The sequence below is a fragment of the Phytophthora infestans genome, genomic scaffold (assembly GCF_000142945.1).
Source record: "Phytophthora infestans T30-4 supercont1.8 genomic scaffold, whole genome shotgun sequence".
Taxonomy (NCBI): domain Eukaryota; phylum Oomycota; class Peronosporomycetes; order Peronosporales; family Peronosporaceae; genus Phytophthora; species Phytophthora infestans.
The window spans coordinates 3028545-3100633 of NW_003303751.1; the positions used below are offsets into that span (position 1 = coordinate 3028545).

Consider the following 72089-nt stretch of genomic DNA (forward strand, 5'->3'; position numbering starts at 1 on the left):
TCTTCGTAGGGGGGCAATAGAAGAGCAAGTCGTTCAGATCCACTGCGTAATCCGTAGCGATAACGCTGTAGGATTTGGCATCCTCCCGACTTAGGTCTCGTACATCCCCCATCAGATACTTCTTTAGTCCCAGGATCCACGCTTCCTCATTCTGTGCTTTGAGGATCCGCTCGATGCGAACTCTCTTCACGAATGTTTCCTCGAGGATCGGGGGGCTGGATCCAATCCTTCCTCTGGATCTAGTGACAGCCATCACCTGGACTGTCTTTTTCCCGGATCCAACCACTACCACTTCGTCAAGTCGGTTCAACGTAACGAGATCCTGATGTTCGGCTTCTCCCTCCACTTCGACACCACATTGATTCCGTAAAGCGGCACTGGCCAAACTATCCGCACTGGCATTCCAATCTCGCTTGACATGTACCAACTCGTGATTCAACCAACCACGCAGGTGGATCATCACTTTCTGCCGTAACAGTGTTAGGGCCGGGGCCTTGCAGTCAATCTCACCTCGCACCTGTCTGATTACCAAATTTGAATCCCCACAAATCACCAGCCGTTTTGGATCTTGTCCCTTTAGTAGATCCAAACCCAGAAGGAGTCCGTTATACTCCGCTTCATTGACGGTGAGGCCTTCCGCGTAAGTGGATCTGGCCCGTACAACTTCCCATCCGGGCAATCTCCACAGTATTGCACTGTATGCTCCTCCTCCGCGTCGTACACGAGCGGATCCATCGAAACTCAGGACGTATAGATCCTCATCCACCTGTACCGTCGGGATCGGGATCTGGATCCGGCGTTTGGGCTCTTTCTTAGGGGCGATCTTAGTCAGTGCCTCATCCATCTTAGCTCGAGGAGTGATGCTCGCGGCCAAGACTCCCAGGATCTCATCTTCCCCTTTCGAACATTTCACAATTTCCAGCGTCCAAGGCGAGAGTAAAGCTGCCCACTGTCCCAAACGTCCTTGCAACCCGGCCGACTTGAACAGCCAGGCTAGCGTGGAGTGTCGAGTCAGGATCCGGATGGATCTCCCCACTAGCAGGTTATAATTTAGATCCAACACGCGCAGGAGCGCAAGTATCTCTTTCTCCACCGCTCCGTAGTTCAGTTCATTCGGCTTCAGTGTCCGGCTGACAAAGGTGACTGGATGACAGATCCCCTCATGTTCTTGCACCAGAGCTGCTGAGACTGCCCAGTCACTGGCATAAACTATTACCGTAGGTTGACGTTCCGGATCGAAATGACGGAGGATAGGCGTGGTCGCGATCCTGTTCCTCAGTTCCACGAATGCGTGTTGAGCTCGAATCCACCGAGATTCTGCCTTTTCCAAGTTCTGATCCGTCGTCTCTATCCAGACTGGATCCTCTCTCTGTTGGTCTCGGAGTGGATCCAGCTCCTGTGTTAGGTCCTCTTCTGACGTCATACCACTTGGATCCCTTCGTGGATCCGACATCTCCCGGGCCAGAGCTTGTTGGATTTTCATCCGGACAGCTGGAGCGGTCATCGCAGCAAAATCTACCTCTCTTAATTCATACAACACCGCGGCAAACAGGGCGTAATCTTCGATGAACCGACTGTAGTAGTTCAAACTGCCCAAGAAAGATTGCATCGCTCGTAACGACTGTGGGAAGGACAAATCGGCTAATGAAGACAGGTCCTTAGGATTCGCCTCCAATCCCTCCTTGGAAACTCGATGGCCCAAGTAATCCACCTTGCGCATCCCCCAATAGCTCTTAACCACACTGATAGAGAGATTCCACTTAGTACACGCCTCCAGTAGGGATGTCACTCTTTCGCACAACTGATCCCACGATTCCGCCGGGATCAGAATGTCGTCGATGTAAGATCTGCGTCCTAACACAGACGGGGTCCCAGGATCTCCTGGCTCCCCCGCTTCGAATGGATCCACTTCTGCGTCACCTTCCCCGGATCCACCCGTTTCGGGCTCCGGTATTCGGGTGAACCCATAGAGGGCGTTATCGATGAGGCGTTGGTAGATCTGGGGTGCGTTCTTCAATCCAAACGGCATCCGGGTCCACTCGAACAGGCCAAACGGTGTGATGAATGCGGATATTGCGCGAGCTCGATCCGTCATAGTAACCACCCAGAAACCACTGGCCATGTCTAGAGAACAGTACCAGAGTGCTTTATCCAAATCTTCCAACAGCTCATTGATCAGAGGCATTGGATACACCATCAATCGAGTCAGGCTGTTAACCAGCCGGTAATCAATGCACAGACGTATATCCACCCCGTTCTTCTTGATGATGATTACCACCGGCGACGCCCACGGGGACGTTGAGAAGCTGATGATCCTGGCTTGCAGCAGGCCCTTAATAAGATCTGACAGTTTTTCTCGGAACTGAGGTGCCACCTTCCGCACCCTTTGAGCGATCGGTTTCGCGTCGCCGACATCGATGTCACATTTGACTCCGTGGGCGGCGGGCGGTAACGCATTACCCTTACCGATCAGCAGATGTCGGCTTTCCCAGATCTTCTGACGCAGACGATCCACTTCAGTGGGTTCGTTCGCCCCTGGATCCACTTGGATATCATCAATCGTGACCTCCTCGGTGGTCAGTGGTACCTCCGGGATTACCGCCATACCTTCTCCCAGATCCTCGGCGTGTAGATCCCCGCCTTCACGGTAGCAGACTTGTTCATCTTCGGTCTTTGTCTGATCCACCCTTGGATCCAGGCACCGCGACTCTCCTTCGACCGTCATCCCTTCTGTCTTCGTGGGGTCGGGTATCCTGGTACTGGGGAAGTCACCGGTCGGATCCAGCCGGTCCTCTAACGAGTCTAAACCCGACGGTTCGGGTTTGACTAGCGTTGCCACTCTCGATAGGGATCCAGGCACTTTATCCAGTGGAAAGCTTGGATCTACTTGTGGATCGGCGGGATCCGGCTGTTCGGCTTTAGCCCTCTGCAATCCTTCGTCCACCGACCCTGCGTTATCTAAGGGCCGACTCCGGGGATCGTCCCCCGTCGTGGATCCAACCTCCATTGCTTGGATCTCAACCCGTCGATCTCTCTGCAGGATCTTTCGCGGAGTTGGATATGAAGGCCGATCCACCAGGGGGCCAGTTGGCTCCGCCGGGAGCTCCACCTCTCCGAGAGATTCGATCTCGGTAGTCGCCTCGTACACCAGATTCTGCCATTCTCTGTAGCGGCGGGATCCCACTGACACATATCCAGGTCGCCTAGGGATACCGTCCTTCGCCAACCATCGTCCGATCTCCTCATAATGGTCCAGTAATAGTCTCTTGTCGCTGACGTTCGTGACCTGGAGGTATTGCGATCGACCTGGTCCTTGGATTACGGTAGGTACCCATTTCTCGCCCCGAGTGACCCACAGTTTCTCATGTTCCACCCACTTCAACCGGTCTGACAGCTCCCAAGTTTCCCCGGGCTCGATCCAGGTGGTCTTATCCGCCCTTATGATCCTCATCTTCGCTCCATACAACGGCCGCCGTCCGCTGAGCTGGATCCGCATCTCGTCAGGGAAACAAAGTGTCCCATCCGCCAGATCCAACCTCACTCCAGCTGGCACCATGAAATCCATCCCAAGAATGGCGTCTTGACCAGCGAGATCCCCGACCCAAATGTCAAACCAATACACCAAACAACCTGCCAGCGTGATCTTAATTCGCGTTCTCCCGTTTGTACGGTATACGCCTTCACCAATCCCAACACAATCTTGGATCCGACTCCCATCCACTTGGCACCCAACCTTACGAGCAAAGGCGGTATCCAGTATAGACACCTCGGCACCACTATCTAGAAGTAGGATTGCTTTTTCATTGTTGATCTTGCCCCCTACCTTGGCTTGTCTGAACCACTTTCCTGGGGCATGGTACTTCCAGTATCCACGGGACTCCCCTGTTAGCAGATCCATGGATCCAACATCCTCAGATCCACAGGATCCAGTGACCAGACAGACCTTAGGTGGATCTGCAGTGACCTCACCCTTGGTAGGCTCAAACCATCGACCATGTTGGCGTTTCTCCCAGTAACCACGTGTCTCTCCTCTTTGTAGATCCAGGGTTGAAGAGACTTTGGATCTGGAAAACTCGTCCACTTGGCGCAAACTAGAGACCCTGGCAACTGACACTTCATGTAGATCACGTGTATTATCGACTGGATCTAGGGTCCTGCTACCTGGATCTAGCGATGTCTTGTTCACAAATGCATAAATGCAGTACCTAGAACGCTCGGCTCGTACCGGATTCAAACCCGGCGAGCGTCCTAGTTTAACATCTTCTCTGCCACTTCCGGCAACATCCCTCGGTGCTTGGCTGGATCAAACCATTGGCGGATCTGGTTGTAAAATTCTTCCATCGGGCACTTGCCGACGTCGTGAATCTCGCCACACCCGCGACACACGTAGAAGCAATGATCCCCGGGATGACCTTTCTTGCCACACTTCTCACAGACCAGATGTTTCCAGCATCCAGATTCAGTGTGCTTCCGGGATCCGCACTGCGAACACCTGACTTGTGCTGCCCCGTCCATGAGATCTCGGGATCTGTACATCCCACGGTCCCCGAGTACGGTATCCCCCGGTCGAGAGTTGTCTCCTGTCTTCGCCGTTCGATCGTTGGACGCAGTGAGACAGACTCGACGGTAATCTTCAGGGTCGGAGTCCGAGCCGTCGGATCCTGACTCAGTTCCTGAGTCGGGCGCCGTGACTTGGTGGACACGTCGAGCTGGGGCCGTAGGCGTCGGAGCCTTTTGGCGATACTTGCCGGACCCGACTTTCTGGCGGTGTTTCGCGCGATCCACCGCCCGCAGTACTTCTTCAAGCTCGTCTGCGTCGGGAAGTCGTAGCAGGGTCAGCCTGTCGGCCAGATCCACATCTCCCAACGTCTCGATGAAATGATCCACGTGTTCCCGCAGTACCTTGGATCCCCCATCCTTGATCTTCAACTTGGCCCGTAGACCGGCCACATTTAGTCGATGTAGATATTCCAACGGGGATTCATCCGATCTGCGGCGAGCATGGTAGTATTGTCGTGCCACCGACACTCCTAATCCACAGTACTGGGTCTGGAAACTGCGCAGCAAATCTGGCCACTTGTTCCTGGTTGATCTGCCCAGCTGCCGATACCAGTTCCTGGCTGGCCCCGCTAGCAGATCCGCAAAGGTCAGACACTTCTCAGCATCCGACGCTTGATCTCTCATGAGGGCCGACTTGACTTTGCTGATCCATGTTCTCGCTCGGTCCTCATCGTGATCCTTGCCCGTGAACTCCTTCAAGTCCGATATAGCTGAGATCCGTACCCTCTGGATCATGGACGATCCACCTGCCCCGGCTGTGGCCGTTGCTACCACGGCTGCCGAAGTGGATGGGCCATCCAGATCGTCTGGGTCGAACTCATCATGGGAGTTGTTCCCCTCTACTGACTCCATCTCCACGTCCCGTGCTCCATGTTCGTGGAGCACTTGCACTTGTGGCACGGGCGCTCTCATACCCTGTTCGGCCAGGAAGCGATTCATCGCAGCTTCAAAGTGCCGTTGCAGGGTGCCCGAGGAAGTGTCGGAAGAGCCTGTGGCCGTCTGGTCCACTGGCGGGACTGGATCCGTGAGGCGATTACCTCGAGCCTGATCTGACGATAATCCCACTGGCTTCTTGCCGGATCTGGCTCGATCCTGGCTGGATTGTGTCAAATCACGCGTAGGGCGTACTGGATCCCGAGCTTTCACGTTCACCGGGGCTTCCTGTCCTCGGATCCTCGCCCGCGCTTCCAGCATGGATGCCCCGGAGGGTCCTAAAGTCATGCGTCGTGGTTCGGACGACGTGTCTGACTCATCCTCAGCGGCGGATTCGTAGTTTGAGGACGCAGCTTGGCTGATCCTCGGCGACGACACTGGATCCATAGTGCGCGACCTTTCTCCGGTGATGGACTTAACTCTGGCAAAGAGGTCCCGCGTCGCGGATACTATGAGATCCAGGTCTAGCTCGAAGATATCCTCTGCGTCGAACACACCAGCTACGATGCCTGACTCCGTAAGCAGACGTAATAGATCTTTGACTGCCACCAACTTGTTCGCCGTTTTCGTTGGTGCTCCCAACGGTTCCCTTGGATCTTCGATCTGTCGTGGATTCAGGATCTGCATGACAGGATCTTGATGCAGGAAATCGCGTAGAGCTTGGTGGCGATACACAAACTCGAGATCCTTGTCGGACCAGCTTGACCTGGATCCAGCTTGGTCTTCTTCCGACTCTGGAGCTTGCATCTTCTTCCGCGTAGTCTTACTCGTTTTCGTTTTCTTTCTTGTTTCTTCGACTAGCGGGCTTGGGTTTAGGTACGGTGTTGGCTTAACCGGTGCATCTGCAAATGCATACCGTTTCGCCTTCACTTTCCCTTGTTTTGTTAGCGGATCTTGACTTGCGTCAAGATCCGCAGGGGTCCCCGAGGGGACCTGGGGAGGATAGAGAGGTTTCTCTTCTAGATCCGGATCCGGATCCACCTCTCTTCCGTCGACAGAGTTCCTCCCAAAACTCCATCGATCCGCGGATCTTGTTTCATTCAGCAGCGTCTTCGTCGATCCGACCTCCGACGACGCCTCTTCCCCTGGCTCAATCTTCACTTGAGCATCTTCTTGGGACTCACGGTGAAATCCCGAGTCACCAAAAGATCCGGGCACGCGCACCATTGTGGTGTAGCGGGATCAGCAAAATCTGCGAGATTGCCAGATCCAACTTACCAACTGCGCCCAGACACCGACTAACGGAGGGGGTCCCCCGATGATCCGTGTTCTGCTGAACTTTCCTCACCTTGTGTACCCGTCGGTAGGGCGGGATCTGCTCTCTCGGTAACTTCCGAAGAGTTCAAGTGGTGAAGCTTGAGTGTCTTGGCGAGACGTGGGGATGGGGTGGAGCAGCAGTGGAAAATCTTCACTCTGCGTCCGTGGATGGTTCCGTATCCTAAGCGAATATTCGAGCTTATGGATCCGGGGCCTAGATCGTGGATCTGGCCGTGGGGTTGCCTTGCGGGTGTGTTCCCTTGCCTTTGTGTTGTCCTTTAAGTCGTACTTGCCGCCTCCTGTGACGGGATCTTGAGAGTTGAGAACCTCTAGGGTGTAACCGACCAAGTAGTAAATTCGGTTAACCTGTCGGATCTGCACGAGTAAAGGAAAAGCTCACTAGGTTGTAGGATCTGGCCAATGTATTATCCAGTTATCACTACCAACACTAGATTCGCAATTCCCAACCTTCTCGGAGCTCGTACGGCCAATGTAGTTCCGGTTCTTGAGGGCAGGAAGGCACTTGCGTGTCACTGTGCAAATTGGAGTCTGTATTGATATTTAAGCCTATACCTGCCTGGGTTTCTACCTTCTATGTCTTTCATCTGCTAAATCCCTTACCAGGCTCGGCTGCATGTCCCTTCTTCCCTTGACCCATCATCCCAGCTGTGTTATCTTCAGATCCACCGGATATATGACGTAATCATCATGGTTACTCTATTATGGGTACACTCATCCGGATCCAGGTCGCTTGGATCCACCTCACTGTAATGGTACACTCGCCGTGGATCCGAGCTCTCCAATCATCCAACATCATCTCGCAACCGTCTGTGATCTCCGTTGTCCCACGAAAGTTCGAGATCCACTGTATCCCTCATCCCTATACCCTGGATCCAGGTCCCTCCAGGCGGGATCCTCCCTCCTTGGATACGAACTCAGAAGTATGGGATCCGGGGTGCCTCGCGGTGGATCTTGATTCTTCATTAGCCGTGGCTACTAGATCCACCGTCAGAGGGCACCGACCATCCTTCCTTCATAGGATCCACACTCGATCCACTCTTGTATAGTATATCCCATATCCATCTTAGTGAATCCAGGTAAGGGTGGATCCGAGGTAAGTCTTGGTGGATCTTGCCTTCTCGTACATCGCTCATATCAGATCCATCGTCATTCCATACGGGGTGCTGCTCGCCATGGCTAATCCACCACAGGCAACTTGCACCCGTGCCAAACAACCCAAATCCTCTATAATCACTTGAAATTGTCACTGATTCGGGATAGTGACCCCGCGTCAGGACCATTCTCTTATTTCTGAGAAAGCACTTCACCACAAAACAACGTCTTCTGCAAAGCTTGAACTACAGGACGAATCTTGAACGCTCGGTCATTGCTGCCACTCTGCAAGTTGTTGTCGCTGAACGGCAGATATTTGGCAATGTCGTGGAATCTGTCACGACTCATAAACTGGCCGAAAGTTCCACGAGAGAGTGCACCTTCAGCTCTTGTAACCCAATGACGGCTAAGACTTTCTCGGCGAGGCTCCAGCGCCCTTGCAACCATCAGCCCGATGAAGCGAACGATCTCGTGGGGTTGGATAGTGCTCTTACGAGCCAGCTTTCTCCGGTACTCATCCAGTGTGAGCACATGAGTTGACGGAACCGACTGTTGGCGATGCTGAGCGCGGGTACGCATATGCTGAGCCACGGCATCAATACTTTCTCGTCGATAGTTGTTAGTTTCCGCTGCGATCTTGCGCCAGAGCTCATTGGGTAGGAAGAAGTAAATTATCGCCAGGGGGTCTTCAGCATACGCAAGCGCGGCCCGTGTGGGGCCAGATGGACCATCGTAGAGAGGTGATGCATCGTGTTGAACGCGACCAGATTTTGCCTCCATGTACACATCCCATTCGTCCTCCTGGAGGCGATCCAAATCGTCAGCTGTAAGATCGAACTCAACGGGGACCTCGTCGGATTCTACTCCTGCATCATCTCCACTTTCATCACCATCAGCAGATACAAAGTCGTCATCGACAACGGCGTCGTTCTCATCTTGCAGGATCGACTCCTCATCTCCTTCAGCATCGGAATCAAGCGACAGTAACCAGTCTCCATCACCAATGTTGAAATCGTCTTCACCGCCGGCCTCAAAACGCCTATCACGCCTCAGAGCATCAAGCGAACCATCACCATCAAAGTCATCCAGAGTAACTCCACGTCGGCCTGCATTTACCACTCCAATCGGCGCCTCCGTTGCTGGCAATTCTAGATTGCGCGCAGCTTCTACCGGAATCTCCTGAACACCTTGCACAATACCATCCTGAACAGAGGCGGAATAATTCGGAACCTCCTGAACACTTTGCGCAGTATCATCCTGAACAGAGGCCGGATGATTCGGAACCTCCTGAACGGCTGTATCCGGATCAACTTCCGTAGTCTCCTGAATAGCACGGCCTGCATAACCCGAAAGATGTTCGTTAGTATTGTTCGAGAATCCATCAGATGTCGAACGTACTGCTGCGACGCCGCTTGGGTTTAGTGTTCGGTCCAGACGCCTTCCGCTTGACTTCCGCTCGTGTTGGGAGGATAACCGCTTGTGGCACTTGGTCATCGTCTTGCGAAGTAGCCTTCGCTGCACGCCTAGGCTTTCGCGGAGTAGGCTTGGCTGCTGCAGCCAAGGCAACACGGGGTGATGATGACTCGACGGACTCGATGAGGTAGTTTCAGGCACAACAGCAGCCGGTGGAGCGACTTCAGGCGCAGCGAGAGTCGGCGAGGTAGCCTCTGACGCAGCAGGGGTCGGGCGAACTTCTTCAGACGCAGCAGGGGGTTCCGTTTCAAACGCAAGCCAGCCTTTCTTCCGACAGTACCGCATCAAACTGTCGTTACCTGTACACAAAGCATATAAGACCTTGTCTCTCAGCTTACAGCTCACAGCTACGTACCGAGGAAGTAGTCAACACCCTCTGTTCCGGAAAGACTCCCTCCCGGCGGCACATATCTGCCGTGATTGCTCAGCCCCCGCGACGTGCGATACTTCCAGCCTTTCTTGGTGAGCTCCTTCCAGATCTAGGAGATGGATTTCTCTGTCGCGGTAGTGAAGGACGGCATGTCCAGAATGCAGGTATCTTCTCCGGCGCAGATCTCGAAATGAAAGGCAGGGAGCCTCCCGTCGATTCTTATATCTGTAATCCTATACATTTCCCGAAATTTCCATGTCTCACCGCCCAGACTCGCTACAGTTGACCCGGTAAAGTTTATCAAATACAAATCTCTATATGCGGGTTTTGACACCGCCAGGCTTGTTGCGGACAATGCGGAATACTTTCACTCCTGAAACTAAATTCCGGATAATCCGTTATGGTCGGACTAAAAGGGTTAATACGTGTTCTTGTGAATATCTTGCCGATCACAATCAATAACACAGAGCGAGAAGAAGGATTATTTTCAAGCGAACAACATTCAGAATTTAAGCTATCTGGAAATATGGGCTGGTCCAAATATCAGTGACGTAGACTCCTGGTCCCAAGTGCTCTTGTAACAGCTGAGTTTCTCCAGACGTGATTTCATTGAATTTGAGTTCGTAGCAGCTAAGTCGGTTATCTGCACTCCAGACATGATTACAACCTATTCACAGTCATTCTGCTAGATCAGATTATAAAATAGAGTTATGTGGGGTCATCAGCTAGATTTAATGTTAGTTTCAAGCACGAGCTATCTCATTCTAAGCACTTACAATATGCATCCGTGATTAAAATCGGGCGAACACTCGTGCACTGACGACTTCAGCGGCATCGAAGAAATGACATGGGCCAGAAAAATGGGTAGTAAAAATGCTCCCGACTCACCTTCGCATTTTATCTCCCAGTAAAAAAAACGAATATTCACACTTTTAATTTCTCAATTTAAAATGAAAATTGCACCGCACAATTAGACTCGAACTTAGAGAGCAGGTGGGTGCTTACTATTATAAAAATAAAGGACGTACATGTAGAGAATCATTAGGCATGTCCGTAGGGGGTACTGCGCTTAGAAAAAGTGCAAAACATCCTTTTTGAAGTTTTCAAAAATACACCTTGAAAATGAAGCAGGAAAGACCTATCGTAGTGGGTGTAGGTTATTACTAGATATTTCCTGAAAAAAGGTGCCCAATTTTGATGCACATACAAAAATCACTACAATCGCCACCCCCCCTTTTTTCAAGTTTTCAGGATTCCCTTTTTTCGGTCAAAGGAGCTCATTATAAAACAAACATGTGGACATGCCTGAGAACCATTAGGTCAGACTAACATGATTTCGTAAATTTCATTTTCTTTATACTGTAATTTAAACAAACGATTCCAAATCCCTTTTAGGTATTGGTACTGTACCTTTGCCGGGAATAAACTAACAGCTGAATGGATTACATGTAATACATTCAGCTACTTGACTTAAGTATTATTAACACTTCTATATTTTGTATCAAAAATGGTTTTCAAAATCTATTTATTTATGCCAGCACCAAATTGACTGTTCATCAATTTTAGACATGGTCCCATTTTTAATCGGGCCCGTATTTAAAATCAATGACAGTAATACTATTAAGCAGTATCGTACCAAATCAAAAAAAATATTTTCACAAGTCTGAAAAGCAATCAAGAATTCTGTATTGCCACTTTAGAATGTACTTGTAGTGGAACATGTGGATTTTTTTTCGCTTTGTTTTATTAATGTCAACACATACATAGCAGAAAGATTGAGTAATATTTTTAAATAATATTTATATGGGCAATGGTCCTCGTCAACTCTCCATACAAACCAAAGCATAAATATCGCCATCTACCATGGCTTCGAAACAGTAAGAGTGCTTAAGGTGTTATGGTAAAAAAATATTCCATCGTTGTGGTTTGTATATTTTCTAACGTGACCCGATTGAAATTGGTTTCTCGTTAAAAATACAGAGCAATCCGGAGGAGAGCTATTTGTATGCTTTAGGGGATCAAAAGTAACTGATGCTTTTATTTAATCAATTGAATTTGCAAGAATTTATTATAATAGATCAGCATTCAAAGCCCGGTCGGTCGTAATGATAAGAAGATAATTCTTTTTTGTGGATTTCCTTTATTCACTTCTTAATCAAGTCAATACAAATATTCTCTTTAAACGTGACAATCCTACCATCACATTTTTAACATCCCTCTTAGCAGTTACAACGAAATTTGTCAGCGGTTTCTGCATTTTTCTTTGCACATCCTGATTTGCGGAAATTTCACACTCTCAGCCTTTTAACGTGGTAAAATAGCCTATTGATCAATCTAGGAGGTTATAATAAGCCTTGCCCGACGGCACCTTCGTTAAAAAGAACGTCCGCTTTAGTGTTCTGTCTGGATGAATAAAAGCTTATCTACAGGCATCGGGCAATTCTGAAATTCAGCATATGCTCTACGATGGCTGGACGCACGACTACTATGTCAGCAGCCCTGCTAGACTGGTGATTGCGCGCGCTTGATGCACCTGGGTATATGCATGATTCTCGCATTGATGAGTGGTGGGAGGATGGTCTATGTCGTGTAGCGATGGCAAGGATTGCATCTCTACGTCAGCTCCTCCAATCCGCAATATGGTTGAGGCATACCCAACGACAAGCACATGTTCGTGCTACAGCAAGTTGATGTTCAACAGGTATTCACCTTGGACTGCCATGGAGGCAGGAGAGAGTGCTGGCAAAGTAGACAGACTAGGTTACTTTGCAATTTGCTTCTGACAATACAAGTAGGCATTTGCAGGGAGTTCCGGCTCCCAATTTTTGTTGTACACGTCACAAAGCTAACTTTAGTAACCGCGTGAACGATGAAGACACGCAGTGGGCGAGAGCAAGTCACGCCTGCGAAACAAGGTTTAACGACAGCGACGGATGCAAGTACAAGACGGTCTGAAACAGGATGGGCGGAAACGATGACTGCAAGCATCTTGACGCCTGCGGTTCCTGTAACTTCTTCTGCCATCATGCTGCCGTATGTCACTGACGTTTCCCATCCAGCTCTAATGAAATGAAAACGGGAACGCCAAGAATATGAAGACGCAATTGAAGCTCGCTGTGCAGCGACTGGTGAGGACAAGTCGAAGGCGCTTCGGAGTGCTAAGAACTCGTTCAACCGGAACCTTCTCAAGACTTTGTGCAAGTTGGAGTGGGGTACGACCATTGAGGAAGTATCGGAAGAGCGGATTCGGTCTGAATTGGCCAATATTATTGGTGACGTGAGGAATGCCGATATCATTGATATTGATGCCCTTTTTGACCAAGTTTTGAAGATGAACTTGCGTGAGGTTGACGTGAAAGCCCGCGTGATAAAATATTTCATGTTGGGCGATGGCATTATCCTATAGCATGGACTGAGTAGCACATTTTCGAATCTCAACAGAATCAAGGAAAAGTTCAAGTTCCTGAAGCAGTACCTGGAACCTGCAGCTCTGCGTGATGCGATTGACACTCATCATCGACTCGTGGACAGTTCCAGCAAAACTGATGAGTAGGCTTTGTACCGGCTCGTCAAAGATAAGACACTTGAACAGGAGAAAGAATTTCGCTTGCTCGCGAAGAGAAAAAAACACTTCGGCGAGGGATCAGGAAAAAGCCGTCGGGAATCGAGCAAAGACCATCACTCTAGTGGCAAGCAGGTCAAAGTCGCTAGGGTGGTTCGCAACGGTACTAAGGAGCAACGTAACGGTGTAGCGAGCGCAAAATCGGAGCAAATCCCGACTGGCAACGCCAAGAGCAAACCGAGAACAGGCTGCTTTCATTGTGGGAAGGATCACTGGCTCAGCCAGTGCCCTGACTTGGATGAAGCCGCTAAAGAGACATTGCTCGCAGAACGTAAGGCAAAAAATGGATCTAGCGGGCACACTGGAAAACGTTTTCGCTCAAAGCGACTCGAGCAAGCATCCACAACCAAGAATGATGGTCAGATGACTATTGGCTTGAATGGCAAAGTGGAATTGCCTTATTGTGCTGATAGTGGAAGTGATTGGAACGTTATTTCGCGGAGATACGTTAATTGCTACAAGCACAGGATCCGATGGTGGAACTTGTGAAACTCGACGAAGCAGTGGAATCTCGTGCTGTTTGAGGCACGCTATTAGCTTCAACACATGCAGTCGACATTCGATTGACACTCAATACTGCAGCTGGGCCTGAGCGTTGCCAGGACCCGAAACGCTGCCTGATAGTCGAGTCAGATGAAGACGAGATGCTTGAAGGGAAAACACTGCTATCTGAGCTCGATATTGATATTGAGCAGCAGCTTGCGTATCTTGCGTCGCGTGGAACGGACGATGATGCCTCTTTCAGCGAGCCAAATGGCATGCCTCCGTGCAAAGCATCGGTGATGTAGTGACGAATGTCGTCGATGCTCTCGTACAAGATGCGATTGACCGCGGGACCGTTGACGACTATATCACCAGTCGCCTCTATGATGTGGTAAGTATGGAGGATGGCGACTTGAGCTGGGCGATGATCCACCTGCAAAGGTACCGCCACTCAAGATCAGGATTAAAGCCAATACCACTCCGTACCAATGCAAAGTCCGGCAATACAGCCCCAGCAAGTCAGCTTTTCTGGAGAAATTCAACAAACGGCTGGTAGAACTAGGCTGGGTGTATGAGAATCGAGAAAGTCGCTGGTGCTGTCCAGCTTTACCTGTTTGGAAACCGAATACGGATGAGTTCCGGCAAACTACTGATTACCGACCACTGAACACGGTAACTGAGGCGATCGCTGGTGTGATGCCCAGTCTGGAGGTTGCACTTGAACACTGCAAGGGCAAGATGTTCTACGCAATATTCGACTTCTTGAAAGGCTTCTGGCAGCTGCCTCTGTCCAAATACAGCCAAGAGCTCCTTTCATACATGACGGACAAAGGAATCTCCACGCCTACCCGCGTACCCCAAGGTAGCACTGATGCTGCTTTGCACTTTCAATCTACTGTGGAAATGGTTCTTGTCGACCTCGTGAACAAGTGTGTGATTGTATGGATTGATGATTTACTGGGTTTGCCGACACACAGGAGGAATTGGTAGATGTTGTTGAAGCTGTGCTCACGAAGCTCGATGAACACGGTCTGATACTGAACCCGAAGAAAAGTGCACTATTCCTAAAAGAAGTGCGTTGGTGTGGTAGAATTATCAACCACCACGGATTCGGCCATGACCCTGAACGCATTCAGGCTCTTCGTGAAATGCCATTGCCGACTACAGCAGCAGAACTCCAGCTGTTTTTATGCGCCAGTAATTGGATGAGAGCTGGTCTGTTGACTATGCTAGAGTATCTCGACCCCTTCAAGAACCTCTCGACGAGGCACTATCAGGGACTAAGAAAACGAAGCGAGCAGCAGCTGGAGTGCAGATTGACCTGAATTCAGAAGCGCGAGCAGCGTTTGAAGCCGTCAAAGATTTGCTTGGTAATTTCGCAATGCTAACGCTGCTCTGCGACTCATCAGATCGATGCTGGGGTCGGGTGGTCTCGCAAGTGACCGACTGGAAGCCCGATGTACCTATCCACAAGCAAAATCACGAGCCCTTGGTGTGTATGGGTGGAAGTTTCACGGGATCAGCGCTCAGCTGGTCCGTGATCAAGAAGGAGTCTTATCCTGTTGTACATGCTTGCGACAAACTGGAGTATCTGCTATTGCGACCACATGGTCTCAGGCTCTACTGCGACCACCCCTGTTCTGCCCGAATAAGGAGTTAAAGCGGCATGTACGCGGAAAATTGTTACGGTGGTCGACGAAACTTCTAGTGTATAGGTACTCTATCGAGCACATCAAAGGTGTCCACAACGTGTGGGCGGACTTGATCTCAAGATGGGGGGCAAGCCACTGCCTGCAGCACGGATTCACTCTATCAAACGGGTTACGCGCTCAAAACACCGCCACTGCGATCAACAGCAGCGCACAGCTCACTCGCCACGCTCACTCGATGCAGATGGTTTCGTTTGGCCGACGATAGACGAAATTGACAGCGTCCAAGCTCTACACGAAATACCGCAAGATACAAAGCTGGATGACAACGACCTTTGGCGACTAGAAAGTAAGATTTGGATTCCTCGCGAAGCCCGCGATCTGGCTCAACGACTATTGGTTATTGCTCACTGTGGGCGGAACGGACATCGCGGAGTACATGTAATGGAGAATGACGTCGGCCGTTTGTTCAAGATTGATGGCCTGAATGGAATCATGAGGGAATTTTGCACGAATTGTCTTCTTGGCTTACATGCGGAGGAAGGAACGGTATTTCCACGACCTTTTAGCGAAACCCACCACACATTTGAAAGAAATGCGACCCTGCACTGGGATTTTCTAACGCTGGGAGATTCCTTTGACATTTCACGCTACGTGTTGGTTCTGAAAGATGAACCCACACACTCTGCCAACCTCGTGGCCTGTGATGGCCCTACATCTACCGTTGCAGCTACCGCGATCCTCGACTGGTACAGTCGTTTTGGGACACCTGATCTCTGGGTGAGCGACTTGGGATCACATATTAAGGCAAACGTGATCGCCGAGCTCAGCAGACGACTGAAAGGACGTCAGGCGTTTATTTTGGCATACTCTCTATGGGAAAATGGATCAGTGGAATGTGGGAATCGAGATATTTTGCAAGTTTTGAAAGCTTTGGCATTAGAATTTCGCGTGAGCTTACAAGATTGGCCGTACATGTTGCCACTAGAATCAACCGCTCGCCGGTCGCTTCACTAGCTAGCCGCGCACCCATCGAACTTTTCACTGGTTTACCATGCAATTTTGTGGGGGGTCGCTCATTGTAGTGACACGTCCGGCAGGGAAGGGAAGTGACACGTCCGGTACGGAAGGGACGTGTCACTACAATGAGCGACCCCCGACCAAACACAAAAAAACAACTTTCTGCTCTACCTGAAAGCATCATGGTTATGCACAAGGCGGTGGAAAAGGAGCGTAAAAAACGGGACAAGAGGTACAGAGCAAGATATCACTTCAAGCAAGACGTGAACTTCTCAGTCGGTGATTATGTGCTGCGATCACGTGTCAATGAGAAACTACACGCGAACAAGCTGCACATCATGTGGGTTGGACCGTATCGAGTTGTGGCCAGAACAGACTACTATTTCACGGTGGAACATTTGGTCAACGCCAGCAACATGGATGTGCACCCATCGCGCCTTAAGTTTTACGCGGACGACTCGCTCTATATTTCTGAGGAACTACTCTACCACATCGCTTCCCAAGGGACAATGCTGGCGGTTGAAGCAATCGTGGAGCACAGGTTCAATGCGGACATGGATGCCTATGAGGTGAAAGTGAAGTGGTTGGGACTTGAAACCTTTGAGGACTCCTGGGAACCCCTGAAAACAATTAGCGAAGACGTACCTCAACTGCTGCTAGCATACGCAAAAGACGCCAACGACGATAGATTTCTACTCGCAACAACCACGACAGTTGATTCCAAACAACAGAAACGCTCAAAACGCAGCGACGGCTGAGTTACAGCAACATCCTGCAAAATACGATGATCTATTTCAGGAGGATTTCACTTTCGACGTTCACTAGCTTAGGATAATGCAATGCGACTGGAGTAAATATGCGAAACGACCCCAACGCATCTACAGACCAAGTTTCGGAGCGATTGGATTCTTAATGGCAATACACGACGCTGTTCAAGTTTGCTTAGTCACTCATTAGTTGAAACTACAATATGTGAGATTTGATTGGCTGAATTGATATTTGATGGGTTGTTGCAAATCCTGGAAACTACAACATGTAGCACTGCAACATGTTGAAGTTGGAGACCTGTCTATACTCAACGTGGATAATGGCAGACGCGACTAGACACACCGGGATCGCAAAGAAGACATTTACTGTACTGTATTGCAAGGTGGTGCTGATTGCGAAGTTGGAAGCTTGGGGGGCAGTGTGGCGATGGCAAGGATTGCATCTCTACGTCAGCTCCTCCAACCCGCAATATGGTTGAGGCATACCCAACGGCAAGCACATGTTCGTGCTACAGCAAGTTGATGTTCAACAGGTATTCTCCCTGGACTGCCATGGAGGCAGGAGAGAGTGCTGGCAAAGTAGACAGACTAGGTTACTTTGCAATTTGCTTCTGACGATACAAGTAGGCATTTGTAGGGGGTTTCAGCTTCCAATCTTTGTTTTACACGTCACAAACGTGGTAAAATAGCCTATTGATCAATCTAGGAGGTTATAATAAGTCCTGCCCGACGGCACCTTCGTTAGAAAGAACGTCCGCTTTAGCGCTCTGTCTGGATGAATAAAAGCTTATCTACAGGCATCGGGCAATTCTGAAATTCAGCATATGCTCTACGATGGCTGGACGCACGACTACTATGTCAGCAGCCATGCTAGACTGGTGATTGCGCGCGCTTGATGCACCTGGGTATATGCATGATTCTCGAATTGATGAGTGGTGGGTGGGTGGTCTCGAAGCTTCAGCATTTCTACCAGCTCACAGGTTGGCCAATGGGTGTTGATATAGCCTTTTCGAAGGGCGCCTAATACCGCTTGCTAGAGGGTGGAGAAAACTGGTAGCATCGCTACGACAGACAGCTAAGTGGGGGGTGCTCGCGCTGCAGGTTACCTTCCTACAATTGTTTTAAAGGGCCGAATGAAGTACGAGCACAGAGGAGAGCGCAAACGCATCTGTTACTCGATCATGCTCTTGTTCAATCTTCGTACTCGACGTAACCAGATCCTATATCGCTTCACGCTAGTAGTATCGATAGAACGGCATTTGAACTGTTTCAAAACTAGCCCTGCAATTTACCCATGAGATCTTACCACATCTCTGCTTAAAAGATACTTGTAGCTCGTTAAAATAAGTTCGCATGGTAAAAGGTAAAACATGCGTATGTGTTTAGTTTTACTCTGCACCCCGCAGCCCGAAAAGCATTCTGGTTGGATTTACTAATTCATATTGCAATTATTGTGGTAAAGTCAATATGCTTGGTTTTCAGCAAGTCACATGATTTGTCCAAATAAAATCCGCGCATACTGATTACCCTAAAAATGTTAAATATGATATATTGCATGGCTTCAGGGGCATCGATAGGAGTGGGGTTAATCACCGAGCTCATCATAGCTATCATCATTTGCACATACAGATCGTGGCACCGATCAGCTTCCTCACGCCGCGCGCGCTCTTCTTGGTGGCCTTGATCTCTCTGGCGGCGCACTTCTTCCCGCCCGCGGCGCTCTTCACGCTTTTTCGTTCGGCTCTGCTGCAGCTTTATCCATATGAGCTCAATAATCGCTTCATCACCGTTGCAAGTTTGAGGATGATGTTGGCTAGAGGTCAATGCACATTGATCCTTGATGTGATTAGAGAGTCTTGGGCAATTGTAATAGTCTGCGGTACTGTCGCTAAGGAAGACGATAAAACCGTGGATGTAGCGTGATGGACAGGCATCCTTGGGGGAGGAGGGCTTGAGCTAATGTATGGTGTTATTGGCTTGCTTCTGGCGCCATGCAGATGTCGTTCTCGCTCACTTCGGCTCCTTCTCCGATATCAGCTCGCTGAGCCATCGGGTAAAATACACGCTTCGCAGTATAAACTCCAACAAGGGCACATAGGGTCCCAAGTTGGAATCTTGGAGCGGCACAAAATAGCAAACTTCTGGTGGAGCGAGTCAGCGGTGCGGATATTGACACCACTGCGCTTGTTGTAGATGGAAAGACCACCTGACACTCGTCGCGCCCGAGAGGCGAGTAGTCTCCAGGAAGCTTTGCCGATCATCTGCAATCCAAGTGCTATACGCTCTTGAGGGGACCGATGATTTGCTGGCGTTACTGCGTGTTCGTGCATACCTGTAGTATGACATGAACCGCTTTAGCGCGTAGACTTGTGTAGCATAGCCGTCATGCCTCACGCCACTTTGCCCACAAAATCGGACACGAGCAATCGCAGCACGTAGTTTTCTGTAGCACACTTATCGTAAATTACGGTCTCAGTGCAACCGTTGTAAAATGTGCCAATGCTGTATAAAATGCTAGCAAACTTTGCATTTTTTACGTGGTAAAAAGAATTATGTCCATTAAATGCAGACATGCGAAGATTTGTAAAATGTTATAGAGCTCGAGGTCGGGCGGTGATCACCGCAGCAGGTGACCTCGCTGGGTAAATGCGGCTGTGAGCTTTTGAAAGAGAAAAAAAGCTTTCCGATGAGAGAAAACGACAACCCCGCTCAATCACATCACCTTCCTAAACAGATATTTCAGCTCTAGAGGTATAAAAGTTGATATGCAAAAGCTTTTAATTATTTTGTACAGGTTTTTCTGTAAAACAGAAGTTTATCAACCCGATAGCTCATTACTAGGGTCGAACGGGTAGAAATGCATTTCCACCAGTTTGACAATATTAAAAGTCATATTTGGAGACAAAGCAGTCAATAAAATTGTGGAGGGCGACTGTTCAGCGGTTCTAAAAACGGTGCAGATTTAGTTTTCTGGTGCTCTCATGCAGTCAAATTTGTATAACTCGCGACTGTTCGGTAAGGGCGTTTGTAAAGCTTTTGTCGAGGCTTAGTTGCACTGTTCAACTTTTTACGATGTGCTTAGAGCATTTTCACCGATAGAGTGAAATAAACGGTAAATATCCTCGTTTGGGATGCGACTAAGCAGCGTTGTAAATTTACTCATCAGCCTAATTATCTAGTTGTTCACGTATTCAAACTTTAGATTTTCAGGAAAATACTATTCTTCCTGTAACAATTCGCGTTTCTGCAATTAAAACTGGTACATGACATTCTGGCTGGTATTTGCTAATTATTATTTTCGTCAACCCCAATTCATATATATAGTTGTGGGTCCATCCCCATGAGTTTTACTTTGGAGAAACTCGTATTAGTAGCCCCCCCCCCCAAAAAAAAAAAGAAGTCATGTCTTTCCGGACTACGCATTGGCTAATATTGATTTCATCCACTTAGCAACGATGTCACTTCTGTGCAAAACCCTCACTACTAGAGGGTTGTGGGTGCTTTAACACACATATGGCTGTGCGTAACGATGTGCGCATCAACATATCGATATTTACGGCTGCTCCACTGGTATCATTTCCAGTACAGAAGCCCCCCTGAATAAGCGTAGTGTGCACTTCATATACCCCCTATATATCGGATCAAAGGGATTGAGGTATAAAAGACAAATCAACTGATCGCATTGATCTCCCTACGCAAATTTATCAGACAACCTTCAACGCTCATTAAAGGGGGCTTTTGTACGATATCGATCGGTACTGTACGAATTGTTTTTAGATGTTTACGGTTACTATCATCAAATTATTCTGTATAAAACCCACTCTCTATTGCACATAAAACATTACAAGCCTACTATTGTGGGTTTTTTCAAAAGCTTACCATTTCAATTTTCTACTGTAAAATTTGTTGCGGCTCTAAACGGCTCGTTGAAAACTACATGTCGTACGACATCTTTTCGTATTTACAACCAAATAAATGGTCAAACTGACAACAAACGTATGTGGCCACTGTTAACCTCCGCAGATTCTACGGTGTATTTATTGGAACTTTATTACTATTGTGCCTTTAACGCAGATTAAACTCGATGTCCTTGCCCGTCGCTACGCCTCTCCTGTTCTACCCGAGGTTGAACGGGCTCAAAGCCGTCGTTTCGCGGCTCAGCTTCGCGCGAAGAATCGCCTGAGGCGAAGGGCTGCATCGCGTCGTCTTCAGCTAGTAGCAGTAGCTGCTGACGAAGAGCAGACTACTGCTCACGCACTTCCTCGATTGCCTCTTATGGAGCAAGGTTTTGTAACCGGTCGTGAAGTTGTTGATGTGGCAATGGAGCTTGGGTCTCCCCACTACCCACTTCACCCCGGGCTGACCCTCTACCAACACGGGTACACCGACCAACCCTCGCCGTGTTTAACGTAGCCCTGGGGGTTTAGCGAAGTGGCCTCGCCCTCATACGCACAACTTGCTGCCGCCGATATCAATCTTTCGTCGATAACGAATCCGAATCCGGATAAAACATCGGAAGGCTGCCCGACGCTCGCGCAACTGAGCATGGCACTATTGAGCCCATCGAACGGCGTTATTGTTGACGAACCCGTCCAAAGCGGATTCCCAAGTTACGCTCACTTTGCGGCACTGCGGAATCTAAACCCGGTCGTCCCCACGCAAGATATTCCAAGCCCAGGTTTTCCTTCCCACGCCCAGCTGAACGCCGCGTTAAAGAATCTGTCACCGGATACAGTGTCGCAGGAGGTTCCCGCTAAAGTCTTTCCGACGCACGGTCAACGTGACCAAGCGCTACGTGATTTATCCTCTCCTTCACCTTCGCCGGGGTATGCCACCCCCACGAACGCCCAACTAGCCGCTGCTTTACGAGCTCTGCCTCCTTTGCCGCGCGGTCGAGATGTGCGCGTCTAGCGGTTTGCAGCATTGAACGACCTTAGCGACTTTGTTCCTTTCCCTCGACGTGCTCTTGCAGAGCGCTCTACGCGCTGTGGTCTATGTTTTAGTACCAATCCACGCTGTTCGCGCGCTCAAGTCACTTTAGCTGCTGCTAGCGCTCCTCCAGAGCGGCTTCGGCAGCGGTTCACCGGTGCTGTATTAAGAGAAAAGGTATCTTACTCAATTAAGCTGCAAAGTGCAGTCAAGCGTCACCCACAGCCATGGACCTATAAAAGCACACGCTTATTCGTTACTTTCTCCCCGACGGCATGCGTAGAGCTCCGCGTGGCCACGATCGCCCGCAGGTACCCTCGGGCAAGAGACTGCTGCAGTTGAGGTGTTTTACGAGTTTTTAGAGTCTGCCGACCTAAGCAGTAGTAGCTTAGACACGATGCATTCCTCTCTGTCATAGCAAATAAGCCTGCCGATGCAAAACTTCTACCAGTATTCTCTACTAACTGCTTTCTTAATATTATAACAGAAAAAGAAAAGTGGCAAAGCTCGCGCTACTGATGGAATTCTTGCTAAGTCAACCACCCTCGGCTACTATTCCCAAATTGTCAATCTGCTCCGCGAGCGCTACAGAGACTGCCTCTCTGACTCGAAGTGTGCTGCCAGTATTCGAGACAAAATGACAGGTGCGATTGACAAGCGGGATCTCCGTTCGAACGTGCAGACAAATGACGCATCCGGATGTACTGTGCACGACTTGTGTTTGTTGGTTCAGCAGTTAATGGAACATGGTGATGTTGTTACGGGGATCAAACCGATACATGATGCAGCACTCATTGATATGATGTGGCACACATTTGGGAGGCGATAGATACGTTTTTGCGCGGAAGCTACAATTGTCACTGGCTCCGTCAGGCGAGTTGTTTCTCCGAATTGCAAGGATTAAATATCAGCTGTACAAGGTGTCTCTATATACAAAGCCCCGGATCGATGGCAGCAGTCTATGCTACACGCGTTTGGACGGCTATTCGTGTGCTACGACGAGCCTTCGGAGTACCTGCTCCCTCTTGTGCCGTGATACACTACTTTGGATCCCCCTGGAGGCCAAACTTACACTCAGGAGGAAGCAATAATCTATTGGGAGAGCCTGCAGAACATCACTGATAGTGAGCAGGTTCCATCCCCAAAACGAGAGTGTAAACGACCAAATATTGCAAGTTATATTACCAAAGTAATGTGAGACACAGTGAAGGCCATGTCCGCAACGCAGCAGCAAACTATGACCCCAAATATGACGAGCCACTGACTCCGACGAGGCTCGGCAGCGTACGTCATAAGCTGGCAATCCAGTGGATATCAACGAGGGGCCCTTGCTTGCCGGAATCTCTTACAAAAGCTTTTGCCTATATAGATACGGCCACAAGAGAGGATCAGAACGTTGGTAAGGTACTAGTGCGGTACGAATCGCCAGACTTACCTGTTACGACACCGACTATCCGTGATCTGATAGAACGTCTCTCGGTTGTGGAATACGTACAGCTGGTGAGTCTCCGCAATGAGCGCTTTCAGCACGTTATCGGGTCCCCGGAGGCGTGGTACAATGCTGCGCCTGATATCGTCGATGCCACGTTTGCAGCACTGCAACACGGCTAATCAACTACGAGTACCAGCTCCATCGCGCGATCACCACTACCAATCGTCGTCTTATGTAATATCAATACAGCCACTTGCTTTAGATGGGGTGAGAGTATCATAGAACGCTGGCGCACAACAAACCATGTACAAGTTAGTAGCACAGCTACTGGAGGTGACGATGTACTGACGTCGACAATAGAAAACATTTTCAAGGAGTTAATTGAAATGAACGACCGGGTGGCTCGAGTAGAGGATACTGTACCCAAGCTGTGTCACGCTGGATCTGGAGCAAGTCCTGCTGCAAATACGCCGGTGGCACCCCTCGCGTTTCCGTCTCCTGTGCTTCCTGTCCCAGTCACTGCGTCCACGCTTGCCGGTTGTGTGCTGAATTGGTATAAAAACAATATATGGGATACGGTTAAGGGTACACGTGAACAAAATAAGCGCGCAGATGCAAAAGCTGCAGTCAACATCATGTTAGTATTGTTCCAGACGCCGTGCAAAATTATCGAGCCCCCGCCGCGGACCGACACAGACGCATGTCGAGCTTGGAGGCACGAGCTGTGGGAGCTTGCACAGGCACTTGATCGCACATCAAACGAGCGGTTGAGCACATTCGACGGTAGGAAGCCATCCACAAAAGCTTCGTCTTTTAGGAAGCGTTGGCGGGAGCTACGTTCTTCTCATCCAGCGCAATATCAAGCTCTTAGCTCGCAGTACCTCTCACTAAGGTCAAACGGATCCATAGTCGATGCATGCACGCCTCCATCGCACCAGTGGACTGCCAGCTACCTATCATAGCACCCAGCACACTAATACGCAGCTCACAAGCCATCATAGCAATACTGTAATGGGCCCTCCCAAGTTACATTTGTAGGTAGTTTTATAGGTTCTTTGTAGTGGTTCACACTATTACATAAGTAGGTAGATTTGCATTACAAAAGTAGGTGCAGCAGCACACGAGTAGCGTGTGCTGAACTGCCGTCACCTTATTGGTTGAAATATGGGGAGCCAGACCCATAATCAACCAATAAGGAGTTGACGTGTATTTGAGTGGTCAGGGCAAGCTGCCCTGGACCTAAATAAAAACAGAGTTGATTTTCCTTCAGACTAAGTACTTGGTTTCAGTATCACTGGACTTGTACGCTTCCTCATCACTACGTGTACGCAATTAACGGACACCCCAGGCCCGTTACAAATACCAAAGGCTGGGATCGACCCAGCAACTAGAGGCATAGCCTCCTGCTCTTCCATTGAGGGTTTTCGGTGGATGGGGGGGGGCTACACAGGGATACGTACCGGATCGGGCTTACTTGCGTAGTCCAGGCTGAAAAAAGCCGAATTAGAAAGAACCGGAGCTGTCGGCAGAAATAATTGGCCTTGAATACAATTCTTCTAGTTGAACGATCAAATCATTGAATTGTCCGTGTCCCATCGTCACTTGAGACACACTTAGGTACTCCCGTTCGGAACGAATAATGAAGCTGAATAGATATTTCTTTTTGTGTCACAGTCGAACCGTATGGCGTCTGTCCAGAATTTGTCCGGATTCGGCCTATTACTTTAACTACCTCCTGGATCGATCAATGTACTATTTTACCAGGATAAAAGGATGAAATGTGGACCTCCTGCCAATCAGGATGCTCGAAGAAAGATGCAATTACCGCTGGGAAATTTCCATGAGAGCTGCAATGAGGGATGTTGACAATGCGATGGTTCTATCTGGATGGGCTAAAGCTTATCACAGATATCGGACCATTCTGAAATTCACAGTATGTTCTACGATGGATGGGTGCACGACCACTACGTCAGTAGCCCTGCTGGAATGGTGATTGCGTGTGCGCTTTATGCACCTGGGTTTTTGCATGATTCTCAAATTGATGAGTTGTGGGAGGGTGTACTTGAAAATTTAGCATTTCTACCAGCACCCAAGCGGGCCAATAGTTGTAAATTCAGCCTTTTTGAAGGACGCCTATGACCTCTCGCTAAAGAGCAGAGAAGACTGGTAGTAACACTTAAACAGGCAGCTAAGTGGGGAATACTTGCGCGGCAGGCTACCTCCCTACGATTAAATGACCGAAATAAGTACGAGGACAGAGGAGAGCACAAGCGCATCTGTTACTCGATAATGCTCTTGTTCAATCATCGTACCTGCCTCAACCAGATCATATCTACGTTTACGCTATTATAGTAGTATCGATAGAACGACAATTGAACTGTCCCCTGCAACTTATCAATGAGACTTAACCCTATTTCTACATAAAAGATACCATAGAAAAAGGTTGAACATGCATAAATGCTTGCATTTACTCTGCACCCCGTACCACGATAAAACATACTGCTTGGGTTTACTAAAGCTTAATGCAATTATTGTGGTAAAATCAAGCAATGTGCTTAATTTTCAAGTCACATTAATCGTCCAAAATAAAATCCACGCGTACTGATTCGCCTGAAAATGTATATTAAGTATATTGCAGGGTTTTACGGGCATCGCCAGCAATGGGGTTAATCCCCGAGTCCACAATAGGTACCATAATTTTCTCATACAGATCGTGGCACCGGTCAACTCCTCACGCTGGGCGCACTCTTCATGGCGGTCTTGCTCTATCTGGCGGCGCACTTCTTCAAGGCTGCAGTGCTTCTCATCCAAGCGCTCTTGGGATTGCTTACGCTTTCCTCTTTGGCTCTGCTGCAACTGCATCCGCATGAGCTCTATAATCTCCTTATCACCGTCACCAGTTTAAAGATGGTGTTAGCTAGAGGTCAAGACACATTGATTGTTGGTGTGATTAGAGAGCATTGGGCGATTGGAGCTGCTTGCGGTACAGTCGATTGGGAAGATGATAAAACGGTGGATGTTGCGTGTGGGACAGAGATCCTTGGGGATGGGTCTTGAGCGTGAGTATGCTGTTTCTGGCATGCTCGGGCGCTGTGCGGCTGTCGTTCTTGCTCCTTCTTCGATATCAGCTCGCTAATTCATCGTGTAACGTACACGCTTCGCAGTGCAAACTTCAACAGGGCACATAGGGTCCCAGTTAGAATCCTGGAGTGGCACAAAACAGCAGATTTCTGGTGGAGCGAGTCAGTGGTGCGGATTTTGACACCACAGCGCTGGTTGTGGATGTAAAATACCACCTGGCACTCGTCGTGCCAGAAAGACAAGTAGCCTCGAGGAAGCTTTACAAATCATCTGCATCAAAGCCAGCCTCCCGGTCTCCAAGTGCTATACTCTCTTGAGGAGCCCGATGGCTCGTTGGCGTTACTGGGGTGTTCATAGAGCAATGGTGGTCGGGTGCGGACTCGATATAAGAAGGTAGATGATTTGAATGGATCTCGGACCTGTTGCTAATCTGAGACTGACCGTAAACAAGCAGCTAAAAATGCGTTTGTGTCAACTATTTCTCCGAAGTATTAGCAACGTCGAGCTGGCTTATATCGCAAATGTACCGTAATTTGGACAAATACGCGCCACAAACAGAAATGTGATTTCAGGGAGCGCCCACTGTCATCACCAGATAAGTGTATTTTGTGAGGTTTAGCTAACGGTATGTCCGTCTGAGAGAAGCGTACGTATCTTGTGTCAGCTTGCTACTTACCGACAAAGCTATCTACCGTGTTGGAAGAAGAAGCACCAGGGCTCAAACGCAAAAGGGTACCTACAGAGCGTTAGACACTGCGCTTATAGTAACGTAAGACTGTGTAGCAGCAGCCATTGGTCCCATAGCTGTATTTGGTCTCATTGCTCTACTGAAATAAGTTTTGGAACATCCCAGGGAAATATGTCCTTCCCTAATCCAGATTTTGTCTAGTTGTGGAGATCACAAGAGCTAAAGCTTTCTTTATCCTGGCAGTGCTATATTCCCGTAGTACGGACATCCCAATAGGCGTCTTTGATGCGTTCTACCTAGCTGTAACAGATACAAACCTTAAATGAGTGGTCTTACAAAATCATCATTAGGTTTCCTCTCCCACGAAGTTAATATGGATAAATTTATTAAATCTTATAGGAAATACCAACATTGAAGTTTCTTAGTTTAGTTTATTTTTCATGCTTAAAGATCTACAGATGTAAGTACGCACACCAATTCACCAAATCTTTTTTTTGTTGATAAGCAGTCTACCACTAGTAGGCTTCGTCTTTGGGACGGCCCATTTAATGTCTGCGCCTTCTGGCTACTTCAAACTTTATTGTGATTCGCAAATTGCGAGTAATATTCACTACCAAGTGTTCATGCATACCTGTAAAATGACATGAACCGCTTGAGCGCGTAGTCTACGAACTTTCGTAGCAGAGCCGTCACGACTCACGCCGCTTTGCCCACAAAAAAAACGACACACACTATCGCAGCACGTAGTTCCCTGTATCACACTTGGCTGCATAATGTGCCCTCTCCATGAGCGAAAAGATAGCGTCGAGTGCCGTTTTCAATAGGTTCGCACCGTACTTCGCCGTATTCTCCGTGATCCTGTTGGTTAGATGTGTACATGCTAACGGTGTAATGCGTAGAGAGTGCGAGTAGAAAAGTTGATAGTGTATACAAGTAGACGAGTAGCAAAGAACGACCGCAACAATCCACTCAACGCTACGGCGACGAAGTATAGAGCCCGAGGTCGGGCGGTGATCGCCGCAGCTGGTGAGCTGGCTGGGAAAGTGCGGTTTTGAGCTTTTGAAAGAAACAATCCTTCCGATGAAAGAAAACGACGACCTCGCTTAATCAAATTATCTTCCTAAACAGATAACTCAATTCTAGCGGTGTAAGAGCTTATATGCAAAAGCATGTTTAGAGTTTTTAAAATATAGCATTTAGATTTTATTGTTTGTAATTTACCACGTACAAGTTTTACTGTAAAACAGAGTTTATCACCCCGATAGTTTACTAGGTTCAAACGGGTGAAAATGTATTTCACCCGTTTGCACAAAAATTATATTTGGAGACAAGTCAGGCGATAAAATTATGGAAAAGGTTTTTGAGAGGTGCTAAAAACGGTGCAGATTTAGTATTTTGGGGCTATCGGACAGTCAAATTTGTATATTTCGCGACTATTCGGCTATCTTATTTTACGTAATGGCGTTTGTCAAGGTTTTGCCAAGGTTAAGTTCAGCTTTATATACACGATGTTAAATTCTTACGGTGCTTTTCTTTCACTCCACCGGTAGAGGGACAGAAAAGGTAAATATCCCCTCGTTTGGGTGCGGAGAAGCAGCGTTGTAAATTTACTCCTGGTAGCTTCGCACTATACAAAATAAAATCGGGGTAAAGTGTCTTGCGAAGAGTCTTGTGCAGCTATACGATCGAGGCAAACAGCATGCAGAACGGCGTAGAATAACGTACGATTTCGCTAATTGCTCGTCCACTTTATGTGGCTGGATGGCTCAAAAAGGACAGGATGTCGACTCACATCCAGCTGTCTGGTTCACCGCCATCGTCGCGGTGCAAGGCTTGCACTGCAAGCAAATTTTCAAGCACATTACTGATTTTTGTTGTTGATATACTCATCTATCCAAGAACCCACTGGTCAACCTGTTTGCCATTGTCCACCGCAGAGAGGAATACAATAGTCGTATATGACTTTAAGGATCCATTGCCTTATCTGCAAAACCTGGCAAGCATTCGAAACGCCGAGATAAAGTGGGAGTGTAAGTTTGTGTAATTACCTGCGTCGAGTGCCAGTACAATGCAGTCTGCCAGTGTCCAGTGTCCCCGTCTGCAAGCCAGCGTCTACCAACGGTGTCTGCAAGACACATCCCAAGGAAATTCATGCGCCTGGCAGTGCCGGCTACACTGTGTGTCCATGCGTGCAATGGCGAAGGACGATACCAAGGACTGTATGCACAAGAACATCGTTGGCTGTGTGCTGCCAAAATGGTGTGATCAATGAGAGTGCATTTATCTAGGCTTTATTATTGGTCTATTTGTTGTTTGTACACTAATCTACCTTTTGCAGAACAGCGATGTTCTGGCGGAGGCTACTCCCTCACTTTGCCTTTTGATGCCTGCAGCTCACACGAGAGAAGCAGCGAGAGCAGCCTCATCAGACACCGCGGTCCTGTCGCGGCCTTTTGCCCGGCACATACGTGTTTACACATTTCCTTAGATTACTCTCCTAAGGTTGAGCTTTAAGCGTATTTGCATTTAAATGGCACCTACGCTTAGAAGGGATCGACACATGGAGAGCAATCCTCCCGTGACGAACCCTGCGTCGCCACTCGTATGACTCCACTCGTGCAGTCCGAAGTAAGCTGGAGAAACAGGAGAACGATATCAAGCGGCTCAGAAATCAAATTTGGCGTCTACTAAACCACGAATGCGATGGAGTCCGGCTGGACGAGGCAGAGAGCGTCAAAAGTAGTATAGGCCCCTGTGCGCAGAGGTTGCAGGGCATGTAGACGAGACGATTATAGACTTGGATTTCTTCATCAGGACATTTGGGACTACGCGTAAAGTGCGTGAAACTTAGAGCAACAGAGAATCAAGATTGTGGTGCTACGTCGCACTGCGCGGTGGTTATAAGAGCGGCACCTGGTGAAGACATATAGCAATGAATCTAGTGGAGTGACGGATTGCAACTTCGCGTCTCGTATTGGTGAGGTCAACGTCTATGTTTCCGTAGTACGGACAGCCCAATAGGCGTCTTTGATGTGTTCTACATAGCTGTAACGCATACAAATTTCAAATGCGTGGTCTTACAAAATCATCATTTCGAATCGATGGCTCGAGGTTTACTACCCATGAGTGTAAAATCGACGGATTAATTAAATCTTGCATGAAATACCAACATTGAAGTTTCTTGTTTTGGTTGGTTTTTCATACTTATATAGCTACACATGTAAGTACGCACACCAAATCACAAAGTCTTCTGTTTTGATAAGCAGTCTACCACTAATAAGCTTCGTCTTTGTGGCGGACCATTTGATATCTGCGCCGTCTAGTACGCATCTCGAAGCCTGCAGCTTCAACTTAATTGCGACAAAAAATGCGAGTAGTACTCACTACTTAGTGGTCGTGCATACCTGTAAAATGACATGAACCGCTTCAGCGCATAGTCTTTCGTATCAGAGCCGCCATGCCTCATGTCACTTTGCCCACAAAAAACGACACAAACTATCGCAGCACGTAGTTTCTTGTAGCATACTTACCGGTAGCGGCATAATATACCCACTCCATGGGCGAAAAGCAAGTGGTAAGTGCCGTTTTCAAATATTTCCGCACCGTACTTCGCCGTCTCCGCGTTCCTGTTAATCAAATGTGTACATGCTAACGGCATAATGCGTAGAGAGTGCTAATTAGTGTTGGTTTTGCTCGCAATTAAACTGGATTTTTGTCGACAAAATTAAAATAAAATCGAATGAATTTGCGAGCAAAACCCACGGGATCACCAAGAACGTCGCCGTCACACAGCGGAATCCGCACATCATCTGAACGGTGATGTCGTCAGCATCCATGGTCTCTACAACCGCAAGATAATCATGTAGTGCGTGCGAGTCGACCACGTCAAGATTGTCAACGTCATACGCCACATGATCGTCACCAGCGCGACCACGTCAAGAGCCTGGCGAACAGCAACTCCACGCTCAATGGTCAGCTGCAGTACTCGGCCTAGAGTGATGGTAACCACTGCTGCGTATTCTTCTTCCTTAGCATGCAGACGCAGTACATCCTTGTCAACAGCCTCGTTCAACTGACGTCAAATTGGTTTCCCAAGGTGTCAGCTCCGCTGCACGCCAGTAATGATTCAGGTTTCTCGTGCAAGCGATGTCTAGAACAATAACTTGCTATTAAATGTTGCTTACCTGACATAAAGCAATACGGCTAGGCACAGCAACTACACTCTCCGTCAACGACGTTCACGAGCCGGTGTGTTAGCTAAAAGTGCATTGAGCTGAGCCTAAGACGCGGAACTGAAAACGGATATATTAAGGTAATCAACCTGATCTCAATATTGAGCTCCCAAGTAGTCTAGGCTGTAGTCGAGAACGTAGTCTACACCTCCATTCAAACGGTCTGCCACACCAGCAATCCATCTTCAATGAAGTCGTCATCGATTTCGTCCACGTTTTCAAATCCCCTTGTGACCAAACAACGGAAACTTGGCAGCTCTACGATGCGAATAGCTGACCCCGACTCGTACACAAAGTCAGTGACAAGCTTGTTAAGGGCAGATTGGGATGGTTCTCCAGTTTCATCTTCTCCGCCTAGCTGGACGTCTCTCTGTCGACTCCTCTTCCGGATCTCCTCCTCCTTACGCTCAATGACAGCGCGTTTTTGTTCTTCTTCTCCACCAATGTGTAATCCTGCATAAAGTGGCTCTCCAGTTTGTGCGCTTTCGGGTTGGATATCTCTGTTGTACATCGAAGACACTTGACTCGGGAATTTTGCTGGCCTCGCTAAAGAGCGTCCTGACGCTGGACTCCGGGCGGCCTACAGTCATCATTATTCTTCAAGCTGCGCGGACATTAGTTCCTCCTGTAGGCCAGATCATCACTGGCAGTGACACTTCACTAACCGTCGTCCTCCGCTTCCACTTCAGCTTCACCACGTGCGAGAGTTGAAGCTGACTTTTTTCAATGTTTTCAGTACTAGATGGACTAATTACACATCTCGCCGTCTGAAAAGCATATAATTACAGTTTCGACCAAGCTGTCCAATTTCGTCGACGAATCATGTCATTTCGTCGACAAAAACAGTTTTAATTGCGATTTAAATTTAGATCTCGACGAAATCGAGCAAAATCAAAACCAACACTAGTGCTAGTAGAAAAGTAGATAATGTAAAAAGTAGACGAGTAGCAAAGAATTATCACAAGAGCTCACTCATCACCACCACCACGAAGTATAGAGCGCGAGGTCGGGCGGGCGCCGCAGCAAGTGAGCTCGCTGGGAAAATGCGGTTGTGAGCTTTTAAAAGATAAAAAATATACATATAAAAGAAAATGACAGCCTCGCTCAGTCACATTACTTTCTTAAGCAGATAACTCAACTCTAGAGGAATAAGAGTACTCATGCACGGGTGAAAGTAAGGAGGGCCATTCCGCGGAGGGCCATGGGATAGACTGTGCGCAGAGACGACACAAAAAAAATCTTTTGTAGCAGCAGTTTTTCAAATAATAAAATCGAGTTATTACAAGCCGTGTCCGTCTCTAAGCGGCGTGTCCGTTGCAATATTTCAGTATACAAAATCTAATACTAATTTGGCCATGTCCGTCCCACAGAGGCGTGTCCGTCCCAGAGACGCGAGATATTTGGGTCTGTGTCTCACTTTCAAGATGGCGCCCAAGCCCAAACTTGCGCTTCCCGCTTGCGGCTACATAGTCGTCTATCTGGGCCTTTCAGACGAGACTCTTACAGCTCTGAAAACCGAGGCAATGGCTCGAGAGTACACACCCGTGTTTGAGATGGTGGGAGGGGAATGCCACGATGCATACCGCAAGCAATCGCGTGTGAAGAGAGCTTCCGGTGCAGTTAGCGACCTCAAGATTGCTTTGACTTCGGTCATATCTTGTCTTGATCAGGGGTGGATGCCAACGATTTTTTCGTTTATGCATTCAGCCCCAGGGGGGAATGATCAAGAGAGTCATCACGATTATCCAGCTCGAGTAATTGATGAAGCAAAAAAATAGAAGAAGTTTCCAGCAAGCATGCTTTTTGCTATTGACGAAGGTACAAAGCTTCGCGTTTACGACGGATGTACCGAGACAAAAGACGACGGGGCTTCCCGTGTTCTTACGATTCCTGTCGGCTTTTGTGTTATATTCCGTGGCGATTTAATTTACAACGGAATGCCGTACAGCACCGCAAATTATCGCATTCCTTGCTACCTTACCTACAAGTGGCTCAAATGGGAACCGGATATCGTGACAAATGTTCTTCCTCCTCATTTCGTGTGCCAGTACTGTGGGGTTAAGCAACCAGAATTGAATCTCATTCGACAACATCGTCGGAGAGCGTGTTGTTGGTCACGACGAATCCACCAGTGCTTGTCAAAGTCAGCAGGACGCAAGATTCGCTGGCCGTTGGATTCAATGATTGATATGCACACAAGGACGACCATGAACACCTCGAAACCGGCCTGTGCATCCATCCCGATCGGCGCGAGAGTAGACAATTTCTCGCGCTTCACACCACAACTTTTAGGTCTCTGTAAGTGCCCACACCGTTATTACACGAGCTACCGCTGCAAAGTATTTTTTCCCTGAAGTAGATAAGGTACCCGAGTTGAATTGCGCTCTGCTAAAAGACTAGTAGCAGATATTGCCGCTTGCCACCACGGAAGTAGCCGTAAAAACACTGTGTAGAGATCGTATCTACACCCGCGCAGCCAGATCTTACACATGGCATGAGCTCCTTCAACAAAAGAGGTATCTCTAACTCCGAAGTGCTTGTAGCAATCGGTCCATGCTGCAACAATTTTGGTTTTGTATTTCCACCAGTGATTTTCAAGGTACTCGGCTAGATGAGGATTCCGACGATGAAGACCTTGTCGTTTTACTTCAAAATCTGCTTCAGTTATTGCATCCACAGTGTCGTAGAACGATTTCATGAAAGAATCTGTCTGCCAGGTATTTTCATACTTAGGTTGGCCCGGAGCTGGATTCTGGACAGGAACTTGCCCAAGAAACTAATATCTCGCGTCTCTGGGACGGACACGCCTCTGTGGGACGGACATGGCCAAATTAGTATTAGATTTTGTATACTGAAATATTGCAACGGACACGCCGCTTAGAGTTGGACACGGCTTGTAATAACTCGATTTTATTATTTGAAAAACTGCTGCTACAAAAGATTTTTTTTGTGTCGTCTCTGCGCACAGTCTGTCCCATGGCCCTCCGCGGAATGGCCCTCCTTACTTTCACCCGACGTTGTCTCGGTAACAACATCAAGTTTTTCTTTTGAGACATGTGCGTCGAAGTTATCAAGTATAAGCACTGATGGTGCCTCGATGTCGAACTTGAGCAGCTCTCGTACATATATCGCCCACATTTTGGCATTCATCCAGCCGTTCTCCTGCAATGAGTATACATGACCAACCGGATATGTTTGTAGCTCCTCTTTTTCGATAGATCCACCTGGCTTCGCACGTAAAATAAAAAGAATTGGAAGTTTCTTTCCCTTACACATTTATTTTATTTAGTAAAACAAAAAATAAAGCAAAAAAAAAAAAAAATATGAACCGTCAGCACGAGCTGTTATAACAGCAGTCAATCGCCTGGAGCGTTTTTGGGTCCGCTAGATCTTAGCTGATCCTTTCCGACCTTTCAAAGCCCAATTTTTTAAAGATGGCATATCACGGCAAACTGCCAATGCGTTTCGATCATTTCGGCTTGATTCTTTTTTTGCGAATTGTGGATTTTGCACTGTAAATCCATGACTATCACACTATTTAAGAAAGTAATTTTATAAAAACAAAAGCAAAAGATATTACCGTGCTGCAAACCGCTGACATAGTCTCATTAACGCACTTAGACCCTTCTCATCGCTTTCCTTACCAGCAAGATACGTTTGAAGCCTTCGGGGTTGCTGCTCTTTGAAATATTGAATCATTAAACCTGTACACAAATACTAAGAAACTAGCGGTTTTAGGTCACAATGTAAAAATAAAAAAATAACAAGACGGTTTACCCCTTCTTCTCGCACATCCTTCGTAAAGCAAATCGCGTGAGAAGGATATTAACGGCGCTGCGCCCTGGCCCTTCAAGGTTTTGCTGGTTTGGGCACCTGCAAAGTCTTGAATGTTCTCCTTATCGTCTAAGAGTCGTCCGAGGGATATTTAGTTTCTTTGATGCGGCTTGGCAGCTTCCTAACGCCTCAGCAGTCGCGATTGCTTCACGCTTGGTTAGAACTGTATAGGAGCGTTGGGGCGCCATTTCCAAAGTGATAAATTTTCTCACTGTTCATGTAATGCTGCCCGAAGGAACCAGGCAATTTAATTTACTCATTCATTGGTTAAAATAAAAACGTGTTCAAATCTTTTATTTTGATTATGGTATGGCGGATCTTGGCAATTATTTTGGAAAATGATGCAGCTCGATCCCCAAGTTGTGGTATCACGCATCTTAAGCTGCAACACGCACTACGAGGTGCTCAAACTAGGCCTACCCGATCACGCCCCAGTCTTTGTGGATGCTCAGCAAGTGCGCAGACGCTACAAGGAGCTAGCAATCCGTGTCCATCCAGACAAGAACCCCACTGCTGGTGCTTGTGTCATTTTCTGTTGGTGATGTGAAATCGAATACCGACTCGGTCTCTGTAAATTTGTAGATGCTGAGGCAGCGTTCAAGCGACTGAGTGAAGCCTACGAGTGTCTGGTGGACGAAGCCTCGCAGCGTAATTATTTGCAACGCTTGCGCGCTCATCAACAGGATAGTAGAACGAAATCTGCAAAACAAAAGTGCAAGTACAAGCGGAAACGAAAGACACAGTCGGAACCAAAAACTGACAAAGGACCGAGTTTACCTAAGCGCCGACGGACTCCAGAAGAAATCTGGCAGGAGTTTCAACGACAAGAGGAGGAATTAGCTCGGCAGCAATTCCATGCTAAAGGGTTTGACAGACTGTACGAGTCGACACCAGAACGGAAATCGCCGGTTGCTGCTGCTGCTTCTACGTCAACAGAAGAGCAGCAGAATATTTTGGATTCCAATCTGGACGCAAAGGCGGGTAACTGGGCCACGTGGAGCAAACCGACTTCAAACCGGATAAAAGTGGAGGCAGCAAATGAGGCTAGTGCCAGCTCCGCCGTGAGCGACGTCCGGGTCTGCTGTATGCTCTGTCGGCGTAAATTCCCCACTGCGGAGGCACTGCAGCGGCATGAAACTCTTTCCAGGTTGCACTTGGCCAACGTCGAGGCCCAGATCGCACACCAGTCAGGTGATGTGCCATAGTTTAATGACATTGTCTTGCCCAGCAGTGATCAGTGCGTGTTTGTGGATCCAACGCGTACATGTGATGAAGGAATGCTGCGTTTCGAAGGCAAGTGTTATGCACAACCGAGAAGCGTCGACAATATACAAAACCTCCTCGGAGCTGCAAGCCACCAGATCGCCACATACTTGAAGAGACGAGATCCACTGTGCGGTTAGCTGCAGGACAGCTGGTGGCTTCCTGTGTTTGGAGCGTAATACATTCCCATAAAGAAGCAAACGTCCATCCTTCGTCGAACACAGTAATCGATCGTTTGAAAGCGACACTGCCGCGTATATTGGCGAGCCAGCATGATCGAGGCGTCCCAGATGCTCAAAACTCGTTGCGCTAAAGAGCTGGATGGTGCCGTCATTGGATCCAGTGACTACCACCGAGCACAGCTCTGAATTTACGGTAGTTCTACTGCTGCCCATGTCAATAATGCATTGGACAGTGGATTTGTGAACGTAGTAGATGCCGGTACACGGCAGATCTGACAAAGGCGTCAGACTTAACCTGAGAGAACTAACATCCCAGAAGCACACCGATCCATCTGCAGCGCCGGAGCAGATATGGCTTGGCTGGACGTCAACGCAGGTGACTCGGGAGTGGTGAGCTCGCAATTCGTACAGTAACTGACCCAGCTCAGCATTCCACAGTCGCAATGCATTATCATCGGAGCAGCTGAGTATACAGTTTGGAAGTGATGATAACAATCGTACTTGTGTTACATGACCAGAATGACCCGTAAGAATATACAGAAGGCGGAAAGAACTGGTAGTGCAGTCATAGAGTCGCAAGGTGTTATCGTGTGACCCCGAGACCAGCCAACGCCCGTTGAGATCAAGACACGACACTACGTCACCGTGGCCGTAGATCGTTTGAAGACACTCGAGCGTAACCTGCGACCATACTTTGACTGAGCCGTCCACTGAACACGACACAATAAAGCGGTCGTCGTGTGCTACGAGAGCGCAAACACTCGCCACGTGTCCCACGAGATGCTCCGGATGCAGCGACGCAAAGGGAGCGGGTGCTGTTGACCATTCCCGGCTGGAGTTGTTGCCTTCCTCCAACCTCTCGATGTCTATTCGTGGTGATTGTGCAACTCTATGGACTGAAGGGCGACGTGTCCGCGGGGTCAGCTGCATGAAGTCAGTTTGGTTTTCCGTAGCATGAGTTACTTGGAGTCTCCCAGCCAACGTTCCAGCAAGTCGATCCTCGCCCTCCTTACGTAGTAATCCCTGAACCTGGTCTTGTCGCCGCAGGGAACCCCCAGCAACGTCTCCATTTGCGCTCGTTGCTCCAATTTGACACCCTTCCATCAATTGAAGCAACTCTTCTCCTATTGCTTCCCCACCTACGTGATCATCTCCGTGTTCTGGTTGCAAGTCGTGGCGCTCCCCATCTTTTATCTGTTTCTTTCTCCAATTGTCTTGATGTACGTCTACTCCTTCTGCGGCTTCTCTAAGTCGCTGCATTTGCCTTCGTGGAGTGGCTGCAGTGTTCTTTTCGATAAATTCTCGCGGTCTTGAGCTCAACGGCCCTAAATTTGACGAATTGAGCGCTTGATGTCCTCGTCGAGGAGACTGTTGCTCACTTTCCAACCCCTTGCCTCGCTCCAGGCGGTGTCGTGGATGCGCATCTCTACGGGACACACGCGAGGGACTTGGCGGCGCAACGCCGAACCACATCCGACAGTTTTAGCTGTAAGCTTACCGACTGACCAGGCGCTCAAATTAGTTAAACATTGTATCACTTCAACCTTGCTTCAGCATCAACATTTGTTCAGGTTTTTTAGCATTACGGTTACTTCAGTAAAGTTACGTGAAAATTGGTACTGTATAAGTATTTTATATTTCTATCCAGATAAGTGCTATCCGGACGAACTTTCCATTATCGATTTACTGTTACAATGGCGGACGACGGTAGGGATGCTCTCGCCGCCCTCTCTGCGTATCTCCTTCTTTAACCCTTGATGTCCGCACAGATACAATAATCCGGCGTCGCCTGCTGACACGTACGAGCACCGTGGGCAAGACTGGGCTCAAGAAATGCGCCGAGACGATGCTGTCCCTCGTTGAGCTACTGGCGGATGAGTCGGTGGACGATGCCACGTGCAAACAGGAACTGGACGGTTTGTTCTGGGAGATGGAGCAGCTGCAGTTTGAAGCCAACAAGACGGAGATCTGGAATTATACATGCGACCGCGAGCTGGAGGAGTACGAGACGCTCAATTCAGAGATTGACACAAGTATCGCCAAAGTTACCAAGGAGATCGAGGAACTCAAGGTCAAAGTGCACGTGGAAAAGACTGTGCGGGCCTATAAAGAGGAGTACGAGTCCATTGCCAGAGTCATCAACGAACTGCCGTCCAGGAAGGAGATTCAGGCGGAGATTGAAGGACAGAAGAAGAGACTGGAGGAAGCCTCGGCGGCTATTGAGGCTGTGGACGGGACATTGGATCTACGTACCAAGCAGTTCGCTCTGTTGATGAACACAATTCAGAACTTGAAGGCCACGCTGGAGGAAGACGCGGGGATGGACGAAGAACAGCAAGACGAAGATGAGGATATGGAGGATGTCGAGAGTAAAGAGAAGGAGAACGGTAAGTAGAATGCTGTTATCTTGAAGTGGAGTTTGCTCTGATAGTGTACCATGTGTGGATGAGCAGGACGATCACCGTCCTCTCCGTGAATATGTGAGAAGCGAAGCTGATGCTGCCCGCAGTGCTTCTTTTTAGTAATATCACTTTAGTCGATGTCTTTGCATCTCAGCATTGGAATCTTGTGCTGAAATGCTGATACATGTAATTCATTTGATAAACACTTATTCCTACCCCGATGAACTGTAGTAATAACTCCTGCCAACCATTAGATCTATCAGTGCTCCTTTGGCGTAGCAAATACAACAGTAGTATAATTTTGAGCTTTGCAGTAATTGCCGACATTTAGTTAAGTGATTATTCGCAGTAGAAATTGAAGCATTACAGAGCTATTAATACTCTTGGAGCTGGAGAAAAATATTAGTTCGCAAATTCCAGATGTACCCGTATTATTTCAAATTCTTACAGGAAGAATAGTATTTTTAATCTAATCTAAAATTTAAAAACATGACCAACTTAAGTTTTGGGCTGACAGTTGCACTTACATGTATTAAAATTTACAAAAATATTATATGACTTTAGAGCATTTCCACCCGTTTTCTGGACAATGGTGACAGCACTTATGACTCAGCCATAATGGGTTATTTCTGAGTCAGCGGCTACCTGCCAGTATCCGCAACTTCAGCCAGTATCTGCACTCAAGCTCCAAGAAATTCCTAATTGTAGCCGTAGCTAGCAAGACGCGAGCAAGCTCATTCAATCTATTCATTCTTAAACTCTCCACCTAAGGATCAACCGAGCCCCAACATCGGCGGAGTTTGTGACAGCTAATTAGCTTTTAATCGAACACTGCCGCCAGCGATGGATTCGGAAACGCCTGACGACCGTCCGCATCAACGCCCGCACACTAATCCCCAAGGAACCAGATGGGACGTGCCACCGACTGGCCAAGTACCTTTCCAGACGACTGTGGGAGCCGCACAGTCCGCTCCACGAGCACCGGGGGCCGCGACGCAAGGTTCGACGGCGCAATCAGCCGTAACACCAGGCATGCTGACGCAGATGCTGCAGTTTGCACTCCAAATCACACAGCAATAGGCAACCCAAATGAGCCAACTGCTGGCTCAGACGGTGCAAATTCAACAGCAAATCCTACAAGCCCAGTCACGCCCCAGACGGACACGGAAGAAATTGGATTTCCCGCGCCACGAGGGTAGTATCGACGACGACCTTGAGTTGTGGATCTTCAGCACTGAGCGGTATTATGCTGAGTTCCAAGCAGAAATGCATGAGAATTCGTTGAGTTTCAAGGACAGGATATTCGCTAATCTTGGCGTTGATGCGCAAGCCTGGTACAGATATGTCAAGATTTCGCATGGGACAAGCCCCCTAACTTGGCAAGTCTTCAAGGAGCATATCCGCTCACGCGTATCGTGACAAAGATTTCAAGCTCAAGACGCTTACGAAGATGTACGAGCTTAAGCCTGAAAAGTCGCACCAGGAGGACGTCCTTTCTTTCTGGTGATAGTGTCTCACGCAATGTGACAGAGATGCTGGAGAAGGCAATTGACCTCGCATAACGTTTTCAGGACGCCAAGCCCGCCCAAATGCGGGCTCCTGTAAAGGAGCAACCCAAGCCAGCACGAGATCCAGCACCAGCCGTATCAGGTTTACAAATAACGTAAAGAGCGACAGTCCGAGCGTGTTCTGTGAGTACTGCAAAAAGAGGAATAACACCGAGAATGTGTGTCGCTAGAAAGCCTGCGACACCGCGGCACCCAGGGCTGGCTCGTCAAAACACGGCCCGGCTCGGTAGGTTGGCAACCTTCTGGACAACGATCTGTGGAAGATTTTGGCAGTAAGTTTTCTGCAGTGCCATCGTCTGCTGGTAGGCGAAAGTCAAGCAAAAGAGAGCGGCTGGCTAACCAAACAAACTATACTGCTATTTGGACCAAGCGGCGCAGATTGGTTCGCGGTCCGTCCGATGCTTCATTGAGAGTGAATCATCCTTCAACGCTATTTCACCGTGGCTTGCACAAAACCTGAACGTGGATTTACGTTATGCAAGAAGCCGTTGTCAGTAGCCTTAGGCAGTAACAAGCGCGTCAAGATACATCGGCGAGAAGCGACGCTGTCTATCAGTGTGGATGAGTTTTTACCGTACAAGACACGTATGTACGTCATGCCTATCCCAAAAGGAAAGGGCGTACACCTGGGGTGGCCATAGCTAGAAATAGTTAGCCCGGACATAGATAGGTCCACACGAACGATCGCTTCTCGTGGTCCGAGGCAGCCTCCAACCGCCTTCCAACAGTGGGCTCGAAATGCGCAAGCGCAGAGCTGAACGATGTTGCTCTCGCTCTCCCAGACCCAGCCAGACTCGCCGTGACGACTCGATTTAGCACTTCTACATGCACCAAGATTACGCCTCTACACCTTTGCCAATTCAAAGTGGCCGTAGTGCAGCTCAAAGTGGTGAGAAGTAGCTGATTAATAAAAAATATTTCATAAATATTTTTAAAATTTTGTCTATAGATCAAAGTGGCAGGAGTCCAGAGTAAGTGGTGGCTGTGAAAGCCTCGCCCAGAACACACTACAAAACCAACATAACAACCAAATCAGCAGGCAAGATGCCAACCGAGCCGAAGCATACGGTGGTGGCGCGATCGCGCGTCCTTGATGCCTACAAACAGGGCCACGAATGGCTGCTGGTTGCCTTTCACAACGGGATCCCTGCCACTACTGCCCCTCGTATTGTGGCTAGGGGATCCCCGGAGGTGAAGGCGAGAGGAGGAGCGCGAGAGGTAAACGTAAAGTGCACTCCAGCCATGGAGGCGGCGCTCGTAGGCTATGTGGAGGAGAGCTGTCTTTACACGCTGGTGCAGCTACAAGACATGCTTCTATTTGACTTTGGTGTGAAGTTGAGCACGTCTCTAATTAGTCAAAAGCTTTTTGGAAAAATGTACACGATGAAACAGGTAATACACGGTGCTGCTATTTTATTTTGGTGTTTATACTAACTTCTAATGCATGTCATTGACAAATGTAGGTGTGGATTGAGCCCGCAACATGCAACAATGAAGAGAACATTGAAAAAAGGCGTGTGTTTGCTGAGCAACTACTGAGGCATGAGCGAGCGGGTTCTTTCATCGTCTACTATGACGAAACCAGCTTCAATTTGTACTGCAAGCGTCTCCAGGGTAGGGCACGTAAAGGAGAGCGCGCGGTTGTGAGGCTTCCAGCTTCAAAAGGAAAGAATTTACAAGTTCAGTGCGCGGTATCTACCGAAATTGGCCTCGTGCACTACAAGACGCAGCGTGGAAGCATCAAGATGCAGGCCAACGCTGATTTTGTGGATGCTATCTACGGAGCTGTCAAAGCGAATGAAGTCTATCAAATGAAATTCCTGAAAAAACCGATTGTCATTGTGCTGGACAATGCCCCAGCACACAACCAGACTGAAGACTTGGTGAGGGAGCGACGCAATTTGGTGCTACTACGCTTGGGCCCGTATTCTCCAATGTGCAACCCAATTGAAGGTACGTTTCCGTCTTGTTATTGCTTGTATTCATGCTAAAATGGTACTGTCATGTATTTTACTGTAGGTTGCTTTAGCGTGCTAAAAGCTAAAATAAAAAGCTTCCTTGCTCTGAGCCACGACGAGATGCTCAGCGCTTCTCGCGGCCAGATGAGCGAGAGTCGAATGCAGCTACTGGAGAAGGCTGCTGACCATTGCATGCCGTGTATGACAGTCAGGCTGGTCAACAGAATGGCGCGTCATTGTGCGCATGCAGTCGCCGCTGCGAAGAGAAGCGAGCCAATGGAGTATGGAAAGTAATCCGTTTTGAGCTTAACAAACACCACTTTGCTCTGGATTAAAAATAACAATAGACTTTTATTGTGATTTTTTGCATTTTTCTTTTTTTACTTTTTGACAGTAACCACTTTGAGCTGCACTACGGCCACTTTGAATTGGCAAAGGTGTAGACGCGTGTTGTGTCGGGGAAGTGCGGCTGCTGCGTGCATCCGACAACGAGTTCTGCTTCATCATACAGCACGAGGCTACCGACAAAGCTGAGCGACAAAAGAATCAGGGCTAAGACGCGTTGAAAGCAGGGGTCTGAATTAAAAATTTCCATATCACTAAAATCAGTATTTTCAATAAAAAAACGGATTATTGTAAATTTTACCAAAAATAAAATACCACATTGTACCAATTTTTACAATACAATTTGTCAAAAGTAACTTCATAGAAATTTCAAGTATAATTCAAATCGCTGGACACCAGCAACTCCATCCAGATCATATCTTGCTGTCTGTATACGCTCACGTAGTGAAGAAAAATGACTGGACAGCACAGCATCATCCTAAAAATCTCCCATACCTTAATCTTTTCGACCTCTTACTTTCTAAAACACGCTCTAGCCCACAAGATGCCAGCAAACAACAAAGACGTCTGCGCCTACTTTTACGAGGCTCTCGACCAAGGTCTCTACCGTTGCAAACAGTGTGGCAGCGAGCGCAAGCAGCTTGCCAGAACTGGCTACTCGAATCTGATCGCCCACCTCGCCCACAAACATCCTGAGTTCAAGGTCCAGTATGCAACGAATTTGTCTAAGTCCGGTGGAAACCTCCAAACCTTTGGGTTTGTTTCGGAGGAGACGTCCCATCGTTTCCAGTGGATGCAATGGGTCGTCATGCGTAACATGCCACTCTCCGAAGTCGATAACGAGCTCACACGCTCAATGACTAGCTGGAAGCCCATATCATCGCGTGTGCTGCATAACTCCATGCACGATGTAGCCAAAAAGCTAGGCAAGAAGCTTGAAATGACGCTAGGCATCTGTTTTGGGATAATGTTTGACGGGTGGACAAGTGGTTCTATGCACTACATTGCTGTGTACGCGGTGTTTGAGATAGACGGGATTCTACGTTTACAGCTGCTCGCCGTGTCTCCGCTACATGACGGATCGCAGGATGCTGACGCGCACATCAAGCTGTTTGATGCGCATACAACAAAACACTTGATAATGTGGCCTTTGGTGTCGGTGACAACTGCAGCACCAACCGGTCGATCGCTACTAAGCTTGGGATCCCGCTGGTTGGTTGCGCTAGCCACAGGTTTGACCTTGTCGTTAACAAATTTCTCGCTGAGTTTGAACCGCTACTTGCACAAGTTAACACACTGATGTCCAAGTTATGTCAAGTTAATAACTTTGCTGAGCTTGCATTAGTAACAAGTCTAAATCCTATCAAACGGAGTATGACACGATGGAGTTCCAGTTTTGAGATGCTTCAACGGTACGACCGAATTCGCCCACAGATAAAAACAGTGGAGGCCGTGGAGGAGTTCATTTCAACTGGAGCGTCACATCGAAAGCAAGTCGGGTTGTTAGAGCACATGAAGAAGTTCCAGAGTGTGACGAATATGCTACAGCGTGACGCGCTCGACTTGGCGGACGTGCGCCTGTTTTTCGACTCGCTGATTGCTGAGTATCCATGCATGCGTGAACACCTGAAGGCAGATGCAAGCATTGTCCACTCTCCTGTTTTCGAGGCTGCTGCCGTCAAGGTTATCAATGGAAGTAACCTTTCCAGTGGCGAATTAGCAGCGGTGAAGCGGTTTGAAATAGAGGTAAGTGGCAAGAAGAGAAAGGTTCGTGCCGACGACTATGCAACTCTGATTCTTCGCGCAGGGTCAGGTAAAAGAGCGAAGCATGGTGGGCGTGCTGCCTAAAGCTTGCTCTTGAAGCAGCTACCCCCGACGTCAATTGCATGCGAGCGGCTTTTCTCGCAGTGCAAATTGGTACTGACCCCGCAGCGTACTTCAATGTTGCCTGCTAACTTTGAGCTTATCATGTTTCTTCGTGCTAGCAGAAACATGTGGGACGTAGCGACCCTAGCTTCAGACATAGAGGAATAACAATGAATTGCAGTATTTGCGGCCGTTTTTATTATTGTTTGGTATGGTATTGAAGCTTTTATTACTGCTACTTGAAGTGAGCAATCCCGTTTAATACTGAATTGGAGGAGCCCTCGTTGAAAGGGCACCTGGCTGAAACACTTCTGCTCAAATACAAGGATCATGCATCCCGTGATCATCTTCCCGGACCCCGATGCGAGAAAATGACATCAAGGCTGAAATCGAGCTTGTTGGCGACGCCCGGAAAAAGTTTCGTCTAAGCGAAGACATGCAAACTGCTAGTCTCGAGAGATGCTCGATGCAGGCATAATGCACAGGTCCAAAACCCCGCTCTCAGCACCTACCTTCTGTTTGAAGAAGGCCGTAGGATGGCGTATCGTCCACGATTTTCGTGGGATCAATGCTAAGATTCGGCTGCCTGCTACTCCCATTCTCCTGAAGGATGATATTTACGACGCCATGCGATCCAGCAAAATTTTCTCAGCAATGCATTTATTGTGTGCTTTCTTTCAAGTTCGACCCCACACGCAAAATGTCCCTTACACAGCTCTTTCTACGCCCGTTGGGCTATTCGAGTACTTGGTGACGCCAATGGCTCTCTCCTGTAGCCCCGCAGCGTCCAATCGGCTTATTCAGAACGTCTTTGCTGACCAACGTGCTTTCTGGAAAGCCTACTTCGATGATTTGTTTGTTTTCATGCCTTCCGACGACGTGGATGAACACTTGGCAGCGTTGGAACGAATCCTCGAGCGATGCAAGAAAAGATAATCTGTACATCGAACTGGCGAAGTGCACATTCTGCGCAAACGAAACTCCCTGCTTGGGTGACTTCACTGGCGCTGATGGCGTTCGCATGGGTATTGATAAAGTGTGCGTGATCCAACAATGGCTACTTAAGCAAACCAAGCATGACCTGCAACATTTCTTGGGACTTGCGTATACGTCCTGAAGCTCTGCCCAGAATTCGCAGCATTGACAGCTCCACTGACGTGAAAATCAAGAGTCGCAATGAGGATGTGGAGTTCCGTAAAGAGCAACAATGATTTTTCGAAGAAGCGGCGACTTTTAAATCCTCCTGTCCTCACACATCCCGACTTCACCAGGACATTTTGCGTGAGATGGATGCGTCATACTACACAGTGGGTGGATACCTCTATCAGCTTTATGACATATGGCACGAATGCATTATTGCGTACGGTGGCCGGAAGCTGTCGACAGCGCGATCAAGTACCCAGCGCGAGAGAAGGAGCTGCTAGCAGCTCTCTACGCCATGCGCTGCTGGAAAGTATACATCATGTACAAACCATTCGAGATCAACACCGATCACCGGACACTGGGGTCTATCCTGCGGCAGAAGCCATGCTCGCAACGACACGCAAGGTGGCTTAACGAGCTTAGTATGTATCAGCCCCGTTTTTGATGGATGAAGGGAGACGACAATACTATCGCTGACTTTTGTTTTTCGAGAAACCCCGAGTGGAAGCAGAACACCTCGGCGATCTCTCTCGTAGAGTTGCTTAAACCGTCAGCGAAGACAACGATAAGAACGGCATTTCGACTCCCTATACGCTCACAGGACCAGTGACCAACCCTCGCAATAGATCCAGCAGCAGTGTCACACCCTGTACGAAAGTGACTCGTACTTTGGACAGATTTGGCAGAGATTGACTATTCCACCAACATCTTTAAGCCTCCTAGAAATGCCGAAAACGGCAAAACTGGACCGCTTTCAAGTTCAAGATGATCTGTTATTCTTTCGTTCTCAGGCAGAACAGAAACTGCGGTTGTGCGTACAGCCCTGCGTGAGCGTATCCCGTTTGAGGAGCACGACACTGCTAGTCGTGATCATCACGGAGTGTACATGTTCAAGACATACAAAGCCAGTACTATTGACCTTCCATGACTGCCGCGGTGAAGTTCTACTATGGATCATGTGAAGTCTGCATGCGCACTGTGGTGTAGTAGAACACACAAATATCGTCAGATGTGGATTCCTTACACAAACCACAACGAATCGCCGAGTTAGGTCGGCGGTTTGTATGGCCTGCGCAGAGGGTGGTCCCCTCGCGGTCCGGCCCTTCCGGGACAGACGAGTGGCTCGCTTCCACTCGGTTCCGACTAACCAAGTCAAATCACTTCCGAGACTCCGCCGAGTTTGGTTCGGCTGAGCTCGTTCACAACCCTGTGCCCTCCACCAAAGGATGGACGACGGCGCGCGAGCGCTTTTACAGGTCACCGAGCGCAGAGGCTGCTCAGCTAGAAGTGTTACGGCACCCGGGCTATCCGACGTACCGGCCCGCTGAGTATGCGGGACTTTCTTTCGCGCGTAGCGAGACTTTGTCCTACCCGGACCGACCTAATCTCTTGGCGCTACCAGTCAATACTCTACAAGCTATGCCTCTCGAGTATTGACGGCAGGCATAATCCAGCCCTATGCAGGGACTTACCGGAAAAGTGTACACGTGTCTTGGACTAGGAAAATTCTGCTCTGTTATCTTCTGGGAGCCTTTTCGGCTCCTCCTATTTAATCCTATGCTTCTCATACAAATATCTAGTGAAATGTAGTCGTTTCGGATCTCTACCGACTCTTCAGCTGAGTTCCGGCGGCCGTTGAGCTCAGCGGCTATCCGAATAGCATATCCGGACAGATCGCCGAGTACTTACCGTGATCCTTGGCTCCTAAGCTCTGGGTTATCAGACCGAGCCGATTCTTGACCCAAAGTAGGTCGGCGTATGGTCGAATCTGGAAATCCCTACACCACAACTGCCCCGGTTATGATACGAGCCGAGCTGGTGAGTGTCTTAATCCTTCATTTTGTTCTGCCACCGTTGGTCCGTACTCGGCTGATGACGTCTCGCGGCTCCCCACCACCTTCTTTGGTACGTTCGTTGCTTCCGCTGTCACTCACTTGGCAGCTCCTTACTCTTCGCATGTTGTTCTAGCACAACCCGTGGAACCATCCTTCTTCTCCAACTCCTTGTCGAGGTGAAGGCGTGCCAGCTGAGTCGATTCCTCGACCCGTCAGTACTCGTGGGGTCAGCGACCGGCATGAAGCTGGGCTGGTCGACCTGACAACTTCCCATGAGTCTGACGCGGAGTCGGCGGGGTCTTCTCGCGTGCGCCTTCCTGGTCCACCGAGCTTGCCGGGCGACACCACTTCGGGCGCCACCAATCAGCCAAGCTCGGCTGCTCCAGTGAGTCTTGACTCCCTCATGGCCAGAGTTAACGAGCAAGGGCATGATCGCCGAGAAGAATTGACCTTCTTGGCGAGGCTCATGGCTTACGGATTCACTCGTTCCGTGGAGCCCTCCGATCCTGTACAGCGGCGAGCGATTTTGCATGCTGCTTCCGCGGGGGAACTGTTGGATATCTTGAAAGGCAATTACGCCGCTCTTGATTACCCCAAGATCATCGGCGATCTCCAAGCTGACAACCAAGCTGTTCAGGAGGAGAACCGCGCATTGACTCGGCGACTGGACTCGCTTGCTCTCAGCAATGTCGACTTGTCAACTCAGCTCTCGTCGGCTCAACAGCAAGTGTCTCGATTGGAGGCTGCTGCCAAGCAATCGGCTAATCTCCTCGCGTCGCTGCAGAAGGCTGTAGCTCTGAGTGAGGCGAAACTTGCTCGGGCCATCGCAGCTGAGCAGAGTAAGGTCGACGCTGCGTTGAGTCAGGCCCAGCTCCACCATCAGCAAGTCTTGGATCGGGACGCCGAGATCGACGTCCTTCTTCGATCCATTTCTGAGAGGGATGCGGCGTTCGTCACTCTTCAGGGCATCGCTTCCAAACACTTCGAACAGCTGCAGGAGTCGGTGCGGTTGTACAGTTCCACCGGTACTCAACCCTTGCGGCACGCTCAGTCGGTGATCGCTGAGCAGCGAGCGGTGATCTTGCGACAGAAGCGGCTCATCCGTCGGAATGGTATTATTCCGATGCACGATCCTCACATGGCTGCTGCTGCTGGCGGTGGCTTGCAAGTTCCTGGGCTTGATCCGTCCGACCTTCTCCTCAACGCCCGGCTGTGTCGTGTCTTGGAGTCTCGCTTTCCTGAGGTTCTCAACATTCCCGCTGGTGAAACTCGGCGGTTGGAGTTGATTGTCCATCCTCGCCGAGATGCTCCAGTGGCGAGTTCCGTTATTGGTCCTGGTGTGGTTCCCTCAGCTAGTCAAGCGTCTTCGCCGACTTCATTGGCAGACTCGGCTGCGGCTCAGGCAACTCAAACTCAAACTCAGCTTCGCGGCGACAGTCCCTTGGACTCGGCGGGGAGGCCCATCCAGACTGACGGCCAAATGACTCGTTACTTCGTAGCTCTCTATGAGCGTCGTCATTGGATCGTCGAGTCGAGTGTGTTGATGGGTCTCCACCCTGACGTTAACCCGGCTGCCACGCCCGCCCAGCTCGCTGAGGTATACGAACTGTGGCTGGTGTACAAGCGCGAGCGCAAACGTCGTAGTGACACCTTGCGATCTCTGGTTGTTGCTGTCTACGACCAGCTTTACTCGGCGGTCACTCAGAAGCTCGGCGATGAACCTGCTCCTCTAGTGGACGCAGAAGTTTATTTCGATCCGTCCGTTCCCCATTACTCTCCCGTTAACCTTTCGTGGGTTCCTTCCGGGAGAGATTGGGTCCAGTGTGCTCACGATGTGGATCTAGCCGAGCCCTGGCGAGCTTGGTGGCTGACTGACCCGGCGGTCCATCCATACAATACTTGCTTCCGCGCTCGGAACGTGGACTTCTTGGTTTTCGCTCCGCGCGGTATGGATCCTCAGGTTGTTGACGACGCGATTGAAGAAGATTTTGATCTTGCTGAACCAGCGCCTCCTGCCTATACCCCGGGTGCTCCAACTCGGCTGAATCGTCAAGGCATCCATATCTTCACTGGGTCTTCGATCGGTGAGCTCGGCTCAGATGGCGAGAGTGCGTCTGATGACGACTCGGCGGACGATGGGTTGGGTTCTCCCAATCTCCGAGGCGCGTCTCCGAGTATGTCTCTGTTCGGCACCCCACTCCCCAGTGGAACGGATCCTCAGCCCACTTCCGCCGCGTCGGGTCCTGAGGCACTTGATTCGGCATCAGCTTCGTTGGCTAGCTCGGCGATGATACTTCTTGCCACTGCTGCGAATGTTGCATCTCCTTCCGCAAGTTCCCAAGGGATGACGTCTGCTCCGACGCCACATCCCCAATCGTCGAGTTCGCTGAGCTCTTCCCAGTTGTCTCCGTTGGGTTCAACTCACTTGGAATCCGGATCGCCGACGTTTTAGTTTTCTTCCTTTGACTGGGCGTCCCGTAGGTATCGTTCAGGACTTCATTTCGTAATTATTCAGTATATGTAGTTTCGACACAGTAGCATTCCATCTCAACTCGGCCTGTGTCGTCCGCCGAGTTGGTGTAACTTTTGGCGCAATAGCTGTTAATCCTCATCTGCAACTTGCACCATTTGCAGACGGTTTTCGCGCTTCTTCTGTCGTAGATAGTCAAACAGGAGACCTCCGCATGACAAATTCGACAGTGGTTCCCAAGTAGGCTCATCGTAGCCGACCCACTTAACTTTAAACTTCCGTTGTGATCGTGACGTACTTGTGGATAATGGTAGCTCGTCGTCGAGAATTGCTTCGACTTCATACTGGTTTGTACTTGTGTCTGGTTCCCAGCTGTCTTCAGGCAGTAATTCTTCATCAAAGTCAAATCGCTGAGTCTCTTCGAGGTCGGCGATCAGCCTCGTCTTTGGTCTTCCGCCGAGTTCGGTGACTGCCTTCAGACGTGATACATGGACCACTGGGTAGAACCTATATCCACTCTTGTCGGGTAACTCCAATTCATAGGCGAATTCTTCCACCTTCTTCTTCACCCTGAATGGTCCATGCCATCGGTGGGCTAACTTCTTGGTCAGGCCCGACTTGACTCGCTCCATAAACAACCAGACTTGATCTCCTTCTTTGAACAAGGATTTGGTGGATTCATCGCCTGGTTCTGCAACTTCATCTTCGTCATCTGCTGTGTTGGGAATGGATATTTTCTCCTTCTTGCTCAACGCTTCGTTGTGCTCTCGAGCTCGTCGTGCTTTCTCTCGCACTTGGAACTCAGCTGCTAATCGAAGTGCCACTTCTCGTTGTCTGTTCGCTTCTCGGCGCCACTCGACTGCGTCCGCCGAGTTGACTGGGCGTCCCTGTCCACGTCGTATCGAACTCGTCATAGCCTTGAGTGTAGACTTGGCGTCCCAACCATACACCAGATAGAAAGGGGTTTCTCGCCGAGTCGAATCTCTTGAGTTGTTTATAGCGTGTACCATCTTCTCGGCGATGTCATCCCAGTCGGCTTGAAGTGGGTCTTCCACGTAGACCCGTATAGTCTGAACCATTGTCTTGACTGACCTCTCTTGTTGACCGTTGGCTTGTGGTCGGTAACTCAGCGTAGCTCTTGATCTCGACTGCATCATCTCGGAGAACTTTTGGAAAACTTCACTCATAAACCTTGGATCTCGGTCGTGCCGTATCAGAGACGGAGCCCCGAACTGCCTGAAGACGCATTCCTCAAATACCTTGGCCACTTCGAGTGCTCCGGTGTCATTCATAGCCTTAGCGATAACGAACCCCGTGAAGTGGTCCTGGAACAGCAGCAGTGCAGTATTGCCCCGCTGAGTTCGAGGAAGGGGAATAGCGAAATCCATTGACACGACTTGGAATGGATGGTCTGACACCACATTTCCCGGCGAATAACCTCTCAACTGTGGCTTGCTCTTACTGGTATTGCAGTCTTCGCAGGCTCTAACATGTTTCACCACGTCGGCGTACAGACCAATCCAGTAGTAGTCGGCTTTGACTCGGTGATAAGTTCTGACGATGCCTTGATGCCCTCCTTCGATCGAGTTGTGGCAGTTATGAAGTATTTCGTCGACCATGGTTGACGGTATCACCAATCTCAATGAGAGGTTCGGTTCGCCGAGTTCGCCTAGTCGGCGGGCTTCATCTCGGCGGTACAACAGGCCGTCTTCGCTGAGTACAAAGACTTCTGCGACTTTGCCGGCATTCTGAGCTCGACGGTGTGTAAGGTTCTCCACTTCACCTCTCAGGTACGCCTTCAGATCGGCCCACCTGAGTTCTTCATCTTGTGCCTTCGCGATTCGTCGTCTCCGCTCAGTCTGTACCGTCACTGGATCAATGTCGTTGGCATTCTGAGCTGTCTGGACTGACTCCATCTGCGACCTTGTTTCGACATTCGGGGTCGTGTGGTTAGTCCGCCGAGTCGACGCCCCGCTGACTTGTTCGAATTCATCTCCACTACTTTCAAACGCGGATTCTCCAGGATTTGTAGACATGGATTCATGATCCTGACTTCCTCCTCTTGCTCTAGCCGAGTCTACATCCAGCTCGTCCTCAAAGTGAACTCGGCGTACTCGGCTACGAGTGACTGCCGTGACAATCGGTGTTTCCGCTGGGTTGCCTGTGACGTACAGTTCTTCGGCTACTCGGTTAATCATTCTCAGCTCTGCTTTCCTATCCGCCCCGAGAATTACTCGTCCAGCTTTAGCTTCCAGTGCTTCTGTAGCGAGAGAATCAGCCGCTGCGTTATAGTGTCGCGCTATGTGTCGATACCGGACCGAGTTGAGTTGTTTCGTGAGATCCTTGTGTCGAGCTAGCTCCACTTGCAACGTTTCCTTCTTGCATGCTATCACCCCCATGGATTGCTGGATTGCAAGCCGGGAGTCACCCACTATAATCAAATCAGTTATCCCTCGGTCAATCGCCGCCAAGACTCCATTGTTCATGCCGGTGTACTCGGCGATGTTGACTGTGGTGGACGACAGGTACGCACTCGCAGCGATCTCAATGTCCCAATTCGGAAGGCGCCACAGTATCCACGAACAACTTCCATACCCGCCGTATTTAGCTGTCTTCGCTGAGCCATCAAATGACAGCACGCATCCAGTAGAGTCAGCTGGTATTCGGGCATATAGCAGTGCTGGGTCCATTCGAACTGTCGCCGAGTTCTTGGAGGGAGGCACCAGGTGCTTCAAGGAATCGTCGAGTCCGATAAACGGGGTTATCGACGCCTGGAGCAACTGGGCGAAGTCTACATCTCGCTCACGTACTCGCTTCACCTTCAAATCGTAGGGCGACAACATAACTGCGAAACTGACTGCGCGACCGTACAGCGACTTTGACTTAAACACCCACTCCAGCGTGGAGAACCGGGTGTAGACGTGAAGCGTCTTTCCCGCCAAGAGAGTGTAGCACACTTTCAGCAATTGCAACAGCGCGACCACTTCTTTCTCAGCGGGATGATAGCCGAGTTCGTTCTCCTTTAGTACGCGTCCGCAGAAGCGAACTGGGTGCAGCTTGTCGTCGTGTGGTTGCATCAACGTACTGCTCAGCGCCCACTCATTGGCGTACAACATTATGTGGACTTCTTTCGTCGAGTCGAAATGACGCAGAATTGGAGCTTCTGCTACCCGTCTTTTGAGCTCGGCGAATGATGCTTTTGCTGACGCCAGGTCACCCCCAGGTCCAAAGTCCGTATCCTTTAGCTGATAGAGTACTGCTCCGTAAACAGCCAAGTTCTGGATGAATCGGCCGTAGTAGTTGAGGGCACCGAGGAACGCTTGCATTCCCTTCTTCGATTTCGGGAAGGCGAGCTCGGCGATCGCGGCTATCTTCTTCGCATCAGCGCGTATGCCACTTGGCGTAATCTCGTGCGATAGGAAATCAACCTTGGGTTGGACAAAGATACTCTTGGTGAAGCTGATGCTAATTCGACATTTTGTGAAGCGGGCTAGTAATCGGTCGAGTGTCTCCAAGCAGGCGTCGAACGTCTCCCCTCCAAAACAGATATCATCGACAAACGACCTCCGCTTGAACACCGGAATCAAGGAAGACTGGTCTGGTTCTCCATTAGCAAACATGTCGCCGTCCGGTCCGTTGACCAGGTCTTGGACCGGATCGCAGTCAGCTTGTAATTTGTGGTCAGCTTCAAACTTCGTCAGCTGACTCTCCGTTGAATTTCTGACTCCGCCGAGCTCAACTCGCCGAGTTCCTGACTCGGCTTCAGCAACAGCCATTCGTTCGGCAAACAACTGCCATCCTCCCTTTGGTTGAACGTAACCCCATAGAGCGTTGTCGATCAGTCGTTGGTAAATCATAGGCGCATTTTTTAATCCAAATGGCATTCGTAACCATTCAAAGTGTCCAAGTGCACATACGAACGCTGAGATCTGCCGAGCTCGGCGTGTCATCAAGACTGCCCAGAATCCACTCGCAGCATCGAGCGAGCAAAACCACAGGTAACTTTCCAATTCGGTAAGCAGGTCATCAACCAGTGGCATAGCGTATTCCATCGGCGTAGTAACCGCATTAACCAGTTTATAATCGATGCATAGCCGAATATCCACACCATTTTTCTTGAGCACTATCACCACTGGCGAGGCCCAAGGGCTGCCCGAGAATGATATCAACCCAGCTCGAAGAAGCCCCTTCAGCAACTCGTAAAGTTTGCTCAAGTGGCGGAGAGGTATCCGCCGAGCTCTCTGCTTAATGGGTTCGTGTCCTTGAACGTCGATGTCGCACAATGCTCCGTACGCTGGAGGCGGTAGAGCATTACCACTTGAAATCATTATCCCTTCGTGCTTTTGTAGTTCTGCCACCAATTTAGCCGACTGTGCCGGCGTATGACTACTCGACTTGACGTTTGCAGCGCCATAGTCGAGTTCGGTAGGCTCAACTTCAGTGAGGTCGGGAAGGAAGGCCAGCTCGTGAGCGTAGTCCGTCAATTCCAGATCTGTCCCACTACGCTCAAAGGCGTTGGTCGTGCCATCGTCAACATCATCCTCTTTCTCGTCTTCGGTCGCAGCGATAGTTGTTTCAGGGTCTCGGTTGGGTCTCTCGTCGAGTTGCATTCATCGTCTTCAGCTTGTCCTAAGCCATAGTCAATTCCGCCGGGGTCAAACACCGTCGCCGCTGAGTTCATTACCCCGACCTCAGCTATAGTACCTTCCAACAATGATACCTCTGGTACTTCATAGTTGTCGTCCGCGTCAAGGCTCGCATTCGCTGAGTTCACTGTGACGGACGATCTTACTCCTTCGTATTCAAACTTGTCCCCGAGGTTGATGGTATCGTCGTCATGCTGTCTAACCACTTCCGAACCGGTTTCAGCCTCCACAGTTTCCAACGCCGAGTCCGCCGTAGCTGGGTCGTCGTTCGGCTTTATTCCTTCAGGTAGTAATACCTCCCAACTATCAGATTCCTTGGTCGCGTCGGAGTGCTCATCCGCTGAGTCGGTTATGACGCAGAACTGACTTCCGTGCGTGTAACGCGCCTTCAGTATAGCTGACATCCTGACGATATGCTGTAACACGTCCGAGGCACTCTCAGTGTTTAGATCTTCTGACGTCGAGTCTGCCGCCGCCGACTGGATAATGCAGGTTTCCGGTGTACCCATCGCTGAGTTCAGCACGGCTGCAGAACTTGGTCCTATTATTCCGTACTTGGCTCGGTTGTCAGCAACGGGTTCAACGTCACATAGGGCTTGTTCCGAGCGTTCTTCAAGGCCTCCTGCCGTTATAGCTGAGTCTTCAGTCGCCGACGCGTCTTCCGTGGCCCTTACTTCACTTGTTCCTTCGACCGCTGAGTTCGTGTTGACGTCAGAAATGGCACCATCGTCTTCAAACTTGGACAGCTGATAGGAGACATCTTGGCCATCGTGTAGCACCGACGTATAGTCCGCTCGGACATCTTCCAGCTTGAGCGCTGAGTTTATAGCCGGGTCACCCCTTGTCACCCCTGACGTCGATATGACGTCTGCGTTACCGCGACGCTTCTCGTAGTCGCCGGCTTCAGTGTCGGCTTCGATCCTTCTCCAGCGTTCGGCACATGTTAACTCTGGTCCACTCTCCACTGGAGATCGTCTTTCCACCGCCGTCGGAGTTGGGTATTTTCGTCTTTCCACAGCTGGCGGCTGGTGTGACAGCCAGTCGTCGTACAGTCGTTGTTCTTTCTGCAGCAAATCTTTATCCATCGCCGACTCAAAGGCCAATATCTGCCAGTCACGGTACTTCGCCGAGTTCACGCGGACATATCCCTCGTTGGCCAGCACTCCGTGTGGTTGCCATTTTATCACATAAAAGTGAGGTGGGCACCAGACTGACGTCTGTCGTACGTTCGTAATCAGGACATGGGTTGGTCTTCCTCGGCGATTAAAAACAACCGTTGGAATCCAACCCTTCGTCCGTCGCACCCATAGGTCATGCGTCGACTCACTGGGTTGTCGCCTGGGTAATTTGAGCTCAGCGGTCATTCGACTTTCGATCGTCAACCCGTCTGGTGGCCCGCATGGTACATTTGGTCCGAACTCGGTCTTGGTCGGTGCATTACTTGACCGGATGAGTGGTATCACCAACTCATCGGGTAGCTTGACCGCCGAGTTGTACAGATCCAGACGTATTCCAGCTGGGATCATAAAGTCGGTACCGAGAATCAAATCGACTCCGGCATGATGAGGCATTATCCATACTTCAAACTCGTATGCCACTTCCCAGCCGAGTGTCACCTTCACCACTGCTCTTGACGTTGTCACCATCCTGTCTTTACTTATTCCTTGTATGTCAATTCGCTTATCTCGGCTAGCCACTCTCTTGAGACGCAGTTTCCTCGCGAAGTACTCACTGATCGCCGAGACATTTGCTCCGGTATCCAATAATATCTTGGTCCTTCGGTCGTTCACTGCACCCAATACGAGGGCTCTCATTCTAACTCGGCGATCAAACGTCTGTGCTGACCACCATCCCAGCCGCTCTCCCGGAAGCAGCTTCATTATCCTGGTACGATGCACAGCCTGGTCTGACTGCCGAGTTACACTTGCAATCGCTCGGTTGTTATCATCTAACTCACCGAGCTCACGTTCAATTCCGTCGATTTCACACATCCAATTGCCATCCCCGCTTCTTCCCTCGGGCCGTCCTGCTTCGCCTACGAAGGCAAACAAGAAGTTCGCCTCAACTGCAGGTTCAGCTGACTGTGGCAGCCCGGCATATTCCAACCCAGTCAGTGTTGGCGGGCCGCCGAGTTTAAATCACTCGGCGCGTAAAGGTTTTGCAGGTCTTCTGGCACTTGCGACTTGTCGACAGAGTTCTTCACGAACGCAGCCAGCTTCTCATATTGACGGAACAGCTCACACTGGCCGCCTTCATGGACTTGTCTGCAGAATTTGCAGCGTCGTCGACAGTAGTGAGCCGAGTGCCCCATTCTTCCACAAGCTGCACAAGGTCCACGTTGGGTGTTGTCGCGTGATCCATCTCCACGATTCGACTGTTCTCGTTGGTTGTACGGTCGCGGAGGTCGGTTCGCTGAGTTTCCCCAGCTTCGGTTCGAGCCTTTCTGGTCTCCCGCCGAGTTCTCTCGGCGGTCCGGTGTATTTCCCTTATCATTGGAAACGCCGGCGTCAATGTAGTCGTCGTCTTCCGCTGAGTCGTGTCCTCCGGACTGGTCCTCATCATCCCATTCGTCTTCGGAGTTGTACGGACTCGGCGGGTTCTGATCGATGAGTTCCTCTCCGTCGGAGTCAGCGTCAACGACAGTGACTCGGCGGTCGCGGTTTTCTTCCTTGCGACTGCGCTTCTCATCTCGGCGGCTCTGATCCTTCCGCTTGTCATCTCGGCTTCGTGCGGTCACGAGTCGGTCGCGTTGCTTCTTACGCTTCTCGCCGAGGATCCGACGATTGATTATCTGTTCCACCTTACTGATGTCTTCCAACTGCAAGGGGTACATTAAATCCATCACATCGTCATCACCACAATGCAGCAAGAAGTGTTCGACATGGTCAGCTGCGTCGGCGCCACCCTTCTCGTACTGGATCTTGGCTGTCCGAGCGTACCCGTTGAGTCGGATCAGGAAGTCGCAGATCGGTTCGTTGACTTTACGTCTCGCCGAGTAGTAACGAGTGCGGGCGGATTGGTCGAACTGTGAGCAGTAATAATCCAGGAACGCCTCGCTGAGTAGTTTCCAACGTCGCTGAGTCTTCTTCGGCAGCTGCCTGTACCAACTCTTCGCCGCGCGTCCCAAGCATAGCGAGAAAGGCTCGCACCATGCACTTTGGGGCATCCTGGTGCTCTTCATCTCGTAGACGAACCGCTTGAGCCACTGGAGCGACGCGTCAGAGCGGTAGCGCTTTCCTTCGAACTCGGCGATTTTGTCGAGCGAGGCGTGGGTTCGGACTTCTAGGTACTGCGTCGAGTCCTCTTCAGCCGCGTCAAAGCTCAAGTTTCGAATGTAGTCCTTCACGGTTTCTTCACGGTTACCTCTCACATCGAAGGCGTCGCCGTCTTCTTCATCCTCCTCGTAAGCCTCAGCCTCATCTGCAGCGTCATACAATTCACGATAACGACCTACATTTCGCTGCCCACGACTCGGCGCTCGCTGAGTCGGGTTTAGCTTTAATGGAGTCAGCATGTGAGAGTCTTCGAAGTACGAAGTCCCTTGCGTAGCGCGGAACACTTCACGTCTCTTCGTCTCCGGGGTTTTCGGCAAAGGAATCTTGCTCGGGTCCTCGCCGAGTGGTTTGAACTCGGCTACTCGGCTGTACACCTTCTTCGTTCCGCCAGGGGCCTTCTCCAATCCAAACGCCACTCTGAGCTTCTTCTTCCATTGCCAGAGCTCGGCTCCGCCACGGGTCGGACTCCAGTCGGACAGGATGAGGCTGTTTGGTCGGCTGTTGCACCGATAGCCCATCGCCTTCAACAGCAACACAGTTTCTTCCACCAACTGATTGATGTTGGCTGCACGCACCGGCTGAGTTAACTCGGGACCCAACATCGGCCACTTCGCCTGCGCCATCGCCACAGGCGCGAACATCATCATCCATTCCGATCTCGTTCTCATCTCCTCGCCGAGTCGAGCCAACACTTTATTGGCGCTCGGCGTATCGGCGTTCCTCGTCGCTTTTGGAATAAGGGGCGGACGGTCCCCTTGAGCAACGCCATGGTCTTCTTCATCTTCTTCATCGTCCGCACCTTCGTCGAGCTCGGCGGATAAATTGCGCTCGACAGGACGTGGGGCTCCCATGCGTCCCACCTGCAGCGTCAACTCTTCCACCTCGCCAAGTAGCTCGGCGGTAGTCTTCGTTTCTCCAAACTCAGCGGTCTCGGCCTTCTCTTCATACTCTCCTTCACTTGCGTCTCCGTTCTCGCTCTCCTGGTCTTGGCCATCCTCGTCGAACTGGACGGTTCGTCCCACCTCCATCGTCATGGCGATGAGTCGTTGATCCGCCGGGTCCGACCCCACGAGAGGCGATCCTCCAGCCGTCGCTGGGCTTCCGTCGCTCGGAGTTGCTGATCCCTTGACCATCTTCACTCTTCTCTTTCTCTTCTCTTCCTCTTAACTTGGTTAGCTGGCACCTATAAAAACAAGCACACACTCCTGTTCCCGGGTCGCGGCACCAGTTGTGGTGTAGTTGAACACACAAATATCGTCAGATGTGGATTCCTTACACAAACCACAACGAATCGCCGAGTTAGGTCGGCGGTTTGTATGGCCTGCGCAGAGGGTGGTCCCCTCGCGGTCCGGCCCTTCCGGGACAGACGAGTGGCTCGCTTCCACTCGGTTCCGACTAACCAAGTCAAATCACTTCCGAGACTCCGCCGAGTTTGGTTTGGCTGAGCTCGTTCACAACCCTGTGCCCTCCACCAAAGGATGGACGACGGCGCGCGAGCGCTTTTACAGGTCACCGAGCGCAGAGGCTGCTCAGCTAGAAGTGTTACGGCACCCGGGCTATCCGACGTACCGGCACGCTGAGTATGCGGGACTTTCTTTCGCGCGTAGCGAGACTTTGTCCTACCCGGACCGACCTAATCTCTTGGCGCTACCAGTCAATACTCTACAAGCTATGCCTCTCGAGTATTGACGGCAGGCATAATCCAGCCCTATGCAGGGACTTACCGGAAAAGTGTACACGTGTCTTGGACTAGGAAAATTCTGCTCTGTTATCTTCTGGGAGCCTTTTCGGCTCCTCCTATTTAATCCTATGCTTCTCATACAAATATCTAGTGAAATGTAGTCGTTTCGGATCTCTACCGACTCTTCAGCTGAGTTCCGGCGGCCGTTGAGCTCAGCGGCTATCCGGATAGCATATCCGGACAGATCGCCGAGTACTTACCGTGATCCTTGGCTCCTAAGCTCTGGGTTATCAGACCGAGCCGATTCTTGACCTAAAGTAGGTCGGCGTATGGTCGAATCTGGAAATCCCTACACCACAGCACCAAGACATCCCGCAGAAACGAAAGCGGCAAGCTGAATCCGCTGGAGACCCCATAAGAACGCTGAAAGCATGTGACTATGGGTTTTGTTGTGGGCCTTCCGGAAACGAAGTCGCAGAAACTTAATGCCGTCGTGGTTATAATCGATCGACTAACCAAAATCGCTCGTTTCGTGGTAACTAAAACGATGGTCACAGACCAGGACACTTCCTAGTCGTTTTGTGACCACAGCTAGCGACTTTATGGTCTTCTGGTGTCCATTATCTGCTACCGCGACAGCAAGTTCACTTCCGAGCTGTGGACCCGTCTCCTCAAGCTACAGGATGCCAAGTTGTGCCCAAGTAGTGCGTTCAAGCCTTCGACAGACGGGCAGACAGAGACAACAAACTGATTTAATGGTGATTATCTTCACGCGTATGTTTCCTCCCATCATAACGAATGGAACGAGTACCTCACGCTGGCCGAGTTTGCATACAACGCGCGTGCTCATGACAGCATCGGCATAGCTCCCTTCGAGGCAGATCTGGGGTATGTACCACGATCGGTGAATGATTTGGAAGCTCCATATTGCCAAGGGCTTCGAGCTGCATCGCGCTTCATCGACGTTCAGCAGGCAATTCGCGTGAGGTGTCAAGATGCGCTCGATCAAGCTCAGCAGCGCATGAAATTTTTCTTCGACCGCAGTCGATCATTCGTATCGTTTCAGGTTGGTAATGAAGTTTTGCTGGACTCGAGCAATCTAGCACTGCATCGCGTCGGAAGGGCTAGCAAACAGTCGCTCGCAACTAAGTACATCGGACCATATCCGGTACTCGCATCGACTACACCAGACACGTAGAAGCTGTGACTCCCCTCAGGTCTTCAACTTCACAATGCATTTCACGTCTCGCGACTTCGTCAGTACATTTTTTTGTGATATATTAGCTACTCGCGACGACCGTGCTCCGGCTTTAATCACCCGTGACGGCAGCACCGGATTGCAAGTCAAGCGAATTATTAATCGCAAAGTTCACAGAGGTTGCTCGCAATATCGATTTCGATGGTATGGTGCTGGTAATAGCGACTCATGGGAGCCCGAAGACTCAATCGCTTAAGCACGCGGTCTCATTGACGCTTTTCATGCCCGAGCCCAGTCGTCGCGGCCCCAAACATGACTGCAAACTGCTCGCGCGCACGCTGCACAGCTTCCTAAAGGAGGGAATGTGACAGCACCTATGCCTCAGCCAAAGTGGATTATTTCGGAGTCAGCGGCTACCTGCAACTTCCCGCCAGTATCCGCGACTTCAGCCAGTATTTCCACCCAAGTTCCAGGAATTCCCAATTGTGGCGATACCTAGCAGGACGCGAGCAAGCTCATTCAATCTATTCATTCTTAAACTCGCCACCTAAGGATTAACCGAGCTCCAACATCGTGGAGTTCGTGACAGCAATACTAAAGTTAAAATGGGAACTTAAGAGCACTGTCACTGGTGGAGGTAAACATATAGTAAAGCTTTATCTCTTCTCAAAAAACAGCTGCACATTTGCACCGGTCTGAGAAAACGTGCAACATTTATGTCAACGGGGTAAAATGAGGGGATTCCGGAGACCAATATGACTACTGTATTCCTCGCTGTGTTGGACAATGGCAAACAGGTTGACCAGTGGGCTCTTGGATAGATGAGTATATCAACAACAAAAATCAGCAATGAGCTTGAAAATTTGCTTGCAGTGCAAGCCTTGCACCGCGACGATAGCGGTGAGCCAGACAGCTGGATGTGAGTCGACAGCCTTTCCTTTTTAGCCATCCAGCCTCATCAAGCGTACGAGCAATTAGCGAAATCGTACGGGATTCTACGCCGTTCTGCATGTTGTTTGCCTCCATCGTATAGCTGCACAAGACTCTTCTCAAACCATTTTACTCCGATTTTACTTTGTACCAGTGCGAGCTTACCAGGAGTAAATTTACAACGCTGCTTATTCGTACCCCAAACGAGGGGATATTTACCTTTTCTTTCACTCTACCGGTGGAGTGAAAGAAAGGTACATCGTATAAATTTGACATCGTATATATAAAGCTGAGCAGCCTTGGCAAAACCTCGACAAACGCCTTTACAAAAACCAAGATAGCCGAATAGTCGCGAAATATACAATTTGGACTGTCTGATAGCCCCCAAAATACTAAATCGGCACCGTTTTTTAGCATCTTTGAAAAGTCGCCCTCCACAATTTTAGCGACTGTCTTGTCTCAAAATATAGTTTTAGTGTTGTCCAAACGGGTGGAATACATTTTCACCCGCTTGAGCCTAGTAATGTGCTATCGGGGTGATAAACTCTGTTTTACAGTAAAACTTGTACGTGGTAAATTTAAAGCAATAAAAGCCGTTTAATATATTTTAAAAACTCTAAACATGCTTTTGCATATAAGCACTTCCACCGCTAGAATTGAGTTATCTGTTTAGGAAGATAATGCGATTGAGCGAGGTCGTCGTTTTCTTTCATCGGAACGATTGTTTCTTTCATAAGCCCACAAGCGCACTTTCCCAGCGAGCTCACCTACTGCGGCGATCACCACCCGACCTCGGGCTCTACACTTCATCGCCGTGGCGGTGAGTGGACTGTTGCGGTTGTTCTTTGCTACTCGTCTACTTACACATTTGACCAACAAGATCACGGAGAATACGGCGAAGTACGGTGCGGGCCCATTGAAAACGGCGCTCGCCGCTAACGTTTGGAGTGGGCACATTATGCAGCCAAGTGCGCTACAGGAAACTACGTGCTGCAATAGCTTGTGCCAGTTTTTGGGGGAACCCTATGTGCCCTGTTGAAGTTTGCACTGCGAAGCGTGTACGTTACCCGAATTGAGCGACTCAGTATATCGGAAGGAGAGCTGAAGTGAGCGAGAACGACATTGCATAGCGCCGGAACCAAGCCAGAAAAAGCATAATCAAGCTCAATCCCCCTCCCCAAGGATGCTTGTCCCAAACGCAACATCCACCGTTTTGTCGTCTTCCCAATCGACTGTACCGCAAGCATCTCCAATCGCCCAAGGCTCTCTAATCACGCCAAGAATCGATGTGCCTTGACCTCTAGCTAACATCATCTTCAAAATGGCGACGGTGATGAGGAGATTATAGAGTTCATGCGGATGCAGTTGCAGCAGAGCCAATTGAAAAAGCGTGAGCAGCACCAAGAGCGCTTGGATGAGGAGCGCTGCAGCCGGGAAGAAGTGCGCCGCCAGAGAGAGAGCAAGACCGCCATAAGGAGCGCGCGCGGCGTGAGGAAGTTGACCGGTGCCCCGATCTGTATGAGAAAAATATGGTACCTATTGTGAACTCGGGGATTAATCCTATTGCTGGTGATGCTTCTAAAACCCTGCAAAATACTTAATATACATTTTCAGGCGAATTGGTACATATAACTTTTATATTAAATAAGTTGCTGGGCTAGTTTTGAAACAGTTCAAATGTCGCTTTATCGATACTACTAGCGTAAACGTAGATAGGATCTGGTTGAGGCGGATACGATGATTGAACAAGAGCATTATCGAGTAGCAGATGCGCTTGCACTCTCCTCGGTTCTCGTACTTTTATCGGTTATTTAATCATAGGAAGGTAACCTGCCGCGCAAGTATTCCCCACTTAGCTGCCTGTTTAAGTGTTGCTACCAGTCTTCTCTGTTCTTTAGCAAGAGGTCATAGGCGCCCTTTAAAAATCATTGGCCCGCCTTTGTGCTGGTAGAAAGGCTGAATCCTCAAGTACACCCTCCCCCCACTCATTGATTTGAGAATCATTCATATACCCAGGTGCATCAAGCGCACACGCAATCACCAGTCCAGCAGGGCTACTGACGTAGTGGGCGAATTTGCTCCGAGGCCGGGCTGGATGTGTCCACGCCCATGCGCAATGGCGAAACTTGAACGCGTCCATCGTAGAGCATGCTTTGAATTTCAGAATGGTCCGATACCTGTGATAAGCTTAAGTCCATCTAGATAGAACCATCGCATTTTCAACACCCTCCTAGCAGTTATTGTGAAATCTCCCAGCGGTAACTGCATATTTCTTCGCGCATCCTGATTGGCGGAAAGTCTACATTTCAGCCTTTTATCGTGGTAAAATAGTATATTGATCGATCCAGGAGGTTACAATAAGTCCTGCCCGACGGTACCTTCGTACCCCGCTTTTATGCTAGCATGTTAATAAAGGGAATCCATAAAAAAAAGAATTATCGTCCTATCATTATGGAACGGCCAGTCGGTACGACCGACCGCTCTTGCTGCTTCGATTGGTTAAATAAAAGCATTGGTCTACTTTGAGTCCCAAAAGCATACACCTCCGGATTGCTCCGGATTTTTAACGAGAAATCAATTTCAATCGGGTTACGCTAGAAAATATTTAAGCCAAAACGTAATATTTTTTATTTACCGTAGCAAGTTTAACGCTTTTAAAATATTTCGAGGCCATGGTGGATGACTATATTTATGTTTTGGTTCGAATGGGAGGGGTGATCGAAAACCTTCGCTCAAATATTTCTTTATAAAAATAATACTCAAGTCTAATGCTATTTATGTTTTGGCATTAATCAATCAAAGCGAATAAAGTTTATCTTTTTCTCTACAGGTACATTCTAAAGTGGTCAATACAAAATTCTTAATTGTTTTTCAGACTTGTAAAAACATGAGTTTTTGATCAGGTATGACATTATTTAATAGTATTACTGTCAATTCGGTGCTGACAAACATATATAAAAAAAAATTGAAAACATTTTTGATACATAATATAAAAGTAATACATGTACATGTACTTAATTCAAGGAGCTGAATGTAAGCAAGAGAAGAAATCCATCCAGCTGCTAGCTGGGAAACCTTCTGCAATTCCCGAAAAAAAATTTGGAATCGTTTGGTACGTATGGTATATTTATAAGAAAATGAAATAAACCAAAGCATGTTAGTCTGACCTGATGATGTCCTCGGGTTTTTAGAATTGTGCCCCTTTGACCGAAAAGAGGGAATCCTGAGAATTAAAAAAGGGGACATCCGCTTTGATACTGTAGGTCTCCCCTGGTAGAATTATCTTCATTTTCAAAAGGTATTTTTGAGAACTTAAAAAAGGGTGCTCTGCACTTTTTCTGAGCGCAGTACCCACTGCGATGATTCTCTATGTCCCACCTGAACTCTTCAGTTTTAAATTGAGGAAATAAAAGTGTGAAATAGCATTTTTACAAAATGCGAGGGTGAGTCGGAAGCATTGTTACCAACCATTTTTCTGACCCATGTCAGTTCTGATGTCTTCGATGCGAGTGCTCGCCCGAATCCAATCATGGACGCGTACTGTAAGTGCTTAGAATGCGATAGCTCGTGCTTGAAACTTACACTAAATCTAGCTGATGAGCCCACATTACTTTAATTTCGTAAGTTAAAATAACTTTGGTTGAAACAAAAACAAATAATCTGATCTAGCAGAAGGACAAGTGTGAATAGGTTGCAATCATATCTGGAGTGCAGGTAACCGACTTAGCCGCAACAAATTCAAATTCAATGAAATCACGTCTGGAGAGCTTAGCTGTTAGGAGCATACGTCACTGATATATGGACCAGCCTATATTTCCAGAGAGCTTCAATTTTGAATGAAAATAATCCTTCTTCACGTTCTGTGCTATTGGTGGTGATCAGCAAGATATCCACAAAAACACGTATTAAAAATACGACTGCAAGTAAAAGGTGTGCAACCAAAGCTGAATAGATGCTGGGGGGGCTTCAATTGGCTGGTGTATTTAGATGCGACTCCGTGGTATACTGTACAACTTTTTTAATTTTAAAATGGCAAATTTGTAGCAAAGTGTACATGTAGTTTGCATACAGTAATACTGGAATGCTCTAAGTCTTTCTGACTGCCCACATATAGTTTTTAACGTGCTTTGTTGGGTATCCAAAGTATCTAATTTTGTCGTATGCTACCGGTCTGTCTCAAGCATCTCAATAATATTGTCATATTATAAAAAAATTGCAAAGCATAATTCGCATTGTATTTAACGTACCCATTGGAAGCGTGATGTTACTGTACAGCTTTACAGTGTTATAATTCGCATACCGGAAGGTTATCGGCATGCCGAAAGCCTATGCAATTTATTGTACTTGCAACGTTTTCGTTTCCTCATCAATAAGGAACATCTAATATGAAAAGAGAATATATGTACTCAAAGTGCCAGGTAATGGGTACTTGTCAATCTTGCGAACGGACTCTCCGGTGAAAACACCATATTGTTTTCACCGGAGGATCCGATGGCATCTACAACGCACGCCACCCCCACATTAAAAGCACTTCGTCAAATTGATCGTGGCAAAGAAACGGCGTGTTAATCTTGGGCTTGGCCCAGCGGACGATCCTGCCACAAAAGCCTGTCAAGTTGACAGTCAAATGTATGGTCAGATGGTCGAATAAGCCCTTTCGCAGCACACCTTTACGATGCTGCGTTGATCTGCTGGTGTTTATGGTGGTCGCAAACTTCCTGAGGCAGGACTTATTAATAACCCTTGTTCTGTGCATGCAGTACATGTACACATGTATTGACATTATACCGTATGCAATTAGCCGCAAGACCCGCCTCATGGTGCAGCAAACCACGGTTGACTCACTTTCGCATTCGCCTTCCAGCACTCAAGTCGTCAACCTCGCTCGACCGCAAGCACAAGGCAACTCATGGTTACTTCGGTCTCCGGCGCCACTCGGGCGATTTTTGCTCTATGCTCCGTAATCGCTGCCAACGGCGGCTTTGCCGCTGGTGCCGGTGCTCAGGCCGACGTCGGTTCTTGCTTGACTAAGGCTGGCATCCAGAACTCGGTCCCCACCACCACGACTTGGACGATGGATATTCAACCGTGGAACTCGCGTGTGAACCCCATGCCTAACGCTGTCGCCTTCCCCAAGACGGAGCAGGAGGTGACGGCTGCGCTGAAGTGCGCCGCTAGTGCTGGCGTTAAGGTGACCACGCTGGGTGGCAACCGCTCGTTCTCCAGCATGGGTTTTGGCCGTAACGATGGAGCTCTTGTCATTAACCTGAAAGCTCTTAAGCACCTTAAGTACGACGCGTCTACGAAGTTGCTGTCCTACGGTGGCCCCGTCATGATCTCGGAAGCCGCAAACTTCATGTGGAACAAGTACAAGCGCACTCTTCCCCACGGCCGTTGCCCCGATGTCGGCATGACCGGTGTGGCTGCTTCGGGTTTCGGCACCCTTTCACGTGCTAGTGGTACTGTGCTCGACAACATTGAGTCGGTCCGTGTGGCTCTTGCCAACGGTTCCATCGTGAATGCCGATGCTAATCACAACTCGCATGTCTACTGGGGTGTGCGTGGTGCTGCCAGCTCGATGGGTGTGGTACTGGACTTTAAGATCAAGACCCTTGAGCCCCCTTCGGAGCGTGTGACGAATTACACTATCGCTTTCAACTCAAGCTACAAGCCCACTCAGCAGGACAACGTGGATGCCCTTATTGGTACGCAGACATGGGCCCTCAGCAAGGATAACAACGACCTGGTGTCTATCCGCTTCAGCCTCAAGACCAAGTCCGCACTGCAGGGTTTCTTCTACGGAGGTGGCGCCAAGGCTAAGGCCGTGCTGGGCTCGCTCATGAAGAACCTACCCGCTTCCATGGTCCTGACCACGAGCGAAAACGACTTCTGGACGTCCGAGGACATTTCGACCCCCGGCCTTCAAAAGGAGACTCTGACTCCCCGTCGTTTCTTCTACATCGCATCGGTGACCATTCCTCGCTCGACTCCGCTTGACAACGCCACCGCCTGGGAGCTGTTTTCCGGTACAGCCTTCGCTCCCAAGCTTCCGGACGCGTCAGCCTCCGGCTTCGTGGACATCTGGGGTGGTGCGTACGCCAAGACAGTCAAGGCTGACGCTTCGGCCTGGAAACACGACGACAACCTGCACTTGGTTCGTTGGGACATGCGTACGGCTACGTTCGACGTGAAATTTGCCGACAGCTCGATTGCCACGATGCGCAAGGGCTTCTACAGCTTCGTGGATGCTTACAAGGCTTCGGGCGGTGTGCCCGGCGGATTCACGACCTACCGTGACGAGAAGTGGACGGTGCCGGAGATGGCCGAATACCTGTACGGCGGTGGTAACTTCAAGAAGCTGCAGCAGATCAAGACGGAGGTCGACCCGAACGAAATGTTCAACACGGACCCTCAGGCCATCCCCGTTTTGGCTTAGACGATCGTGTACATCGATCGATTAAATTGGTGCTTCTATTCAGAAGATTTGTCTCTAGTGCTACAGTAGTAGAAGAACACTGTGAATGTAACCACCACCCTCGAGGCTTTTGAGGCTTAGAAAAATGAAGAGGATCCCGTCTTGTATGTTTTTCGACTATATAATGTAATACTTCCTTCCCACAAAATCTGGTTCACATGTGATACACATACTCCTTTCTTGAGATTGGGTAGGTGTGCCCTTTGAGATAGGAATGTCGGTAAGCTTCTCCACGCATCTAACCGGATCGTCCAATCATCACAAAGGTAATCTGAAAGTTCTTGCTAAAATCGAACTTAGTGGAACTTTAACGTGTCATTAGCTCATTTTCCACCAATTTTAAAGCGAATAATGAAAACCCACCAATTAGCTGTAGCAATTACTACCTCCGCTCTGAAAAGGATAACCATTTCAAATTATCTTACAGCCTACCCAAAACAATACCCCCTCTATGCCGATCACTTTTTGGATTTCGAATCTCCCGCGCTTTCCCGAGGCTACATACGGCGTGCGCTCAGACAGACCCGCCCCCCACGCACAAGTTGGCGCGCCTCCGGCACAAGGACAAGCAAGTACGAGCTGACACTCTCCGTACGTCACTGCCTTGTGACGCTACCTCACTCGCCAATGCTAACGCGTACATGCTGCTTCTTGCAGCGAGCAGCCCCCCACCGCCTACCGCTGAAGTTCCAGAAGCCTCACTGAGCGCCCCTTCAGAATGTGGCGATGTAGTTGCCGTCTTAGATCCGTTTTTGTATCTGTAGTTGCACGGCGGAGCATGAACGCCTGTGCCTTGCTTAGTTTCTCACTGTCAGCTCTCGGTCATAAAGCTAGCTAGCCAGCCTCTCACAAATTAATAAACGCTGAAGCGGAGCGCTGCACAAAAAAAAACAAATGGTTATCTGTTTCCGAGCGGAGGTAGTAAAAAAACTGACCAATCCAATGGTTCTAACACTTTAATTAGCCAATGAAACCACAGAAATCCGAGATCAGGATAGTCGTTTCTCAAAGGGCACACTTGCAGAAACGCTGATCTACCGGCTCTTCAGATTCTGGGTTGTTGGCAAATTATTCATTCACTTGGTGTTTGAATTTGAATTTGTTGCGGTTATGGCGACTACGCCCGAGGCGCGCTACGCTGCATCCTCGCCTACAGACCTTAAGTGTTAGCCTAGTTCCTGCGGTAGCTACCAAAGAAAAGAGAATATACATATACATGGCCCCTGAAGAGGCACCCACCGGTGTTGGCAGGTCTATCCAGGGTTTTGAAGGGCTTGGCATGGTCGAGCGCCACTCCACCAAGCCAGTAGTTGCTCTGTTGGTATTTGTCATGTTCGTGCGTCGCGTCCAAATGAGGTCTCAGTTGATAATTAAGAGGCCCCGAGCCGACTCCCATGCTCAGTTAATCGATGTCTCCGGTCGTCGGCCCACCGTCTGCCCCGGGATCGAAGATTCGCATTTCTCGTGCTGATAGCATGCGTCACCCGCTCCTTAGTCTTCTTGGCCCATTTTTTCCGTCGGGACACAATGCCAGCATTGACCACCTTGTACAGGGTTCTACGTCGACGGCGCCGAACTTCGGTGTTACAGCGCTTGCAGCTGATCTTCCAATATTCGTGCAATGTCTCCCATATTCCGAGAAACAGCTGATTGTGAAGGAGTCGAGCACCGCGTTTAGTATAAGACATGGCTTCCGCCCACGTCACGCTGCGGGTGGTCATTGTAGAGTAACACCTCCACCCCATCGGGGCCGTGTAGATCGCAAGGTCGAGGCGATCCAATTGTTGCCGCACGCGGCTCCACCATAGCGGAAACGCACCTGGATCCGATAGTGGGGTATACCACTCAAAGTATGGGTGATTCCCTAGAGTAGGGCCTTGATTTTGATTTTCGTCCGACTGGGGGTGAATGAGCCACTCAGACGCACCGAACTGGTCCATCGTACCGGTCCAGATGCGTCGGGCCTTGCTGACTATACGACGGAGCCGCGGAGGAGGCGATACAATTCCGATCGTAATTGCAAGCGTGTTCTTTGAGAAAATAGCTTTAAACGGTTGATGGTGTTCCGTCTGTATAACGGAGTAGTCCGAACGCATATGGAGTTCTCCCGCTAGTACCCTAACGAGCCAGCAGCATCCAGCGCTGGTACACTTTGCAAAACCCACCGAGTTGGTGAAAGCCGCGACCCAGTAAATGCGTCCACCTTGTGACAGGAGACATTAATCCCACCACACGGATGAGTGAGGCACATATATGTCATCGATCCACCAGCTCTGTACCTGTTGCGGGTCGACGAGCGGGTGTAGGTGTTCAAACTCGTCGACGCTAGCGTCCAATGCTAACGTCGCCGCTGACCACCCAGGCGTAATCTGCCCTGGTAGCGCGTCGTAGAGCCCAATGTCAGGGTCGATTTGCCGAACTGCGTCGATCAGTCGAGTCGGCAGTAGCCGGCCTCCTGGAGCCTGTTTCCGCAGAGACTGTTCCTCTCTTATGACTCTGATGAACGTCGGGTTCCTACTCAAGACGTGTGGGGCGCCAAACCATTCAATCCACTATGTGTTGACCCACACACCATCTGTTAGCCGTACGAAAGGTTTCCATATCGTCGTCTTGGCAACCGTATCATTCCACATCGCTCTGGTCGGGAGTAGTAGATTTAAGGCAATTGTATGGCCTAATGACGGAAGTAACAGTATCTGGTCAGGAAGCCAAAACTTACGCTCCACCTCCACATACATTGTTCGGAGCATATTTGTAAGGTCAGATACCTCGCTGCATGTTGGCTGCGTAAGCCCAAATCGGTGCTGCTGTGTGTCGGCCTCGCTGCAGCTGCGGCTAACGCATACCGCGGACCATCGGCTGTCGAATGTGATTTTTACTGCATGTGTATGCAAAGCCACCAGCTTGGCACGCCAGTAGAAACGGCACAGTGCCTCTGACCAATTTCCAGTCGTTATCATGGGGATTTCATCGTATGCCATTGTGTGCCGGTCTTCATTGTGACGGTGTTGTTTTGCGATCCATTTCTGACGTCTATCAGCATACGAACGCTCCCTCAAGTACTTTGTTGTGCTACCAAAAACTAGTCGATTTTCACCGTCGTAGACCATGTACTCATCGAAGTCAGCCCAACCCGCATACGACATCGTCATTCGCTGTTCATGGGCCGCCCCAGCCGCAGTATCAACCACCGCTAGTGCCGATCGCTCTTGTTGCAGGCTTATATCGTCAGTCGCCACATGTTCTTGGTGAGACCGAACCCATTTCGGTACCATTGTGCCGTGTTCGTGCATAAGACGTTGCAACGAACGAATTTCGATTCGATGCGGATCCCGGTACTTGGGCTGTGCATCGCCGTTTGCAATTTTGCGTGCCCTATTGAAGATCTGTATCGCGCTTTGGTTGTCAC

General features: G+C 49.4%; 5 protein-coding genes across 5 annotated transcripts; 4 read left to right on the forward strand and 1 right to left on the reverse strand.

The window, feature by feature from the left end:
* Nucleotides 1–35784: 35784 nt before the first annotated feature.
* Nucleotides 35785–36466, forward strand: PITG_06587 (uncharacterized protein; the record flags this gene model as incomplete). Its single annotated transcript, XM_002998629.1, has 3 exons — nt 35785–35959; nt 36026–36308; nt 36385–36466. 3 exons carry the CDS (start codon nt 35785–35787, stop codon nt 36464–36466), a joined length of 540 nt encoding a protein of 179 aa, XP_002998675.1.
* Nucleotides 36467–36630: 164 nt separating this feature from the next.
* Nucleotides 36631–37818, reverse strand: PITG_06588 (uncharacterized protein; the record flags this gene model as incomplete). Its single annotated transcript, XM_002998630.1, has 1 exon — nt 36631–37818. One exon carries the CDS (start codon nt 37816–37818, stop codon nt 36631–36633), a length of 1188 nt encoding a protein of 395 aa, XP_002998676.1.
* Nucleotides 37819–38582: 764 nt separating this feature from the next.
* Nucleotides 38583–39749, forward strand: PITG_06589 (uncharacterized protein; the record flags this gene model as incomplete). The annotated part of the gene is made up of 3 exons (XM_002998631.1): nt 38583–38595; nt 38658–39275; nt 39697–39749. The coding sequence occupies 3 exons, from the start codon at nt 38583–38585 to the stop codon at nt 39747–39749; spliced, it is 684 nt and encodes a 227-aa protein (XP_002998677.1).
* Nucleotides 39750–40133: 384 nt separating this feature from the next.
* PITG_06590 (uncharacterized protein) lies at nt 40134–40709 on the forward strand (the record flags this gene model as incomplete). The annotated part of the gene is made up of 2 exons (XM_002998632.1): nt 40134–40205; nt 40371–40709. The coding sequence occupies 2 exons, from the start codon at nt 40134–40136 to the stop codon at nt 40707–40709; spliced, it is 411 nt and encodes a 136-aa protein (XP_002998678.1).
* Nucleotides 40710–67066: 26357 nt separating this feature from the next.
* On the forward strand, nt 67067–68766 carry PITG_06591 (berberine-like protein; the record flags this gene model as incomplete). The annotated part of the gene is made up of 1 exon (XM_002998633.1): nt 67067–68766. One exon carries the CDS (start codon nt 67115–67117, stop codon nt 68639–68641), a length of 1527 nt encoding a protein of 508 aa, XP_002998679.1.
* Between the last annotated feature and the right edge of the window lie 3323 nt (nt 68767–72089).